The sequence below is a fragment of the Ipomoea nil genome, unplaced genomic scaffold, assembly GCF_001879475.1.
Source record: "Ipomoea nil cultivar Tokyo-kokei standard unplaced genomic scaffold, Asagao_1.1 scaffold2036, whole genome shotgun sequence".
NCBI classification, from domain to species: Eukaryota; Viridiplantae; Streptophyta; class Magnoliopsida; order Solanales; family Convolvulaceae; genus Ipomoea; species Ipomoea nil.
In genome coordinates this window covers 3045268-3103905 of record NW_017618464.1, presented here as the reverse complement: position 1 = coordinate 3103905, position 58638 = coordinate 3045268, and the positions used below count along the sequence as shown (strand labels likewise).

Genomic DNA, 58638 nt, shown 5'->3' with positions numbered 1-58638 from the left:
TGGGTAGCATTGTCATTGTCTTCATCTTCGGTACATGTCCTTTTTATTTTATTTTATTTTATTTTTTTATTGGTAGTGTGTCATGTGCAATTGGGTTACTGGTGGTAGCATAGATGGATTCATCATGCAATGAGATTATGGTGTATGAAGCGTTAGATTTGCATTGTTGTGTATATGATGAGATTTTAGTTGTACTATTAATTCTTTTTCTTACAAGCACCTATTGATATTTGGTAGTGGTAGTTTTTTTCCCTACATGTTTCATGCGTTGTGAGATGTGTGTTGTAGGTTATCATGTGAAAGTATTGAACAAAATATTAATATTTATTATATTTGTATAAAATACTTGGTAAATAAATATATATAACATATTTTGTATTATAACTTTAATATTTAATTACAAGATAATGTAAAAAGAAGACAATGGACAATGTTTTGAATATAATAAATTAATAAATTTGAAGGTAATGAATCTTTGAATTGTAAAAAATAAAGATAATATAACTAATAATGAAAATATATCTCTTTTAATTTTTTTATAATGAATAATTTTTTAAAATAAAGGCATTATAGACATCTAATTCTAAATTAATTAAATGCATATGTATTATTTTTTTTTGGAGCTACTAATTTATTTAATTTAATAAGAGTAATAAAGTGGTGCACATACTTTTCATCAACAATAATGAAATCATTGGTTTTTTTTTTTTTTTCTAAATTTACATTCGTTGTTGAGATAAATTGTTTTGAGAGTTTGTCAATGACAATTGTTACAATTCCTGTCAATGAGGAAGATAATAAATAATTCAAAATATATAGTTAAAATAGATATTGTTATAAATTTTTTTTTTGGTAGGGATATATATTGTTATAATGATATAGTAAAAATTAACTTACAAATTTCTTTGAAAATTTTCTTGCATTTATAAAATTTTGATGTGTAAACTTGTTCAATTGGAGCTAGCGGAATGTCAAGATTGTCAATTCTTTGGAAAATTGTCCTACTGTTTTAGAGTCCATGTGTAATTGTATTTATGATCAACAACTTTGTAGTTAGGTCGCGCAGGTCAGACAATGATGTAAGAACAATTTTGTAAAGTAATGTACAATTGTACCATTATAAAAATACATACAAAAAATATTGATACCATAACGACCTAAATCATACCAATAATGCAAAAGTATAATTGAAATATTAAGTTTTGTTCTAATCTAAATAATCAAAAGAAGATTAATTAAACGAAAAAAAAAAAAAACTTAACCTATTTTTTTTTTAAAATGCATAAAAATCAAATGATTTTTAAAATTCTTGATTTATAATCTTTGATGTTTAACTTTGAATGTTATGTATTTAGTCGGACTAATTATTTTGACCAAAGTTTATGTTAAATTTTATATTAGAGTTAATTCCAGCAATGGTCCTCTGACTATATTGATTTTCCAAAATTAGTCCTCGACTTTTAATTTGGACACTTTACGTCCCTTGACTTTCAATTTCTTTCCAATGGAGGTCTTTTCGTCAGATTATGATAAATTGGACATTAAATGAAAGGGTAAATTTGTCATTTCATCTGCCTAATGTATAATTCTTCGTATTTCTCCCTTGTATACTCGACTTCGGACATCAGATTCACTTTATTGCTTAATCCTTAAATCCACTCGAAGAACAAAATTTCATTAGGGATTAAGCAATTAAGTACTGAATCTGATGGCCGAAGTCGCGTATACAAGGAAGAAATACGAAGAATTATAATTAGGCAAATGAAATGACTACTTTACCCTTTCTTTTAAAGTCCACTTTACCGCAATCTGACGAAAGGACCTCAATTGGAAAGAAATTGAAAGTCAAGGGACGTAACGTGTCCAAATTAAAAATCGGGGACTAATTTTGGAAAATCAATATAGTGGGAGGACCATTGCTGGAATTAACTCTTTTATATTATATATATTTTTAATGCATTTTAACATATTTGGGTTTAACAATTATGCAAACTCTAATTGGGATGAGATTCGAACCTAAGACCTTCCTTATAGAAATTAATGAGTAAGTTAAAAATAATAAATAGTTAACGGAATATTTCGTTACTAAAGTTTATACTAATGGAGTTTAGGTTATTTAAGGGAATAAAATAATATAATAGAGGGTAAATAAGGAAAATCATTTAAATATATTAAAATCAAAATAATATGACCCATTCATTTTAAGAAACAATACTACCGACATTTTTTTCGTTCTAGTTAAGGGCCTAATTACATTATTGGCTCTTATTAGAATTGTAGATAGTAGATAACAAAAAAGATAATATTTAACAGAAAAGTTAACAAATAATCATATTCATTAAGGATAAATTAGGAAATCATAAGGAAAAATTAAAATCTGATCAATCTGAACCATTCATTTGATTAAAAAATTTAACCGTCATTTTTTCTACCCATTATAAGCCCAACTCTCTTGGGTTTTTACTTTTTATTAGTATAGTAGATAATGATTATATCTTAAAATTCTACTCCATCAATAACGCTTGGCAATTATGGACACGAAAATAACGGGTTAGTGTTTAGTTTTAACGTGTCCCGGTTCGTTAACGGGTTGACCCGTTAAGGACCCGTTATGTTTCGTGTCTTAACGGGTCAACCCGTTAAACCTATTAAGAACCCGTTTAACCCGTTAATATTATCGTGTTAACCCGTTAACACGAACCTGTTTACCAAACTTGTTTATAACGCGCTAAGAACCATTGTCATGAATGAGATTACAAAAGATATTATGAATATTGGAACGGTTATGATGTATCACTTTGTTAGTATACTGTTATAGTCTTTAGCATATTGTTAGAGTCCTTAGCGTAGACTTTTCTGTTCCACCTATTGTGGTGCTGAACCTTATTATATAAGCTTGTGTAATCTTCTCCAGTGAATATAGTTCTTCAAAAATATTATTTCATCATTTGGTATCGGCCTAACTTCGGTCCCATGGCCAATCAGAATGATGCTACCCTACCAGCCGGCGCAACTACCTCCCCGGTCGATTCTTCCGATCGATCAACTCAAGTTGTCGCACTTGCTGATCGCCGGACGTCCACTATGTTGCAGCAAGCACATCACTATGTGTCTATTAAGCTGACGGCCACGAACTATCTGTTCTGGAGAGCGCAACTAGTCCCTTTTTTGAGAGGCCAGAACTTGTATGGCTTTGTGGATGGCACAAATGCCTGTCCACCAGAGTTTCTTGCCTCCTCGACGTCCACAGCATCTCCGACTGTCAATCCACTTCACGCCGACTGGGTGCAACAAGATCAGTCGATCTTGAGTATGTTGATTTCGTCACTTGCCGAGGAGGTCCTTTACCTTGCAATCAGACAAACCACCTCTAGAGGAGTATGGGTCGCGACAGAAACTGCCCTGGGGCTACCTCTCGTTCCCGCACATTGAGTCTGTTGACGCAGCTACAGGGCCTTCACCAAGGCGACTCGTCGACATCCGAGTATCTAGGACGGGCGCAAATCCTCGTCGAGCAACTTGCACAAGCTGGGCATCCGATCGGCTTAGATGAACAAAATCTCCATGTTTTCCGGGGTTGCGGCCGGAATTCCGGTCGTTAGTGGCGTCGCTAACTACCAAGAGCCAACCGCGTACGATTCCAGAAGTTGCGGACCTCCTAAACACTCACCACTACCTCTTCCCGGAAGACGCCGTACCAGCTGCTCTCCCTCCGCCGACAGTCATGGTTGCCCAGCAAGTTTCATCGCATCCCAGAAACAGTCACGACGGCGGTCGTGGTTGTGGCCGGAACCATAGGGGTCAGCGGGGGAGAGGTCAACGCGGTCGAGGAGGCATCCGATGTCAAATATGCGACATTCCAGGCCATACGGCTCTGAGTGTGCTACCGAAGGTTTGAAGACTTCGGTGGCCAGCGCCTTCCTCCCGCACACTCTGGTGTCCATGCCGCATCCCAACCCTAAGTGCATGTCGCGTATCAACAGCAACAACACGATCTCACCACCGCTCCTTTTTCGAATATATGGCTGCCCGACACAGGGGCCAATGCCCATGCGACTCCAAATGTTGACGGCTTGGCAGGCGTGGAGTCATATATAGGAGGTGACACACTTCAAGTAGGGGATGGCTCAGGTTTGGATATACAAAACACAGGTTCTGTTTCTTTAAATTCACAGTCTCGGTTTTTGTTTCTAAAGCACGTATTACATGTTCCAAAACTACGTGCATCTCTTTTATCTGTCCAAAAGTTTACACGAGATAATGGCGTGTACTTTGAGTTTCACCCCGATTATTTTCTTGTGAAGGACCGTACCACCCAGCAAACTCTGCTTAGGGGTCCTAGCACGAGTGGGATGTACACATTGACTCTACCAAAACCAGTTGCCTACTTGTCAGCTAAAGCGTCTCCAAAAATATGGCCTGAACGCCTCGGTCACCCACATTCCCGTGTCTTACGACAGGTTTTGTCTACCTGTCCAGTTGAAGGATCGTTTAATTTTTAAAATAATTTATGTACAGCGTGTCAGATGGGCAAGTATGCGCGCTTCCCGTTGTCACGAATTGAAAAATCAAGTCATTTTGTTCTAGATTTAGTTTTTTCCGATATTTGGGGACCTGCTCCCGTACCATCAATTGATGGTCATAAATATTTTGTGCTGTTCGTCGATGACTTCTCTAGGTTTATGTGGATTTATCCTATGAAACTAAAATATGATATTTACCACATATTTAATAGGTTTCGTACATTAGTCGAGAAACAATTTTCCCGTCCTATAAAAACTATTCAATCAGATATGGGGGGTGAGTATCTTAAGTTAAGCTCGGTTTTTTCCACCGCAGGAATACTACATAGAAAATCCTGTCCTCACACACACGAACAAAATGGTCGTGTGGAGCGCCGAAATCGGCATGTAGTCGAAACAGGTCTAGCTTTATTAGCCCATGGTCAAGTTCCCCAAAAATACTAGTACTATGCTTTTGAGTCGGCGGTTCACCTAATAAACCGTATGCCATCTCATGTTTCTAATAATACAAGCCCATATTATCAAGTTTATCGCCAACATCCTAACTATACAATGCTACGCGTGTTTGGGTGTGAATGCTTTCCCTATTTACGCCCTTACAACGCCCATAAGATGGACTATCGCTCCACAACATGTGTATTCCTTGGATACCCGGATTCTTTTTATGGCTACAGGTGTTTGGACAGGAATTTTGGCCGTGTCTACATTGCACGCCATGTTCGCTTCAACGAATCCGTGTCCCCGTTCTCAAAAGCAGTCGAAACACCAATCATTACACCGACAAGTGCACAACCATGAGCATGTGCCCAAATTCGGCAGCAACCGCCTCAAGCTCTTACCCAAGATTTGAGGCCGACTCCCAGTAGTCAACAACATGTCCCCATGTTGCCTACATCATCTTCCACAGCAGCTGCGGCATCATCCTCATACCAGCCGTCGACCTCTACCACCACTACAACTAGACGGCGGCGCCAACAGCCAACGGTTCGCACACATGTGATGCGCCTGCGCACAACTACTGACGCTCAACGACGGAGTCCAACAGCGTTAATTGCTTCAGTTGATGATGACGAGCCCACTTGCCATTCACAAGCAGTCAAAGAACCACATTGGTGTGAAGCCATGAATGTGGAGTTCAACGTGTTATTGTGCAATCAAACCTGGAACCTTGTCCCACCCCGTCCGGGAATGAACATAATAGGGTGTAAGTGGGTGTTCCGCATCAAAAGAAAGTCTGATGGCGCTATTGAACGTTATAAAGCCCGTTTGGTAGCCAAGGGGTTCAATCAGATTCCAGGTCAAGACTACGTTGAAACATACAGCCCGGTGGTCAAACCGACGACCATTCGGCTTCTGTTGTCTTATGCCGTTTCTAACAAGTGGGTGATGCGTCAACTAGACATACACAACGCTTTCTTGAATGGGCACGTCAGTGAAGAGATCTATATGCGGCAACCTCTGGGTTATGTTAACCCGAACTGTCCAAATCATGTATGTACCGGTCGTTGTACGGTCTCAAGCAGGCCTCACGGGCTTGGTTCACGAGACTCCATGAGTTCTTCGTCCAAATTGGGTTTTGTCCCTCCAAGACAGACGTATCTTTATTTATTTATGGCTCGGGAAATGTCTGTGCCTATTTACTTGTATTTGTAGACGATATCTTGCTCTTGGGCAATGACCCGGTCATGATTCAGGACATTCTTTCAAAGCTCGCTGCGGCATTCAAGATTCGTGATCTTGGAAAGCCGAGGTTTTTTTTGGGTATTGAAGCCGTTGAGGTGGCTGACTCTTTAGTACTGTCACAGAAGAGGTATATGACTGAACTTCTTCGAAAAGCAGGGATGGATTCATGCAAGCCGCTAGCTACACCCATTGCTGTGAACACTCAACTTGACTCGGGTGAATCAGACGCACTTGACGATCCAACACCATATAGTCAACTAGTTGGGTTGTTGATGTACCTATTAATCACACGACCGGACTTAGCTTTTGCCGTAAACAGACTGTGTCAATTCATGCACGCCCCGACACACGACCACTGGATGGCACTCAAACGAGTCCTGAGATACGTTAAAGGTACGTTAGATCTTGGGCTTCGCATTGCTCCCTCGACTACTCCGGTACTGCATGGCTTCTCTGACTCGGACTGGGCTGGTTGCACCATTGACAGACGGTCAACAGGTGGCTATGCGGTCTTTTTGGGTCCCAATTTGCTCTCCGGGTCTCCAGGAAATAACGCACAGTAGCGCGGTCCTCAACCGAGGCTGAGTATAAAGCTCTCGCCGACGTCGCCGCCGAGGTCACATGGGTCCAGTCTCTACTGCGTGAGCTCGGGTTACTCCCGTCAACTGTCACGGTGTTGTGGTGTGATAACCTGGGGGCCACCTACTTGTGTTCTAATATGGTGTTCCACGCCAGGACAAAGCATGTCGAATTGGACTATCATTTCGTACGAGACAAGGTTGCGACTGGAGCTCTCAAAGTTAACTTTGTCTCAACTCATGATCAACTAGCAAATGTGTTTACTAAACCGCTCTCCGCTACTCGTTTTAATGATCTTCGTTACAAGCTTGGCGTCGTTCCTTGCCCCCCGCTAGCTTGAGGGGGAGTATTGGAACAGTTATGATGTATCACTTTGTTAGTATACTGTTATAGTCTTTAGCATATTGTTAGAGTCCTTAGCGTAGACTTTTCTGTTCCACCTATTGTGGTGCTGAACCTTATTATATAAGCTTATGTAATCTTCTCCAGTGAATACAGTTCTTCAGAAATATTATTTCATCATTATGAACATGACTAATGATGAATTTACTACATTAGGCCAAGATCCTACACGGCTACTGATTGCTGTAATTTGGGGCAAACAAATAATACCCGGAGTATTCGGGTTGTCGAACCACAGAGAGGTGGTGTACTAATCACTAGCTACTAGTTCACTCATATGAAACTAGTCCGAACAAAACTTGAAGGTTGATTGATTGCATAAAATAACAAGCAGAATAAAATAAGTAGCAAGGTTTTGTAGACAATAGAGCAAAATAGGATTCTTGGGATCACAATGTTTAATCACCTAGTGCCAATTAACGTTTGTAATATTTGGTTTGGAATTAAGATTTGTATGGGAATGCAAAGTGGAATCGAATTACTCCCGTAATCTCTATTCCTAGTGAATTTCCACTCCCATGGCTTAAACACCCAATAATATCAAAGATCAGCATTCAATTATTCCTAATTACTACCATCTCCCGATGAGCAATAATCTAGAATAAACTTCCCCTAATAAGTTCCCCTTTCCCAAGGACCAACCATTAGGTGCAATCGTGTGTGCCCTAATTTATGCCCCAACTCCCATTGGTGACACAAACATGACTGTGAAGCTAGTAATTTAGGCCTTTAACTACCAACAACAACAGATTAAAACAAGATTGCAACACAAATCATAAAACCAAACATAAATATATTAAGAAATTAACGAACTAGGCACATAGGTTCATAAACAAATTCACCCAAAAATCCCTAAGGAATTTAGCCGAGCATGGCTAAATTATACATAGAAAATATAAATAAGGGATTACAAATCATCAGAAGAGTACAAGAATTAACCAAGCGATTCTCCCAAATCTCCCTGGCTTCCTCCTTGCTTCCAAAGACGACTTGAGCCTCTCGATTTCTCTCTTTCTTGTCTACAAAGAACTCTCAAAATCTCTCGGTATCTTCTTAGGGTTGAGGAAGGAGGGATTTTATAGTGGGTACAAAGTTGAGATGAAATAGGAATCTTGTACAAAATTGGACTCAAATTATAATTCCTATTTAAATAAAGAATTGCCGTCCTTCACATTAATTTGGAAATTAATGTAGCTTAGCAAATTTTGACTTTGGAAATAGTGCCTAATGATTAGGAAATCATTGCCTCATGATTTAATGCTTTTGTTATGTAATGTTGCCACCCCTTTTCTTTCGCAATAACAGCGCCATCCTTTGTTTTCAGCGTCTTCGCTCGACGCGTCGAGCTGAGTCTCGACGCGTCGAGACCAGCAGGTCCCGATCACCAAACTTTCTAGAAATTTTCGACGCGTCGAGCTTTTGGCTCGACGCGTCGAGTACTCTGGGTCCCGAACTTGTCCAAAATTGCTCAAAACTCATCCTTGAACTTCCCTTGCTCATATCTTTGACCTAGAATGGTTCAAAAACACTAACAAACACCGTAAAACATTCAAAACAAGTGTGAACCATAATTAAATGATAATAGCAAGGAAAATATGTATTAAATAGACAAAATTAAAGAACTTAATCACTGTGATGATTCAAAATAACTATAATAACAAGCAAATATGTGATAACATCAGCTACACCAATTATTCATGTTCAACAATTTGAAATTTGAATTTTTATTGTGTTTAATTTTATTCTAAAAACTTGTATGGACTCCTTTAATTATGATTTTTGGATGTTATTTTATCATTTTATGAATGTTATGAATTGAATGTTTTTTAGTTTGTTTGATGAATCGAACTGTAGGTTTTATTTCTTTTTTTATAGAACTTATAACGTTAAATTTTAGTTTTTTAAATATATTAATAGAAATAGCGGGTTTAAACGGGTTTCGTGTCGACACGACTTGAAACCTGTTAACAGAACATGTCTATCGTGTCAACCCGTTTAACCCGTCAATAAATTGTGTTCGTGTTCGTGTTAAAAATTTGAACCCGTTAACCATAACGTGTCGTGTCCGTGTTTAGCCTTATCGTGTTAATGTCGTTATCGTGTCGACCCGTTAACGGACCCGTATACACAAATTGTCAGGTCTACTTATTAGTAAGGAAATAATGGGTAATATAATGAATACATTTTATGATAACAATAAAAGAAAATTATAATAATCTTTCTCTAATATAATTGCAGTTAGCAAAATAAATTGGAGAGCCAAGCTACAAAATTAAGGTCTATATTCAATTATAAGTAATTTCTTGCTTGTTATTTTTACTTCTCATATTCGTCCTTAATCAAAACAGACAAGTATATATTTAGCAAGAGTTTTGCTGTAAGAGTAGCGTATAGATGAAGACTTATGGAGGGAATTTAGAAAAATTTTATAAAATGATCAATATATCTTTTAATAATTTAGAAATTCAAAATAACATGTTAATATTAACAAAATTTATAATTAATGGATTGAAACTGTCACTTTTAACATAATTAAAGGAGAAAAATTGTATAGAATAATAATTCATGGATTAAATCTACAATTTATGTATAATTAATGGACTAAAATTATCATTTTACCATTGACATTTTAAGTAGTCATTTTGACATATTAATTTGGATAGGTATACTTTTAATTTGGATTAGATCGAAGTGTATTCTAATTCTCATAATTGAGAGAAAAAAATAAATTTGATATCAATCATTATATCCTGAACCATCGTCCATATTGCCCAGTTGTTATATTATAGACCACGGTGCATAATCGATTATGCACCGCGGCCCATATACGGCGCCGTTTTAAAGAAACGGCCCGCCGTTAGAGTTAACGGAGTCCGTTTGTTTGGTGTATTAAACACCAACTGACACTACAGTATATCCAAACCGACACTGCAGTTATATCAAAATGATACTGTAGTTATACTGAAATGAAACTGCAGTGTATATAAATTGAAACTGAATAACATTTCACATATTTGAGTGTATATTGTACAAAGAAGCTGTAATTATATCAAAATGATCATGTAGTTGTGTTTTAATAAAACTATAGTGTATATAAAATAAAATTAAATAACATTTTCACATATTTGAGTCTATAAATATCGAATGAAACTATAGTTATATCAATATGAAACTGTAGTTGTGTTCAACTGAAACTGCAGTGTATACAAAATGACACTGAATAGCAGAGTTACTTTTTGCAAAAGGGTGCGAAACGACGGAAATAAACACTGTTAATTTTCATTTAAAAAAAAAAAGACGCGCGGTGCATAATCGATTATGCACCGCGGTGCATAATATAATTTGCCCATATTGCCTGATTAACCACTGACATAATTATTTTTAATATAGTGTATGTATGTTAATTTTCACTCTACTACAGTTCATTGTTATATATTACTTAAAAATAAACATTCCGCTACACACTAAATTCGTACCATACAAATTAGACAGAAAAATTAGACTTTATAAAGACTTTTAAATAGCTTTTGTGAGTTTTGTCTCACCTTTAATTTGTAAAGCATGTATGTGAGTCTGCACTAGTAGCCTAGAGAGGAGGCTCAAATATTATACATACTTTGAATTGTTTGTAAGAGTTTTATTACATGTACTTTTAAATCTTACTTTCTCAATTTTACTTCCTGATGTGATAAGTTTAATTTTTTTTTAATTTTTTTTTTTTAATTTTTTTACGTGGATCTCAATACAAAGTATCTACATCAAAATTTTATGTATGGAGTAAAAGTTGAGACTATAAAATAGGATACACATAGTATTTTCCTTGTATTATACCGTGACTAGAATTTTTGGGAATATAAATTCAGTGTATGAAGATCCAAGCAATCTATACTAACACCCCAAACCCACTGTCATGTAAACATAAAACATCCAACTACTCCGTATGTAACAAATTGAGTATACCCAAGGTTCTACTGTTGAACACAGGATTTAAGGTTGCTTTATTCCCAAAGTCAAGGATTGAATCCTTGATCTTTGGTTAAGGATGAATGAGTCCCTTTCACTCAACCACACTCTCCAAGTTCTTTTTTTTTTTTTTTTTTTTTTTTTTTTAAGCTTACTTTAATATGTTTTTATATATAGAAAGGATATATTCTTACATGTTTCTATTTGCAGTTTCAATGAAAAAAGTGAAGGCCCTCTTTCAACTTTTCGGGAAAGTAAAATTAATGGCACTTCTATATCCTTACATGTTTCTATTTGCAGTTTCAATGAAAGAAGTGATGGCCCTCTTTCAACTTTTCGGGAAAGTAAAATTAATGGCACTTCTATATCCTTACATGTTTCTATTTGCAGTTTCAATGAAAGAAGTGAAGGCCCTCTTTCAACTTTTTGGAAAAGTAAAATTAATGGCACTTCTATAAAAGATGATAGGAATAAAGGTTAAATAGAATATCGAACTACACACGAAAATATAATTAGGTCATTTAACTAAAAAAAATGCAATTGGGTCCCTAAAGAACACAAAATAATGCAATTGAATCCAAAGTGACATGTTTTACTTGTTAAATTGTTGACGTGGAGGTTATAATATAAAAAACTAGACGTGGCAATTCGTGTATACGAGTCCGTTAATGGGTCGACACGATAAGGTTAAACACGGACACGACACGTTATGGTTAACGGGTTCAAAATTTTAACACGAACACGAACACAATTTGTTAACGGGTTGACACGATAGACACGTTTTGTTTACAGGTTTCAAGTCGTGTCGACATGATATGACACGAAACCCGTTTAAACCCGCTATTTCTATTAATATATATTTAAAAAACTAAAATTTAAAGTTAAGTTCTATAAAAAAAAAAAAAAAAAACCTACTGTTCAATCCATCAAACAAACTAAAAAAATATTTAATCTATAACATTCATGATAAAATAACATTCAAAAATCATAATTAAAGGAGTCCATACTAGTTTTTAGAATCAAATTGAACACAATAAAAATTCAAATTTCAATTGTTGAATGGTGTAGGATCTTGGCCTAATGTAGTAAATTCATCCTTAGTCATGTTCATAATATCTTTTGTAATCTCATTCATGACAATGGTTCTTACCTAAATGATAATGGTTCTTAGCGGGTTATAAACAGATTTGGTAAACGCATTTGTGTTAACGGGTTAACACGATAATATTAACTGGTTAAACGGGTTCTTAATAGGTTTAACGGGTTGACCCGTTAAGGCACGAAACATAACGGGTCAACCTATTAACGACTCGGGACACGTTAAGGCTAAATACTAACCCGTTATTTTCGTGTCCGATTTCGTGTCGTGTTAACGGGTCGTGTCCATAATTGCCAGGTCTATTAAAAATAATAAATTTTTATTTTATTAAAAAATTTCAAAACAAAATTATTTTTTTAAAAAAAATTCGCCTCCAGGCTGCCGGAGACCCAGTCTTCGTCTCTGGCAGCCTGGAGACGAAGAGGGTCGGACCTCTTCGTCTTCGGCGTGGAGATGAAGAGGTCCTTCGTCTCCGGCGTGGAGACGAAGACGTCCCTTTGTCTCCATGCCAGAGACGAAGAGACTTCCCTTCGGCTCCATGCTGGAGACGAAGAAAGACGTCTTCGTCTCTGGCCTGGAGACGAAGAGGTCCTTTGACTCCAACCTCTTTGTCTCCGGCGTGGAGACGAAGACGTCCCTTCGTCTCCATGCCGGAGACGAAGAGATGTCTTCGTCTCTGGCCTGGAGATGAAGAGGTCCTTCAGTTTCATGCCAGAGACGAAGAGGTGCTGGAGACGAAGATACCCTCTTCGTCTCCGGCAGCCTGGAGGCGGAACCCTTTATTTTTTATATATAATAATTTTGTTATTTAAAATTATTTAATAAAATAAAAAGTTATTATTTTAATATTATAACCTCCACGTCAGCAATTTAACAAGTAAAATAGGTCATTTTAGATTCAATTGCATCATTTTGTGTTGTTCAAGGACCCAATTGCATGTTTTTTTTTTTTTTTTAGTTCAATGACCTAATTGCATTTTCGTGTGTAGTTAGATGATCTATTTGACCCTTATTCCAAAGATGATATGATCTCTACTGGCTTCTGGCTTCTGCTTCATCAGCAAAAGTAGAATATAGATTTTGGTTCCTGTGAGGTCAGGTCTTCCAGTGCGGCATACACCATTAGATATGCATAAATCCACCATACAGTGTTCGAAAATACACCAGAATGAAATGCCAAAAAATGCACCCCACCAAAAAAAAAAAAAAAAAAAATACACCACACATAATGGTGTATTTACGAACACTGTGTGGTGCATTTATGCATACCTAATGGTGTATGCCGCACTGACTGCATGTGAAGACCTGACCTCACAGGAGCCTGACTATATATATATATATATATATATATATATATATATATATATATATATATATATATATATATATATAATTATATATATATATATATATATATATATATATAGAATTATATTCAGGTGAAAACCCATCTTAAAATATAAACATGAGGATTAATTTGGTGCGTTGGATGATGCGATTGGATGGCTCTGATTTGGGCGGGCGGTTTTGGTTAATTTATTGAGTTTTTATGTTAAGAGGGGTACATTTGGTATTTTCTTAGTATGAGTCCTAGTCAGAGGTTGTATTCTTCTATTCTTTCGCTCAAACGCACGCGCACTTTCGTTGGACTCTTCTATTCTGTCGCTCTTCGCTGGGTTTGCTTCAGGTGTGTGTGTGACGAGATTAGCACACTCGCGTTGGCTTGCATCTGGTCTCAGGCGCACATTGGGTTGTTCGTTCCACGTTGCTATGGTTGTCGGTGGGTACCGCGGCAGGCTGAAGAGGGGGGGACCACCGGAGACAGGGGGAGGTTAGTTTCGTTTTTTTTTTTTCTTTGCTTTATGCTATCTTTTTCGCTCAATTTTTTGGGGCTTTTGTTGCTTGGTGGCCGGTAGGTCGGGGGGTGTGATCGGGGGTTGTCGGGGCTGCCGTTTTTTGGCCGAATTTTGTAGCTAGGGTTTTTTTTTTTTTGGTCGTTTGGGGTTGTGGCGGGTTGGGTTGGGGGTGCGGGCTCCCATGCACCGTCGGAAGGCACGTTGGCGGTGCACGACGGTGTTGTAGGGCAAGGATTAGGGGGTTTGGAGTGGGTTTTTTGTCTGTGTGGTCCGGGGGGGCTGCTTGTGGCAGTGGGGGGTTGGCGGTGGTGCTGGGTTCTGGTTCCGGTGTTCCGGTTGGGGGGGGAGGGGGGGGGGCTGGCTGGGTTCGTGGGGTTGGCGGGGGTGGGGTGGGGTGGGACTGGTTCCGGTTTTGTTTGTTTGTTTGTTTGTTTTTTTTTTTTTTTTTTTTTTTTTTTTCTTTTAAATTAGTATATGTATTTGTTCATGACATGCCGATTAGTATTGTTGTTTTTGTTGGCATTAGAAACAACTAGAATTGTTTTGGTTTGAATTGTCCAGTGAAATTATTTTGTTGGCTAATAATTACACTATCATGTGCTAGATGGGGCATGTTGCTTTGTGTTTTTTGTTTTTTTGTTTTTTTTTTTGTATGTAATAATAATAACAGCAATAATAATTGTAGTTTATTTCCAGGTTTCATTCATCTTAAATTGTGGTATGTTAGTGTTGTAAATGTGTATTTGAACTGTGCAGGGGTTGGCATAGTTGTGTGCGTTCTAGTGTTGGTTAGGTGTCTAGGTGGTTTTTTTTTTTTTTTACCTGTTTAGGTGTGCAGGGGTTGGCATAATTGTGTCTGGTTAGCTGTCTAGTGAATATTGCGAGTCTTCTTTTATGCAGGTAAGAAAGTTAAGGGGGTGCGGCCTGTTCTACGAGTGGGTGAGGGGGGTGCAAGCGATGATGACTTCGTTTCCCCACCTTTGGCTTTCTTGGCTAGGTTGGAGCAAGACCCGCTGTGGAATGCGCCTAAAGATTCTTCCGATGGTGGTGAGGGGCCTGTAGAAGAGGATGGTGAATTTCCGACTGTTAAGTTTCGGGGGCAGTCTGGTGTGCTTGTTGATGCGCTTCAGGATTTGTCTGCGCGACAGAAAGAGGATATTAGGGGGTTAGGGTTTGGCCATTTGTTGGATTTCAAGGTGTCCGAGTGTCCGCCTAGCCTTGTGCATTGGCTCCTATCTAACTTTGATGGGCAGTCAAGGACGTTTGATTTGGGTGGTGGCAGAGTCCTTCCTGTTTATGAGCACGACGTTGAATTGGTGTTGGGGTTTCCACGTGGCGAGTCCGAGATGGTGAAGCGTGAGAGGCAGCAGATTAGTAACCTGTTGAGACATTGGAGGGGGCTGTTTGGGAAGGTGCGGTATACGGTGTCGCTGTCCATGGTTACAGACAAGGTTATTGCAGAGGTTGATGGTGGTGACTGGTTTAAGAGGCACTTTTGTATGTTGGTGCTATCTGTTGGAAAAAATAGCTTAAAATGGCATGTTAAATGGCTATTTTGTGGTACAATTATCAGTGGGGTCCACTTCCGATTTGGGTCGGGTTAAAGTGGATTCGGATTCTTCGTAGTGAGACGAAGAGATCGATATATTGTACGCTCAAAACGGATAATGGGTGAATGAGATATTGATTCTCAAAGTAGACCCATTTGAGTTGGAAAATGAAGGGAAAAAGTGAGATTTTGTCCCACATTGCTTTGGAATGAAGATTCCCCCCCCCCCCCCCCCCCCCTATATACAAGAGCTCTTTTGAAGCTTGTAGAATTGTATAGCATAGAGGCTCTCTCGCGCGCGGGGGGGGGGGGGGGGGGGGGGGTGCAAATCAAATTCCAACTAGCAGAGATTGAAGAAGGTTTGACACATGCCCGAGCTCGTGTGCGTCGGCACCTGCGGGCACGAATGTCGTCCGGAAATTGGCTGGCCTTGCGGGCTAAGTTATGCCATACTCCGGAACAATTTTCCAACACAATGCCACTAGGTTGGCCGAAACTGGAGCAGTTTCGGCCAAACTGCCATCCAAGTTTCGGCCATGGGCCGAAACTGTGGTCTCGGCCAAAGGAGGCCGAGACGAGACAAGGCACCAAGGCCGAAACTTCCAGTTTCGGCCTTCACGAACCTGTACTGCTTTCTGTGACCGTTGGGTTCAATTCTTACTGTTACGGAATTAATTCTTGAATTAATTCCAATCTTTATTTTTGAATTGAAACCCATGGTAAATGTTGCTGTTACAAGGCGTAGTGGGGGGTGCCTTAAAGTGCCTCATTAAAAGCTATTGGCTCCTTCACCCCTATATAAGAGAGGTAGTGAGAAGCAGATTTCAAGAACACTACAGCACTATCACAATACACGAATCATTATTTTCCAGTCTCAAAATTCTGCTTCTACTCCCTTTCTTTGCCTACTGTGTTCATAGCTTGCCTTGCTCGCCGGATTCCTTGTTTGAGTGCTCAAACATTGAATCACATAGCAAGTTTTATCCTGGGAAGCCTAGGCCACAACGCTCCTAGCATCTTTGGGAGGTGGCAAATAAGGTTTTAAGGAAAGAGTGCTCACTCGACTCTTGCAAAAACCCAACACCAAACACTAGCCACTTTTCTTCATCTTTTCTTCCCTTCTTTCCAGAAAATAATAGTCAATTTTATTTGATTATTATTTGTTTTCCTACCAACGGTTCTTACACTATCTACGCTGGTTTGTTGTATGAGCAATGGCTATGCAAATCAAATGTATTTTGATTGCTTTGAGGATGTTTCTCGGATCCACGAGTTAAATTGGTGCAAGCTGGTGCTAGATTCTTTGGTGGAAACTCAGGATGCTTGGATTTCTGGTCGTCATAAATGCTTCGTGGGCCCGGCGGAGTTTGTTGCGGTATGATAGTATTTGTTATTTTGTGTCTTTTTACTGTTTCATTGTGGTATTCCCTTATTGTGTTGTGTTTTGTTTCAGCTCTTCTATGTGGACCGTGTGTTGGTGTTTGAGCGGTCTGTCCCCCGGGTTGTGCCGTCTTTGCGTGGGTGGACATCTGATTTGCTGTTTGCTAGGGAGTCTGCGGAGATGAGTGGTGGTGGTTTTGGTCGTGGGGAGATTGAGGCTACTGGGGTGGGCTTGAATGCTGAAGTGGATTTTCTTGATCATGGGCCTAAGGTAGAAGTGCACACCATTTTGTCTTGCTTGCACACCAAATTTTTTTATCTTCGTATTCGTGCTTTTATTGGTTTAGCACTGCATGATGTGTATGTAGGGTTGCATATGGTTTTGTAATCTTGTTTTTTTTTTTTTTTTTGGCGGTTGGGTATTTTGCGTGCGCACTATTGGACTTGTGTGTGGGTTGTGTATAGTGTTTGACTAGAGTGTGAATACTGTTTTCATGTTAATGAATGTGGTGTCTTTTTGTTTCGTTTGCCTAGACGTTTGAATGTGTGGTTGGTGAGGCTGTTGGTGGTTTTGCAAGTTCGGTTGATAGCTTGGTTCAGTTTTTCAAGATGGCACGTGGTAGCCGTGCGGATGGGGAGGTCTGTCGTCGCTTGTATGGTCCTATGCAGTGTCGGGTGCGAGAGTTGGAGGCTGCTTTCCGGCAAATTTCTGACGGGTTTGGCGTGGATGATATGCTGTCTTTTAGCCTTGGCCTAACTCAGGATTTTGCAGCGGCGGGTGCTGGGGGTCGAGCTGCTGATGTGCTAAACCGGCGTGACTCTGGTAATCTTATGGATTCGGTAAGCTTGGTGGTGATGTGTGCTGGGTTGGCGGCCGCGGCGAAGGAGGCTGGACTGACCTGGACTGTTAGGGGTGATGGTGGTGGGGGGGCAGGAGTGGGTGGTTGCCCTATGCCGCAGTCTCCAGAGACTACTACTGTAGATGAGGTTTGTTCTTTAACTTTTTTTTTTCCTGGCAGTGATTAATATTGGTTGTCGTTATTGTGTGCAAGTATGTATTTGCTCTCGTGCTTGGCAGTGTTCTAGTGATGAGGGCGGTGATAATGTTGATGGGGGTGGTGGTGATGCTGTCGGCTCAGATGTTCCGGAGTTTACTACACCGACTGAGGTTTGTCTTGTTTATATCTATGTAGAAATAGTGTTTCACATATTTAGAGGGTGTGCTAGCGGACTGCGATACATGTGCGTGCCTGTATTTGGTATTTCTGGTGTTCAATGTAGTGTGCTGGGTGCGTGCTCACAGTTTGCTAAGTGTTGTTTGGCCTATTTTTTTATTCTGCAGGAGCGTGGTGGGGCTGGTGGTTCCCGCGACCCTCTTTTGTCGGGGGGGGGGGGGGGGCTGGGTGTGCGGCCCCGATTAAAGCTGTTCGTCCGTCTAAGTACCGTGCGTCTGATATTCCTGTGGTTGGCACTCGCTTTCAGTATCAGCCTTTCGGTGTCAGTGAGTGTGTTACATTCAAAATAAAATGTTCATTTCGCCTTCAGTTCATTTTTTCCTACTAAATAAAATGTTTGCTTCATATGAGTAATTAAATACGGTTCATAATTGTAAACATAATAACATTCAAAAGTCTTTCAAACATTCGCTTATGCAAGTTTATCTGGACAGGTGCGGCTGTTGTGGCCCGGGAGGTCGCATATGTTGCATGTCCGTTCCTTTTTCTTTTGGTTCTTCGTTGTGGCTATTTCTTTGCTGTTTTTGAGTCTCTTTCCACTCCCTTTGTTTTTTGCAACCTGGGGGGGGGGGGTTATTTGTATGTCGCTTGGTCTGCTTGGTCCAACTAGTCTCTCAAACACGGATTCGGTGTGCGCTCCCTCTTGTGTTTGGTGTGCCTCCTTTTGTAGATCTTTTTTCAGTTGTTGCAATGTTGCCAACATTTGGTCCATCTTGTCAGGCCAACCATTCGCTAATCCCATGCAGTTGTAGAATTCATTCCATAGTTGATTTGCAACTTTTGTTGTTTCATTCGTCTTGGTAATATTTGTTTTTCTTGCCCATGGGACATGGTATAATGGGTGTGCACACGCGTTTCGTGTCCATCGTGGAACAATATACTTTTCTGGGATTAACTCATACCCGTTTTTCTTCATCACCAACATCACATGTCTGCATAGTATACCAACACGGTTGAACTTTTTGCACGCACACTCTATTTCCCTTGCTTGTGGAGTTTCAGTTACTTCATACATTTTTCCATTTGTGTCCTTAATTGTGTATTTCCATATATCCCCTATGTTGTGTTTGTCGATGATGTCACATGTGAAACTGGCTTCCCATACCTCTTCTTGGAATTCGTAGAATATGTTTATAGTGTACACTGTAGTAGCGTGCTTTTCAATACTCAAAGGGGTTTTGGTTTCAGGGTACGAACCTTCATTTTCTGCGATTAGTCTTGCCTGCTTGTGTATTTGTTCTCCGATGGCGCTGTTGTATTGTGCTATGAATTCTACTAGGCTGCAGTGGTGGTTTGTGAATTTACCGAAATAGCTGTTTTCTGATTCTGATCTTGATGTTGTCCGGAGTAGTCCCGCCATTAATATGTCATTGAAGTATGCTGGTATCCATGATGCACGCGCCTCGTAAAGCTGGGTAAACCACCTATGGTCTTTAAGGTTGTATTCTTGCATTATTGTTTCCCATTTTCTCTCGAATTCATCTGTGGTCAGTGTGTCATCCCATACGGTACTATTCAATGCCATTTTGAAGTCCGGGTTGTGCCACAAGGCAACCCCTACCTTTTCCCCACTTTTGTCATAATGTGCCACATACAGAATCTATGCCTTGTTGTTGGCATAGTTTGTGGTACAACTATCTTTAGTGCAGGGTCTTGGTCAGTTGTAGTACATCTTGGCGTGTATTCCATTCCAGTGTTGAACTTAGTTAGTAGCCACTCATATGACTCTACGTCTTCTTTCGCAATTAGGCCTGCCCCAAATGTTATGCATCTCTTGTGGTTATCCACGCCCGTGAAGGGGATGAAGACTAACTTGTACCTGCAGTGTAAGCATGGGTGGTGTTAGTGGTGTGATCGGCGTGTTAGTTATTTTCTGTCCCTACAGTATTCTGTGCGCACACCTGTATTTCTATGCGTGCACACACAGTAGCTATTGTATTCAATCTATACTGAAATTTACCTGTTTGTGCTGTATGTAGCGTCGAATGACATGACATCGCCTAAGCATGCATAATTCCTTCGGGATTGTGCGTCTGCCCAGAATAATCTGGTTAATTGAGCGTCTTCGTCTATGTCAAAATCGAAATAGAAGTCTGGGTTGTCCTCTTTTCTTTTGAACATGTCTTCTATCACCATTTGGGCGTCTGCCTCAGCTATATAGGCCAATAGGTCTCGCCTAAAATTGCAGAACTCAATGCATGTTGCTCCTATATCTGTAAAGCTTCCAACCATCTCTTTGAATAGTCTGAACGCTTTTGTAGGGCCTATGTTTGCCTTTGCACAGTGAGCCAAAAAGGTTTTGTGGCCGATGTCAAGTTGCCTATTTATCTTTAAAAAAGGTTTGCCTGCGTCTGAGCATAGACAGTGTGTATGTCGCAACTCGATTGCATGGACTTTGTATCCGGCTGTTTTACGCTTTGTCAGTACCATACGCGCCTTACATCCTGTCCTGTTGGACGTTCTCCTCTGTCCCTTTCTTCCTTTTGTGGTATTTTGGGGTTCTTTTGTTTCGGCTTTGTATCCCTCCCGTGAGCACAACAAGTATTTGATTGACACTTCCCCCTTCCGATTTCTACTCTTTGTGCCGTGCCTAACATCAAATCCTGCCTCTTTAGCGTAGTCCACGTAGAAATCAATCCCTGTGTCTACTGTATCGAATTGTTGTCCTTCATACGGTGTCTTCTCGTTTTGTGTGGTGGGTCTCCAATATTTTGCACCATCTTCGTGTATTCCCATGGCACATTCTGTTGCACTGTGTCCGCGTTGGCCGTCACCTGTTAAACACAACAAATATACACATTAGATATAGCGGGGGGTTTGATTTATTGCGGGTGGGGTGAATATGTGCACGGTAGAATCCAGCGGTGTGCGTGGGGTGTGCGAACTGCTATTGGGTGGTTTATGTGTGGTGCTTGCGGGAACATTGTTGTGTGTGCGACACCAGAAACGTAGGCGTCCACTTTCGTTAATCTCCTGTGGGGCTGTTACTATGCTATTACCGTTGTTTTCGTATGGATTGTCCAGTAGATTACACCCTAATTCGCACAGTTATTGTTTCTTTATCGTGAATTTACATATCGATATACCTGGTATTGATGGTGGGGTATAATCCATGCTCGGCTCTCAGAATTCTTGGGTGGTGGTTGTCGGTGGTTGCCATTGAATACCGGCGTGGCTGTGCTTCCTTGTCGCGGTGGTGGGCTGCCGATTTGGTGGTGGGTGCCGTGTCAGTTAGAGTAGAATCCTAGTGGAATTACTACACTATAATTTAAGCGTGGCATTATATTCATGTTTGTTCTCTGATTAGGATTCAATGCATTCTCGTTTTTGCCCTTTTGTTATCAGTTTAGTATTAGTATTAATGTTTTCTTATTTAAATCTAATCCACTAATCTAATCTAATCTAATGGCTCTTATTTGTCCTTAGGTTTGTATTTTAAGGGGATTTGCATGTGAATGCAACCCTATATATATATATATATATATATATATATATATATATATATATATATATATATATATATATATATATATATATATATATTCAAAATTATTCTCAAGACTTAGTGCTATTCATAGAAGAATTTTATCAAAAGTACCAAACAATTAAATGTTAAGTATATAATTCTATTCATTTTCCTGCTCATTTTCTGGAAAATGAACCAAACACACAAAGACAGTTTTCCGTTGCGCAGCCAAATACAAGAAAGAAAAATATTTTCTGAAAAATGACTTATTTCCCAGAAAACATTTTTCAAAAGTCATTTTTCGAGTTTTCAAACGGACCCTTAGTGCAGAGAAAAGAGGATAAAGGGAAAAAAAAATATTATTATGACAAATATTTTTTAAAAAGAAAAAAGTCACCTATACATGCCATTGCGGCAAGTACGTCCAAAAAATCACACTCTCCATCGCTCAATTTTTTTCATGTTATAAATCTTATCTCCTTTAATTTTTTACAAATTTGGTCATTTGATTGTTTTTTTTTCTTTGAAAGCTACTGACTCTATTACATTGTAGTATCTGTTCAAACATACTTTCTCAACCTATTGAAGCACAAAGAGTCAACAACGCCTCCACTGAGACTCGATCTCATGACTTCCCATATGGAAGAAGTCACTACATGCCATCTGAGCACAAGGTGCTTGGCTGGTCATTTGATTGTTAAATGAATTGAAAATTCAATTTTCAACTAACTTATGATGTCAAGCCTTGTTTGTGTATTTGATTTTCTACCAAAAGTACAACTTTCACGTACGAGTGGTTACACTTTATTTTTAAATTTACACTTCACAATTTTTCTTATGATGTCAAGCTTTGTTTGTGTATATGTTTGTTCTTTGTGTTCTTCCTTTACACTTTATTTTTAATTTTACACTTCACAATTTTTATTTTTTTTTTTGCCTTTATTTTTGCATTAGTCTTTAACTGGAACTAAGAATTTGTTAATAGAATAAGTGACATTAAATATTTTTCTTTGGTGCTTTTTATGTTGTTCATTAATACTTTCTTACCAAGTTTACTCTCAATATTTTTTCCTTTTACCAATTACACTCCTACTATGTAAAATACAAACGCATGCATACATATGTGTATATGTAATTTCAATAAATATATTTTAATTTAATAATAATTTTTAATTAATGAATAATGTGTATCTATTTTAATATGATTTTCTTATTTGAATTTAACTTCTATTTGTTTTAACTTTTTTTTTTTTACAAAATTCAAAATTCACTTTTATTTATTTATTTATTTTTGTTGTAAAGGAGTTATGTTTTTCATGTGTATCTTATTTTTGTTGTAAATGTGTTATGTTTTTCATGTGTTTCTTATTTGATGTGGAATATATGCATCTGTGGCTTATTGTCAATAAAGTATTTCTGTCAATTCTGTGTCATTTATTGTACTATTGATGTTAATATCTAATTATCAAGAAGAACTAAACGCATTTGCTAAAAGCTAAATCTAATCTTTTTGAAACATAATACTTACTAATTCAATGCATCTTTTATTTAAAATTTATTCTAGATAACAATATTCTTATCATCAAAAGTTAAAATTTTATCTTCTAATATTTGTAAGATTTATGTGTTTCTTTATTTATTATTTTATTTCGATCATTTTATTTTACTAATTTTTTCTTCTTCATTGGACATTATTTAACCACAACAACTAGCACTGCTGGAAATTATGAATTTTCGACCACCTGAAAGTGATCTTAAATAAATTCGAAAGCAAAAAGTGGTCAGAAATAGCAACAAAGGTTTTTCCGGATACCAAAAGTGATCGGAACAAGGCTTTCGACTTGATTTAAGATCATTTTCAGGTGGTCGGAAATTTCAAAATTTCCAGTACTGTAGTTCCTCATATATGTATATAGAAGTTGGTTCCTCCCAAATGCTCTATCGGGTCGGGGTGTGGGGGGCCCTTAGGATTATGGTTCAGCCTGGAAGAATGTATATAGGAGTTGGTGTGTGTATATATATATATATATATATATATATATATATATATATATATATATATATATATATATATATATATATATATATATATATATATATATATATAGGGTTGAGTTCAAATGAGGACAACAATATATAGAGGACTGTGAGGACAAATAATGGGCACACAACAAATTACTATCAGGCACACAGTTTAATACATAATGGCACACAAGAATACATGTAAATATCAGGTTTCGAACCCAGGCTCTATTAATTAACAAATGTATGCACGCGACATACAAACTGTGGCACACGACTACATTCGACCATGCACACGACATACATGCTAATGGCACACACTACAATTGTCCTCACAGTCCTCTATAATATACTTGTCCTCATTTGAACGCAAGTCTATATATATATATATATATATATATATATATATATATATATATATATAATAACTCAAGTTTCTCTTGAATTAGACCTCTGCTCTAAAATGTGTTTCTTTTTCTTTTTCTTTTTTTAAATACAACCTAAAACTTTTTTTTTTAATTATAAAAATAGTTCCAAAACATTTTCTAAATTTTTGATATAAAAAGATATTCAAAACGTAAAAACACCCCTCATTAAAAGCTTTTATAATTCCATGCAATCCCTATATATAGGGACGGCCAATGTGGGAGGATTTTTCTTACTGAATTCATTCTTGGTACGCCAAATCCCTTTGCTCAATGCCAACCACTCAATCCCATACCTAAAGAGCTAAACAGATTCTTCATAGGCTAAAAAGTTACAGATAATGCCAACCACTCAATCCCATACCTAAAGAGCTAAACAGATTCTTCATAGGCTAAAAAGTTACAGATAGTATGAATTGTATGTATATCTCTTGAATCCAATTACAAAGGATGAAGTCCTATATATACAAATTTTAAGATAAAGAAAAGGAAAGAAAATCAAAGACAATTAATGAGAATAATAATTTACAAAGCTAAATATATGCTAAATATATACGTTATAATATATACGTTAACACCCCCTTCAAACTTAAGGTGGGATAGTAGAAGTCAACTTGAGTTTGCGCAGTAAGAACTGAAAATATCCAGGGAGATGAGCTTTATTAAAAATATCTGCTGATTGATCTTCGGAAGAAACATGAGTAAGTTGTACAGTGCCATGTTTAATATGTTGATGAATAAGATGACAATCCGTCTCGATGTGTTTGGTCCGTTCATGAAACACATCATTATGGGCAATTTAGATTGCACTTTGATTATCACAATGATGAACAATAGGCGATGATTGTTTAATACCCATATCTTCAAGTAGCCATCTAAGCCAAATCAATTTAGAAGTAGCATCAGCAAGTGCCCGATATTCAGATTCAGTGCTAGACCGAGAAGTGACTGTTTGCTTTTTACTTCGCCATGAAAGAAGTGAGTCGTCCAAGAAGAAACAGTAACCAGTCGTTGAACGGCGATCAGTAGGGTCTCCAACCCAATCAACATCAAAGTAGGCGGACAAGGTTAATGAGGAGTGTGCAGAGAAATGAAGACCATGCACAAGAGTACCTTTAACATATCGTAAGATATGGAGCACAACAGTAAAGTGAATTGTACGAGGAGCTGCCATAAATTGACTTACTACGTGAACAGCATAGGAAATATCCGGCGAGTTACTGTAAGATAAACAAGGCTACCAACCAGTTGCCTGTATAGTGTGGGATCAGCAGCATATTTAGCTTGAGATAAATAGTAGCCATTAGAAGTGTTGACTCAGATAACGTTGGACATCGGAAATAGCCCTGGAATCATCATCTGTAATAATCATATCATCTACATAGAGTAACAAGAAAACATATAGCACCTTTGTTAGTTTGGCGAACAAACAAAGCAGAATCATGAGGACTAGAAGTGAAACCAAATCGTGCAATCGTGGAGCTGAATTTTGCAAACCATGCATAAGGCGCTTGTTTAAGTCCATATAGCGCACGCCGAAGTAGACAAACTTGTTGAGAGTTATGAGAGTATCCAGGTGGGGGATGCATATAAACTTCTTCATCAAGATCGCCATTGAGAAAAGCGTTCTTAACATCCATCTGGAGAAGAGGCCAACGTTTAGTTGCAACAATAGCCAAAAGACTCCGAATAGAGGTCAAACGAGCAACCAGAGCAAATGTTTCCTCATAATCAATGCCATACTCTTGAGTATAGCCTTTAGCGACCAACCAGGCTTTATAACGTTCAACAGAACCGTTTGAGCGAGTTTTGATCTTGTAGATCCATTTACATCCAATAGGAGTTTTACCTGAAGGGAGCTCTACGAGGTCCCAAGTATGAGTTTTCTACAAGGCTTGAAGTTCTTCTAACATTGCTTGCTGCCAAAGAGGGTTAGTACTAGCCTCTCGATAAGAACTAGGTTCTTGTAAAGAGAGAATAGTAGAAAAACAATGATAATCTTTAAGATGTAAAGGAACTTCTCTTACTCGAGTTGAGCGGCGAAGACGAGGAACAAGATCATCAGAAGAATCCAAATCCATAGATATAGGAGCATATGGAAAGTTAGAAGGAGCCTCAATAGGGGAGTCTGTAGGGAGACACTCAACTCTAGGTGCATGAACAGAGGAGTTTGTAGAAACTAACTCGGTTGTAGGCAAATGTGTAGATAAAGTGGCAGAATCTGGAAATAAGTCTTTGGAAGAATTTGTAAAGAGGGGTTGGGAAGTAGACAAAGAATCGTGAAATTTGGACAAAGTAGAGAACATTGTGTGTTCTCAAAAAGTAACATGACGAGAAATACGTAGCCGACCTGAAATAGGATCCCAACAACGATAGCATTTGTGCTCTATCCCATTCCGAAGGAAACAACAAAGACAAGTATTAGATTCAAGTTTGGTATGCTCATGAGGAGGAAGAAGAACAAAGCAAGCACAACCAAAAGGTCTAAAAGTATAATAATCTGGGGTCTTACTGTATAATTTTTCAAAAGGAGACAAGTTCTTTAAAACAGGAGTAGGAAGACGATTAATGGTATAAACTGATGTGAGAGCTGCTTCACCCCAAAAAAATTTTGGACAAGATGCGGAATAGAGTTGAGCCCGAATAGAATCTAAAACATGTCGATGTTCGCGCGCGGCTTGACCATTTTGTTGAGAGGTATGAGGACAAGATCGTTGGACAAGGGTTCCTTGTATTTTCAGAAATTGGAGAAGGATGGAATCTCGATACTCCATTGCATTATCCGTACGGAGAATTTTGATAGGAAAAGAAAATTGTGTTTTAATCATAGTTGCAAAATCAATATAAATCTTAGGCAATTATGACCTATGATTTAAAAAATCTATCCATGTAAATCTTGAATAATCATCAATAAATAAAACAAAATATTTGTATCCATTCACAGTAGGAGCCGGGGCTGGACCCAAATATCATAATGCACTAAACCAAATGGAGTGTCACAAATAGAGATATTATTTTGAAAAGATAAAGCAGGTTGTTTAGCTAACTGGCAATGCAAACAATCAAAGGTTTCAACTTTGGAGAGTCCTAATGGCCCATTAGAAACTAAAGTTCGAAGTTTAGTAAGAGAAGCATGACCAGGACGGAGGTGCCATTAATAAATGGAAGGAAATGTGGTAGAAGCAGAAATCTGCCTGGAAAGATGGAGTTTGAGGGATGTGAGCTCAAATAATCTGCTCATCTTGCGACCTGTCCCAAGAATCTGGCCCGTCTGAGGATCCTGCACCTAACAACCATGAGAAGAAAACAAAACAGTGAGACCAAGATCACACAATTGACCAACAGAGACCAAGTTCATGGTCAAACTAGGAACTAAGAAGGTGTCAGGAAGATGAATATTAGGTGTAGCAATATTTCTAGTATGGGTAATGGCCATACTACTACCATTCGCAGTTTGAATTGACTGGAGAGAACTAGTAGAAGTAATGTTAGATAACAAAGATAAATTGGGAGTCATATGATTACAGTAAGCGGAGTCAAGAAGCCAAGATTCACATGGAGTGGTAGAGAAAGCAGCGGAGGTGGAAGAACTAGGGGACATCACCTGTTTGAGAAGTGCCTCTAGATCACTAATAGTAATGGGGGAGGAAGAGTGAGCAGTTGCTGCTGCAACAGAGGTGGAACCTGGTTTGGAGAATGACAGAGTTTTGTTTGAATTCCCTTTTGGTCGCAGAGGGCGAGTTGGACAATTTTCTAGGATATGGCCACGTCCATGACAATACCTGCACTCAACAGTAGGACAAGAAGAGAAAATATGTCCTGTAGAGCGACAATTCTTACAAAATCGAGAGTTAGGTATGGAGTGTGATGGAGTAATAGCAAGAGCAACATCGATCGAAGAAGGTTTAATTAAACCCAAGCGAGTCTCCTCAAAAAGGAGTTCTTTAATTGCACCATCCAAAGTCGGTAATGGATGACGGTGTAAGAGAGCGGCACGAACAGATTCATATTCAGGACGAAGAGTCATAAGAACTTGAATCAAATGAAGATGATCATCACTTATTGTATCTTGGGCCAACTGATCCCATATAGGCTGAATGGTTGCAAGAAAATTATTAACAGATTGCCCAGAATCTTGTTTAAGATTGTTGAGAGTGGTGAGCAATTGATAATAGTGTGCAAGCCCTGTTGTTTTGTATTGATTAGACAAAAAATCCCATATTTGTTTTGCCGTATCAAATTTTGCAATTTGTATATGGATGGATGGAATAGAGGTATTAGTTGGTAATGATTTGATGATTTTTACTATCTCATCTTGAAGTTGAGGGGGGTTGTTAACGTATATATTCTAACGTATATATTTAGCATAACTTTTCCAAGCAAACTTTAAACCGGAGAGAGATGACAAAAAAAAAAAAAAACAAAAACAAAAAAAACAAAAACAAAAAAAACCAACTTTTCCCAGCAAACAATAAACCGGAGAGGAAAAAAATAATAAACCAGAAAAGCAAATTATTATAACAAGTTGACAAATGAGGACAAACTCTGTAGTCGTTGTCCTCTCTTGGTCTCTCCTTGGCGTCACTCTTCTGGAACACGAACGGAACTCCGCTGGCTGGACTCTACAGATCGGAAGGAGAATCACGGCACAACGGATAAGATAATTTCCGGTGAAGGCAGGATGTGAACACTGGACACTGGACTCTGCAGATCGGACGGAGAGTCATGGAGAAAGAGATGATTTCTGGTTGCGGCTTCGAAGACAGGGAGCTCCGGCAGTGTCAAGAACCGGAGCAAAAAAAAAAAATATTAAGGCTATGATACCATGTTACAGATACTATGAATTGTATGTATATCTTTTGAATTCAATTACAAAGGATGAAGTCCTATATATACAAATTGTAAGATAAAGAAAAGGAAAATAATAATAAACCAAAAATACAAAGCTAAATATATACATTAACAAAAACATATAAAAAATTAACTCTTTAGTCTCTATTTCAAAATGATATTAATTGTCTCAAAAGAATGACTAAAAAGGTAGAATATATATATATATATATATATATATATATATATATATATATATATATATATATATATATATATATATATATATATAACCCTTGTGATCTTAAAGGTTGAAGGCACTACAATGTGCTTTGGAAGAAGGGACAATGTGTATTTGAACTCTGGAAAGGCAAAAATGTGCATGATAAGGTTTAAAGGTTGAAGGCACAACAATGTGCACTGTAAGGCACAACAATGTGCTCTAAAAGAAGAGACAATGTGCACTACTAGAACTCTGGAAAGGCAAAAATGTGCATGGTAAGGTAGAAAATATGAAATAATTATTAAAACGACTAAGTTTAATACATGATCTTCAACACAAATTATAAACGATCGCAATATTCAACTAAAATTAGTAATTAGTGATTCATTTAAGATTAAATGCTGTTTAAAATTATATATATATATATATATATATATATATATATATATATATATATATATATATATATATATATATATATATATATATATATATATATATATATATATATATATATATATATATATATATATATATACACACACACACACACATATATAGGCTCCGGATCCCATGAGGTCACTTAGATGGATGAGATCAAGAGATCTCATCTCATCCATTAAATCATTAGATGGGTGAGATTGAATGAGATTTGATATGCATTTAAGGTAGTAGTCAATGCATAAGGGTGAATAAGTAATTGTAATATAGGAGCTATTTATGGTTACAAATAAATTGGAATATATACCATGTAAAGGATCAACTGATTATGTGATTAGATTATATATTAACGGTAATAAATATTTTTGATATTGTGGTAAGACCTGTACTAAAGCTTTCGCAAATAAGAAACCAAGGGTAGCGGTCGTTTCTCAAGGCCACAGAGATGGCGAATATGGGAAGAGGTATGTGCAACCGTACTAGTCCTGCTCTTACGATGTTCTTATGTCTGTGCATTTGTAGGACATGGTGTGTGCATTTTGTAGGCGTGTGTTTACTGAGTGCATGTGGATGATGCTTAGTTTAAAAATCATTGCGTTTAGTATGTACCGACCTGGTCGGAAAATGTTGAATAGGCAACGAGTCATTGTGTATTGATAAGAAATGTGAAAAGGCATTTGACATTGGGAAAAAATAGAGTGGTGGTGGTTTGTAGTAGTATGTGCATGTTAATTTTATGTTTGTGCAACAGAACTGCACTGAAATATGATGGAAAAACTTATTGAAAGTAGCTAATTACGTCACTGGTTCGGGACCATTGCTAAGGCCAAATACGTTGCATTTTAAAAATGGAGGGTGTGCGGAACGAGGAATTTGGTTTTTTTTTATAGCGCCACTCCGAATAATTGTTCTTGACATTTATATAGTATGACGAAGATGTTAAATTTTGAATATACAATAAAGTCCGACTTTTTAAACACAGAGTTTATGAGATCTGCATGTGTTTGCTGGTGCGTGCGAGGGAATGCTAAAGTTGGTGCAAAAGTGCGAGATAAACGTGAGAGAACATATATAATTACAATGCACGCACATAGTTGAATGCACGCGTGTAATTTGCTTTATTTAGCTTGTGCATGAACAATAAAATGTACCATCACCTTAAACAATGGAATATCTTAAAAAATTGAAACTGAAAAGTTTATTGCAACCTTACCAAAAATCCAAACCCGTGGTAAAACATCCAAGATTAACACGCATTAAAATCTAAAATGTAAGCAGAAGTTGTAAGCAGGGTGGAAACCCAACTTGCACACCACCAACAGGTGGCTGAACTTGAACAGGGGTGGAAACCACGACAGGGTGAACTTGTGGACCTACTTGCACAGTACGCAAACCAGCACCAAGAGGGGAACCCAAGACCTCAGAAACGTTCTCTACAAGGAAAACAACGAAACGAAAAGGAAACTCAAAAGGCATAAAAAATAAAATATGAATCAAACTCAGCAGCAAAGCGTCAGGGACTGCCTGAATTAATGCATACACACACACCATAAAATTGATATGCACACAGCTAAAAACGATAACAACAGGAAACCAAAAAAAAACAATATAGTTCAAAAACGTTAACAATAGGACAAAAAAAATGCCATAACAACACAAAATAGTTAACAAGCAAAACCAGCCGTAACGATAAACATAATTAGGATTGGCAAAGAATGTAAACTGCAAGGCATCGAACACGCCGATAACCTTTACCGCACACACCCCCGGTCACTAAAAACGTATACACAAAAAAAAAAAAAAAGACATTCGCACATACCATAACAACGAAATGCACACCAAAACAACAGGTGACCATAACAACGAAATGCACAACATTAAAAAATGTGACATGAAAATCGAAAGAGTGACACGTTATAAAATAACAACACCAACATTTAATACTCCATATCATGTTACAATTAAAATTTAAAAAAAAAAAAAAAAAAAAACATATGCACAGATCAAAAAAAACGAAATGCACACAGTTAAAAAAAAAAAAAAAAAAAAAAAAAAAAAAAAAAAAAAAAAAAACATACGCACATGCCGTATCAACGAAAAGCACACCATACATATATATATATATATATATATATATATATATATATATATATATATATATATATATATATATATATATATATATATATATATATATATATATATATATATAAAATAACAACACACCAACACTTAATACTCCATATCATGTTACAATTAAAATAATAAAAAAAAACAATATGCACAGACCAAATAAACGAAATGCACACAGTAAACAAGGTGAAGGGCAACTAGAACCTGAACCATATCAAAATAGCATTACGTAAAAAAAAATAATTAAGCAAGCTATAAAATATTCATACCACAACGCAAACTTGTTTTCTTTAATTTCTAAATCTGAGAAAAGATGTTGTCTAACTACAAATCCACCCAAATTGACAAACCAATCAGGATAAAAACTTAAAAAATAAATGGTCAGCTTGTACAACGAATATACAAATCACGCAACCTAAACAACACCCCCATCAAATAACAAAAATTTCTATCAAAAAAATAAACAACACACGTTTCAGAAAACGCCCACAGAGTTACCATGCAAGATAATGCATCAAAAAAGACAAACCATTCCCACATAGACAAGTAATATTTTTGCCCAAATAAGATCGATTAGAAACCCACTCTTAATGTTCCCCACTTCCATTGTAGTGTTCAAGTACAGACCATAACAACTAACTATAATCTTAACCTAATATAACAAATAACACAAATACAGAGTATTTTATAAACTAATCTTATAAGACAATAGTTCAAAGTAACAACATAGAAAACACAAGGGTTGATTCTTTCAGCTGAAATGTGTTGGACCACATTTCATAGCTTTTCAAAACTCGTGTTCATTCTATCAGTAATTGATATTGAGCAAATTATTAACAGATAATTACTACTTAATTTCCAGCTACAGGGATCAAGAATCAGAGCAAGCCGGAGGAGAACTAATGTGGAAATGATTTGTGATGTCACAGTTGCACCCAAAAACGAGTACAAGAAAAAACTGATTTTTAGCCTTCATCTCCCCACAGATGACAGAACCACACATTCCCTCACAACCTAAACTCAGATGGCTCTTTTTTCCCCTAAACACAGGCTACACAGTCATAAGTGGATAATTATGAGTCTTTCCATCCTTCACAGAAACATGTCCTATGTTCATACAAATCCATAACAATAACCTAAAATTGCAATTTGCAAATCAGCATATCAAAGTCAAAGATAGCCAAAAGCAATGTTAAGCTCCAATTTATCATACAAACACTAAATTCAGACATCAAGCAATAACTTTGCAGAAGTATACGAAATATAACAGCATACCCTCGAGCTAAATCAATCAATTGTCCATATCATACACAAACCTTTAAAAAAATTCCAAGTTCAGCGTCTGCTTTACATTATACACTGATTTAAATAAGCTCAATCCAATTAGAGCATACAGAAACAAGAAATAGGCATAACACAGATTTCAGTTCTAAACTTAAGAAATCGCGTACAGAAAAAAAAAACACGCAGACAGTGGAATGGGAATCGACGGCAAAGATATACTACAAATCATAACATCCGATTACGACCATAATTAACACTGCACAAGCCCATAAAATCTGCTAATAAATTAATACAACCTAATAAAGACACGCTAAAAAGACATCAAAGCCCCTACACACACACAAGACCAACCACACGTGCTCTTAATGAAGCATCCATCTCATCCGTCCAACAACCCAAATAGTCGTACAAGATCAAGCCTCACCACCTTACCTGCCACAGGTAACCTCACCAGATCCAAAATCTACATATATATATATATATATATATATATATATATATATATATATATATATATATATATATATATATATATATATATATATATATATAACACCTACGAACTTAAAGGTTGAAGGCACAACAATGTGCACTGTAAGACACAACAATATACTCTGGATGAAGGGACAATGTGCACTGGACGATCTGAAAGAAAAAAAAAATTAACTAACTTACATAAAATTATAATAATGTCACCGCGTTTTATTTTGTTTTTTTTTTTAATTACTTCATTCTAGATGTTGATCTGATCTGATTCAATAGATAAGATTACATCCTATTTTTCACCTAAAGCTTCTTTTCACTTTCCTCTGTCTATCTATCTCTCTCTCTATATATATATATACCCCCTATCGTCCTTAAGAAGCGGGCATGAAGGTAGTGTGAGAGCATTAATAATGGGATGTTTTGTTTTCAAGGCAAAACGACAAGTGTATGAAGATGAAGGCAATCTAGCAGCACAAACCCACTGTAATTCCCCTATTTTATTGTCTGTCACTTTAGTTTAATATGTTTCGATCTATATATGTATAGAAAGGATAAATTATATTCTTACATGCATTTTAATATTTACAGTTACAGTGAATGAAGTGAAGGCCCTCTTTGAACTTTTCAGGAAACTAAGCAGTTGTATAATAGATGATGGCTTCATCAGCAAAGTAGACTTCCCTTTTATTTTTATAAAATATTTTGGTTGATCTTCCACTTATCATATTTTAAAATGAGTTTTATTCTTCTTCTTTATTTTTGGGTTCAGGAAGAATTCCAGATTGGACTGTTCAGAAACAGCAGAAAACAGTCTTTCTTTACAGATAGGGTAACATGCATACACCATATATTATCTTTTAATTATTTCCATTAGCTTTTTTCCAGTCTCTGATCTGATAGATGTTTTGAGGATTTTGGATCAGATGTTCAAGCTGTTCGACTCCAAGAACAATGGACTTATAGAATTCGGGGAGTTTGTTCGAGCATTAAGCGTTTTCCATCCTGATGCTTCCCCGGAAGAGAAAACTGATTGTAACAACACTACACATACATACATTCACTTCAATTCCTAGCAATATATATATATGCTAACTTAACCATTTACTTTCTCATCTGATGTTGCAGTTTTGTTTAAGCTATACGACGTATGTCATGCTGGCTTCATTGAACACGGAGGGGTAAACTCGTTCGATCTCAACCATTCATCATACCCTTTACTCATGCTGATCGAAAATCTTAAAATCTTTAATCTTTAGTCAGGTCAAGGAAATGGTTATGGCACTCCTGAATGAGTCAGAATTGACACTTCCTGATGATATTATTGAAGCTATTATTAACAAGGTACCAAACCTCTTTATTAATTACACTGCATACATATATATATGCAGCTTTAATTAAAGCTCTGATCTAATTTACAGACTTTTAAGGAAGCAGACTGTAATGGAGATGGGAAGATAGATGCAGAAGAGTGGAAGGATTTTGTATCCACAAATCCATCTTTGTTGAAGAACATGACAATCCCATATTTGAAGTAATTAAATTCATTTCTCTTCTTCATTCTTAGCTTCCAAATTTATGCTATATACTATTATTCTACAATCTACAGGGATATCACAGCTGCATTTCCCAGCTTTGTGATGAAACCAGATATGGACACAGATGAGATAAACATTGCTGTCTGAGAAACCAACCGAGACAAGACAGACAACCCGTCTTCTGATTTATGAAACTGAAACATGTATTTTTTTTTTTTATTATTATCATAGAGACTAAACAATTGAGAAGTTCAAAAAAAAAAGGGTACTGGTTCTACATGATTTGAGTAAGTAAAAAATTCAAAATTGTAGAATTTAACCATCTATGAAGTGGTGTGAGCTATCATATCCTGCAAGTTCATGGGGTAGCACATATTAGTATGCAAGCTAGACCAGACATTATCAGCGATGATGGCGTTAACTGCATCTGTGGGGTGAAACTGATCCCACCATATGTGATCAGAGGCATTGCTGCAAGCCATTTCAGGAGACATACAAAACAGCCACCCTCTAAACTTCCCTACACCACAGCAGGCTTCTTCTGTAACATTGAAGCCTAATCAAAACACGAAAAAACGAAGAAACATAGGAATTGAATTAGCTAAAAACGCCACTGATCCCATCCTCAACTTGTTAAGAATTTCAGCTTCTATTCTCACCATATCGGCGACGGTGCTTTATAATGTCCATCGAGGCTTCAAATGCATCGCAGAAGATGATTCTTGCATCAGCGAGCTCCAGGTTGAGTTCTTCAGTCTTTTTTCTCATCTCAAAGTTGAATTCAAGAATCATATCGTTTATCATTTCGACGCACTTCCCATTTGTGTTGTCGTACAGCCACAGGTAATAAGGAGCACAACCCATAGGCGCCAATCCCATTACAACCACTCTCCTCACATTAGCATTATACAGGTTCTGCTCATATGTAAAATATAAGTAGCCAAAACAATAAATTAATCAAAAATAATACCAAAAAACTAGCTAGAAATTACCTTAATCTCCTGCTTCATAGACTCTGCTAAGAACTGGTTGAAAGTCCAAGGAAGGTAAAGGGACTGAACATCAGACATGTTGAGTAGATAGTAATGTATGTAGTCATTGCTTCCAATAGAAATGTAGAATAGAGATGTTGATATGAGATGGGATGCCGCTTTCTCACCCATGCTTAGCATCATCTGCTGAAACGTGTCGCTCACCTGCTGAATCTGCTGTGCGAGCGAGATATGCTGACCCTGCACAATTTACCACCCAAATTCTGTAATTAAAAGATAAACAAACAAGCAAGCAATCGGATTTTTATGTCATTTGAAAATGGATCTTTTTCAAGAAATTGAAATTTACCAATTCAGAGCCACTGGAGAAAATGATTCCTGATCCTGCAGAGGCATAATTCACTCCTTGAATCATATCCTCAACAGAACTGGTTTGCCCAAGGTAACTCGGAACAAATGGCAACCCTAGACGCAATGCTGAATCAAAAAAATTAAATTCAAATATGCATCCAAGAACCAATCTTCACGTCTTAAAGTTAAACCTAAACCCCCCCCCCCCAAAATTTAAAACTTCCAAGAAATCAGAATCCAACTAGAGGATTATATCAAGAAAATCGTAGTATAAAATTACCGAGATAGTCCACAGGGATTCTTCCATTGCAGAAACGGCCAGTGGGCTGGTGAGTATCAAAGTCTCGTCCATAAGGAAGACGATCGGCCCGAGCAAACGTGCTGAGGACATTGTTAGTCCCACAATCAACAGACGAGTCTCCGATGACGAACAACGCCGGAACTAGAGAAGAGTTAGGGGGCGGGGAGAAAGAAGCAGAAGGAGAAGGTGAAGGTGAAGGAGAAGGAGAAGTTGAAGAAGAAGGAGAAGGAGAAGTTGAAGGAGAAGGAGCTGGAGCATAACTGTTCCCAACGGAGATATGAATCGGGGGGTAGGATTCCTTGTGGCCGGCGATGAGATTCCGATGGTATTCAAAAGCTGATGATGTTGCGCTCCCGTGGAGAGAGAAAAGAATCAAGAAAGTTTTTAGCACTGCAGAGAAGGCCATAGCCGAGACTCTGAAGCTCTCAAGTCCCGGTGGTGCAACTCAAATGAAATATACAGAATTGGAGGGAAATAATGGAACTACTTAACTAACTCTTCAAGGGAGAATGAAATTCCAACAATATCCCTCTCCCAACTTCCACTCCTACCTTCTTCAAGTAAAATAAGGGCTAGGGACAGAGGCAATGCGGGGATAATGTCCAAAGTGGACAGATCGTTTATGCAAAACAGTATTTGGTGTTGTCTGTTGAGTTATTGAGTCACCGTGATTCATATCCTACCAAATGCTCTGTCCTGTCGGGGTGTGGGCGGTCCTTGGGAGAGGAGAAGAAGGGTTAGGGGCTTCCCAAATTGGTGGAAGTGTAGAGATGGATCTCTTGTACGCCTAGCCAACAATAGAGACAGACTGACTGGAGACTACTTGAGTGATTCATAATTTATCTCCTCATTACTGAGGGAGGGGGGGACTGCTTGAGTGATTCACGATTTATTTCTTCCAATGACTCTTGGACATGAATTTTGGAGACTTAAAATTAATCTAGCATAAATTCAATTCGAAAGCCTAATGAATCAAAAAAAAAAAAAAATAAGGGTTAGGGAAAGACCTTTGGGTATGGTATGCAATATTAGGTGGATAAAAAATTTATAATATTGATTCCCAAAAAAAAAAAGAAAAATTATAATATTGAAGGAAATTTTTAACGGTCAGTCATATCATATACAATTATATTGAGTATAAACCACATAGGTGCCTTTACTTTTTTTTTTTGAAAATACATAGGTGCCTTTACAATTATACAAAAGTTTATAAATAGAAAAGACAAATTATCACTAATCAATATGCAAATGCTATAATTTTAACATATCCAAGTGCAAGTGCATCAATGGACAGAGGTTTTAACTTTTAACTATACATGTATGTTTTGGAATTCAAACGCAGATCAGGCCTCCACCATTGGTGAATCCCATGAGCTTCTATGAAGTCCTGTGGAGGAATTAAATTAACTATTAACACTGCTGATGGAATGAGGTGCAATGGCTCACTGTATTCCCCCTTTCCCATCACATTCATAACCAGACCGCCGAGAGAATGCTGGGTTGCTATTCTCTCGATTGCGCCTACTCCAAACTCCTCCATCCTTTCTCTATGTTCGAAATAGCCAATGTACTCCGAGCAGATGTGATCGCCTGGGTTCACGTAAAGATATGGAACCCATTTAGACAATGCAGCAAAAGAATCTCCAGATTGGTTGTTCTTTTGGTTGTTGTTGTTGTTGTTGTTGTTACCCTTCTTCAAGGTTGCAGCAAATGCAAGCCCAGCTGTGATAACACTCGTTGCAGCTCGGATCCCGTGTTTCACCTTTTTATCTGTGATGCTCTCGATTGGGGCTGAAAAGAAAGGCTGGTTAAACAGGAAGGCATCAAGAAACACACCGGTTTTTGCTAAATGTTTTCCAGCAAGCATTGCCATGGCAGACCCTAGGGAATGACCGGTTAGCCAGATATTCGAACTGCCAAATGTGGAAACCGTGTTTTGCGCAGCCTGAATGGCTGTCTCGAAGCGAGATGAGAGGTGAAGGTCATTTCTGATAATGCTGATATCCAGCTCGAGGTCCTGCGAAAAGGCATCTCCTTTTGTTAATGTCCCCCGGAAAGCGATGACATACCTAGGCCTAGGGTGTTTATTGGTTACGTTGTCTCTATTGCCCTCGAGCGGTGTTAATTCATAAACAACACCGAAGATGGAAGAATCAACAGCATCAACAAGCTCACGATATATATTGAAATGGAAAGATTTCCACCAAGGAGGAGCCAGAGCTCCATCCCCCTCCCGCTTTTCCTGCCTATCTCGTTCTAGAATGTAGACACCTTGGACTAAACAGGCAGCCACAGACCTCCTATGTTCCACATTGTTCCTACATAAGATAGTAGAAACAACCAATTAGGTGTACCAGTCTTGGATCAATCTTTAACTATAAAGGAGAGCAACTCATGGAATAATTAAAGATCAAGCACATCAATCTCATAGAATTCTATTAACAAATGGTTTCCTATGTTCCAGACCAGATTTTAGCCAGCAAGACTGCATTGTATAAAGTATAAACTCCCTAGAAACCACATTAGTCAATCCATCCCATCTAAGGAAACTGTTAGGATTAAGCGCTTACCACACACCAAAAGCTATAGCTCACAACGAAGGCGCAACAATTCCCCCTTCCAGCACCTGCCAGATACGCCGAAAGCTATAGCTTACAGCGAAGGCGCAACAATTCCCCCTCCCTCCCAACACCTGCCCAGTTATGTCAAAAGCTATAGTTCACAGCTAAGGCACATCTTTATTTCCTTATATACCGCCACCACATTTCCCAGAGGCAGGATGCTGGACTTGGCCCTTCACCGGTCTCCGCCCAACAATCCCCCTAGCCACCAATTGCTGGACTTAGACCTTTTACCGGCCTCCACCCAACATAAACGATTCATTTCAAGCCTAGTGTAGAAATTTATGAATTCTCTCTATTAGGCATATATGCAAGTTAGTAATTGCAGTATTTCTCAGTATTCCCTACTTAGACTCGAATAATTTCCATCAACACATAGCAAATTGTAAATTGAAGAACAGCAGATCAGAGCACGAAGTTACCAGTCAACAGTGGTTAGATGCAAGGGCCCTGAAATGTCAAATACTTCCCTCTCTGATGCCATTATAGAATTCTTCCTTCCTGATCCAGAAAAATAAATAGGAAGCTTTATCAACATGAACTAATAATTCCAATTGCCGATATTACATCACAATATATAAGAACTGAAGTTTTAAATAATTTTTATTTGATTGTTTAGCAATGATACGGTACTCTATTAGCTCGTATAGAATCCAAATCTGGATTACCAAAAGAAATTAATTAAAGGTTGATAGTAAGCTTTTCTTTTCTGGGATCAAAATTTAATGAAAGAAACCTAAAAAGAATTTTGGGAAACATTATATTGTAAGGTGATCATTTGCTATAGGATCCAACCTTTTTCTCATGAATCTGATATATAAATGCGAAGGAAAGAAAACGACTGTGAACATGCGATTATGCGAAGTAAAATATAGAGAAAATGTACCTTAAGAAGATGAGATCACGAAGCTTGCAAATGGTTTTGGTTTCAGCGGAATTGATATGTTCAGACAGCTCTCGTTCCCTCCTTTATATAGGGCGGGTGTCCAAGAGGGAGCTGTCGTGACTATTTTGACTTGTTTAATTGTTTAGTTTTTTAACAGAAATTAAGGGGAAATGGTTATAAGGACTCTCAAGGGCCAATTATATCATGCGCCACGGTGCATCATCAATCATGCACCGCGCGTCTTTTTTTCTTTTTAAATGAAAATAAATCGTGTTTGTTTTTCGTCATTTCACACCCTTTTGCAAAAAGTAACCCTGTTCTTCAGTGTCATTTTGTACACACTACAGTTTTAGTTCAACACAACTACAGTTTCATTTCGATATAACTAAAGTTTCATTCGATATTTATAGACTCAAATATGTGAAAATGTTATTTAATTTTATTTTATATACACTATAGTTTCATTAAAACACAACTACATGATCATTTTGATATAATTACAGCTTCATTGTACAATATACACTCAAATATGTGAAATGTTATTCAGTTTCATTTTATATACACTGCAGTTTCATTTCACTATAACTACAGTATCATTTTGATATAACTGCAGTGTCGGTTTTGATATACTGTAGTGTCAGTTGGTGTTTAATACACCAAACAAGCGGACTCCGTTAACTATAACGGCGGACCGTTTCTTTACTTAAAGAAACGGCGTTATTTTTTACCGTGGTGCACATGCACCGCAGTCTATGATATAACGACTCACTCTCAAGTTCTACTCCCAAATCTTATTCTTATTCTTAAATTTTTAATGTAGACATTTTGTTTGAGATCTATATGATGAAAATGAGTTAATTCCAGCAATGGTCCCTCGAGTATGATGATTTTCTAGATTTGGCCATAGACTTTTAATTTGGACAATTTAACCACCCGTCTATTAATTTTTTTCCAATTGAGGTCCTTCCGTTAATTGTTGGTTAAGTCAGCATCAATTTCAGGGACAATTTGAAAGTATATATAGTAAAACTCAAATTAAAGATCCCGATTATAATGATTCTCGTTCTTTTTTCTTTTTTTTTTTTTTTACTACAAAGAAGTCAAAGACGTGCATTAGACTTTGTTCAACGGGTAAAATACTAGGTATGAATTGTTTTTGTCATCTAAAAAAAAAATCCCCACCAAAAAAAAGTAAAAAAAAAACAATTATAATATTTTTATTGTTGGACTTTCTATAATATGATCACTTTCCAACTTATTTAGAGCACTTACTACAAAAGAGGTTGTAAACACAAAAAGTAAACTTTGTATATATTCACAAAATCTGTGTACAGCGTGTGTATAATTCAATGTGCAGGTACAAAATCTCTGTGTATTCCTCTGATTCTTCACTGACATGTTCTACTGAAGTGTCTCCGGGATTCAAGTAGCGTAGCCTTTGGGATTCAAATAGCGCATGTCTCCGGGATTCAAATGGCGTAGCTTCCGGGATTCAATTGACGTGATCTTCAACAGCAAATGTCAAGCTTCAAAACAATCAACTCTGCAAAGCATCAAAGTACCTGCAATGGCTTCAAGTTGCCTTCAAAAGACTTCAATATCTTCAAGGTACCTGCAATGGCTTCAAGTTTCCTTCAAAAGACTTCAATATCCTCAAGGTACCTGCAAAGGCTTCAAGTTGCCTTCAAAAGACTTCAATATCTTCAAGGTACCTGCAATGGTTTCAAGTTGCCTTCAAAAGACTTCAATATCTTCAAGGTACCTGCAAAGGCTTCAAGTTGCCTTCAAAAGATTTCAATATCTTCAAGGTACCTGCAAAGGCTTCAAGTTTCCTTCAAAAGACTTCAATATCTTCAAGGTACCTGCAAAGGCTTCAAGTTGCCTTCAAAAGACTTCAATATCTTCAAGGTACCTACAAAGGCTTCAAGTTGCCTTCAAAAGACTTCAAGTTGCCTTCAAAAGACTTCAATATCTTCAAGGTACCTACAAAGGCTTCAAGTTGCCTTCAGAAGACTTCAATATCTTCAAGGTACCTGCAAAATGCCTTCAAGTCTTCAAATGCTCTCAACTCCTCAAGTCTTCAATTGTTTTCAGTGTATTCAAGGTGTGATTTAAAGAATGAAATTGAGGCTCTATTTAGAGTGAAGTTTGTAACTAAAATCCCTCAACAAACTCCACTATTATTTATTAAATTAAATTAATTAATTATCTACTAAAATGAACCTTGCCAAAATCAAGTCTAGGTTCATTATTCTATCATCTAATTCTAATTCTTATTCAAATTAAATTATAATTATCTAATTCAAATATAATAAAATCATATTATATTTAAATTATAATTATAATTATAATTCAATTATGAAATGGGCTTTGACCAATTAATTAATTAATTCAATAGCCCAAATCAAATTTACTTGGATTAATTAAATTAATTTAATTATCATAGCCCAATTAATTAAATTGAACTAATAATCAACCTCAAAATTGGGCTCAATAATGATTTAATTGGCCCACTTGTTGGCTTCAAATTCTCTGTGTCTACAAATTGCCCCCTCGAGACTTTCTTGGACATACCACTTGAGAGCATACACTGCTTGAAAGTATGTAGTGTATGGAAGTCTCGAAACTATAAGGTCATTTCAACGCGTGCCAAGGAGCCTTGTGGGATATGAGGCAGTTTCGACTCGTGCCGGGGAGCCTTGAAGTAATATGAGGCAGTTTCGACTCGTGTCGGGGAGTCGTGAAGGAATATGAGGCAGTTTTAACTCGTGCCGTGGAGTATTGAATATGATGCATTTTCAAATAACATTGAGGAAGCTTGAAGAATATTTCTCCCATCACATATTGTGGTATAATGTGTAGAGGCACATTCTTCTCTAGCATATGGGTTGATTTGAGGAATTTGCATCTTCATTCCTTGGTTAGTTGGAGTAATATGAAACCACTTCGGCACGTAATCCGTCAATGTGACTGAAACTCGTGTTTTCATATGGTGGCCGCAAGTCCTCCCATCAATAGAGCCCTTTAACATTCTCTTCTTGACCCACCTTTTCATAACTTGCTTAGATGGTCGTGTCGCATCATCAACGTTTTGTTTAGCATGCTTAATACCATGCCGAGTATCATACTCAGGTTTGGTATCATAAGACTTGATGTTAAGAGGGAATAGACACTTGTGTCGTTTTCTATTTCCATTCACATTGTTCCTCTCAATGAGTAGCGAAGTAAATTTACCGCATGAGATGGAAACTTGATTAGCGCTTGCTGTGCCATCTGCAAGTTCAATTCTCCCATCTCGAGCTAACTCCATTACTTTATCCTTAAAGACAAAGCAATTTTCAATTGGATGTCCGACAAGTCTGTGATACTTGCAATAACTCGGATCATCCACCATTGATGCCTCGTGTGGTCGCCTCATTTCTGGTAAATCAACGAGATTGTGTTTTAATAGCTCATCAAACATATGTGGAACATCAGAATCCAAGAATGGATACCTCTTGTTTGGTCTTTCCCTGAAAGAAAGCCTTCTACTACCCAGTAATGATCTAGAAGCATCCTTAGACTCACTAGTAGCTTCAGTGAATATCCTAGCTGGTTGAATATTCACATGCATAGCATCCATGCTTTCATATTTCTTAAAGGCCTTGCCGCTATTTTCAACGTCATCATGACTCTTGCCCCCATTGAAGAAGCTTTGAATGTGTATGTTTTGTCCATCATTAGCTGTTATGCTTAACTCCATATCGTGGGCGCGACTAGATAATTCCTCAAAAGTCTTAGGCTTGAGCTCTTGGAGGATGTAGGAGAGCTCGAAGTGCATGCCTTGGATGCACATTTCAATCGCGGAGCTCTGTGATATCTTTTCCTTGCAATTCAAGCATAACTCCCTCCATCTTTCAATGTAAGCGGTCGAGCTTTCACTATTCCTTTGGCGAGTGGTGGTGAGTTCTAAGAAGCTGATAGTTCTTCTTGTGCTGTAGAAGCGGGTAAAGTACTCACGCTCCATGTCATGCCAGCTATCAATGCAGCTAGGCTCCAAGTCAGTGTATCAATTGAAGGCAGTACCCTTCAAAGAGCGGACAAACTGCTTGACAAGAAAATCTCCATACGTCCCAGCGTCGTTACATGTTTCCACGAAGTGGGCGATGTGTTGTCTTGGATTGCCTTTCCCATCGAATTGTTGAAATGTTGGAGGTTGATGCCAATAGGCATCTTCAAATCCTCTATCCTTTGGGTGTAAGGCTTGATGTAAGTGTATGAAGGTTGTCCCCCCTCAAGCTTTTCTTTGATAGCTCCCATGATGAACTCGTTAAGTCGATCTACCGGTATCATGCCCCCGTGACTGGAATGCTCATGTCCGAACTTGGTATGTGCGAAGTTAATTCCTCGTGCACTGTAGTTCGCCCAATGCAAGTTGGTGAGTGCGAGACATTTTCTCCTTGAACCTCAAGTTGTTTCCCAGGAGCCCAGCTAGTTTCGCCATTCCTTGTGCTCTCGACCTTTTCAGTTAAGTCGTTGATTCTCTTTTCTTGGTTTTGAAGGAGGGTGGTGATCCCTTCAAGCACCTTAGTGATGCTTGCAAGCTGGTCCTCTATAGTTGTCGCGCTTGTTGTCATAGTCGGCATGCTTGTATAAATGCGTGACCATTCTGGCGCGACCTTCCACATGTTGGACGACGGCGATATCGGTGGCGAGCCTCCGGTGTTAGCATTTCCTTTTGGGGATGTTGGACTCCTACTATCATCAGCTCCTTCCAAAGATGTTGGATTCCCGCTATCGGCTGCTTCTTTCGAAGATGTTAGACTCTCGCTACCAGCTGCTCCTTTTGGGGTAGCCGACTTCTCGCTATTAGCAGCTCCTTCTGAGGTAGATGACTTCTTGCTATTCGTCGCTTCTTTCGGAGATGTCGGCATCCCGCTGCTAGCTGCTCCTTTCGAAGAAGTCGACCTCCCGCTATCGGTTGCTCCTTTCGAAGATGGTGGACCTGCAACATAGATAGACTTCCTCGGGACGGTGGGGGCCGTTTCGAGTCTTTGAATCATGCGTCGAACAATTGACTCAAGCTCTGGCAGTCGCATTCCTAAGCTCCTTGCACGGCTCCTGGTTAATGGTGCTTCGCTCTCTAGGCTAGCTTCAGAACCAGCTGTTGATGAAGACTTGGAACTAGCGGCTTGGGCATAAGACTTCTTAAACATCGAGTTTCTTGACGCCATTCTGATTGCTAGTAGAGTTGCTTGCTGATGTAGATCGATAGTGAAGAGATGAGAGGCAGAGTTGTCCCATTGGGCGTGCCAAAATCTGTAAACACAAAAAGTAAAATTTGTATATATTCACAAAATCTGTGTACAACGTGTGTATAATTCAATGTGCAGGTACAAAATCTCTGTGTAGTCCTCTGATTCTTCACTGATGTGTTCTACTGAAGTGTCTCCAGGATTCAAGTAGCGTAGCCTCTGGGATTCAAATGGCGCGTGCCTCCAGGATTCAAATGGCGTAGCTTCCGGGATTCAATTGACGTGATCTTCAACAATAAATGTCAAGCTTCGAAACAATCAACTCTGCAAAGCATCAAAGTACCTGCAATGGCTTCAAGTTGCCTTCAAAAGACTTCAATATCTTCAAGGTACCTGCAATGGCTTCAAGTTACCTTCAAAAGACTTCAATATCATCAAGGTACCTGCAAAGGCTTCAAGTTGCCTTCAAAAGACTTCCAATATCTTTAAGGTACCTGCAAAATGCCTTCAAGTCTTCAAGCGTTCTTTAATGCCTTCAAAGCCTTCAAGTCTTCAAATGCTCTCAACTCCTCAAGTCTTCAATTGTTTTCAATGTATTCAAGGTGTGATTTAAAGAATGAAATTGAGGCTCTATTTATAGTGAAGTTTGTAACTAAAATCCATCAACAAACTCCACTATTATTTATTAAATTAAATTAATTAATTATCTACTAAAATGAACCTTGCCAAAATCAAGTCTAGGTTCATTATTCTATCATCTAATTCAAATTCAAATTAAATTATAATTATCTAATTCAAATATAATAAAATCATATTATATTTAAATTATAATTATAATTATAATTCAATTATGAAATGGGCTTGGACCAATTAATTAATTAATTCAATAGCCCAAATCAAATTTACTTGGACTAATTAAATTAATTTAATTATCATAGCCCAATTAATTAAATTGGACTAATAATCAACCCCGAAATTGGACTCAATAATGATTTAATTGGCCCACTTGTTGGCTTCAAATTTTCTATGTCTACAGAGGTGCCTACAATAATTCAGCGAGGGGATTAGTCACTATGTCCGGCGGTGGTAACCCTGGGTATACAAAAAAAAAAAAGAGTACTTACTACAATCTACTCACTTGGAATTAGGTCCAATTGAAAACCTTTTGTAATTACAATTGTACATTTGGGAATATTGAATTTTATATTTGGAAATACTTGACAATGCATTTGGAGAAGAGTTTCCAAATGCATAATCATATATTACTAAATGCATCATCGTAATTACATAAATGTCACCACATTTTATCATTGATTCAGTCATTGATCATCTTAAATGATCAAAAAATATTTGTTCACGATTCTCACAAAAAGAGTAATTCTCATGTGAACGAGACCCTACTTACCTGACTATACTTACGTCCGATCCTAACTACTAATGTTATCTTTTGTTTCTCACTCTATTTTATATATATATATATATATATATATATATATATATATATATATATATATATATCACCACTACCATCACAATTTCTATCAATCATTTTTACAACCTGTTGACACTGAAAATAGGGATGACAATTCTACCCGTACCCAATGGATTTCCCGCATTCCCGCCCCTACGAGTTTTAAAATACCCGCACAATTTGGGTGATGGGTGCGGATATGGGGGAAATTTTGTATACCCGCGTGAGTATGGGGGCGGGGGCGGGTGAGAGGAGGTATCCCCGCTCTGCACCCGCACCCGCACCCGCACTTATATTTATTGTTGTTAGTATTCATTTGTTATATAAGTTTAGAGTTAATACTTAAAATTGTCCTCGACTATAGTGTTTTTTCTCAATGTCGTCCTAAACGACTTTAGTGACCTAATGTAGTCCCAGACTTTTGTGTTTCGCTCAATTTAGTCCTCCTTTTGTTATTCCGTCAAATTGGTGTTAAATAAATGAACAATTCAATAATATCAATATTGACCTCTCTTTACTTTCAGCCTACGAAGTGAGAAATCTCTCTTTCTTACACGAATTACACCCAGAGTTACTCTCAGACCTACGAATCAAATTTTATATTCGCAGCTTTAGAAGTGATTCTGGGAGTAATTCGTAAAAAAAGAGGAATTTCGCACTTCACATGTCTATGAATAAAGAGATGTCAATATTAAAATTACTGAATTGTCTATTTATTTAACAACAAATAGACGGAATAACAAATGGGGGACTAAATTGAGCAAAAACACAAAAGTCTGGAACGAAATTGAGTAAAAACACAAAACTCTGGGACTACATTAAGTCACCAAAGTCGTTTAGGACAAAATTGAGAAAAAACATTATAGTCGAAGACGATTTTGGGTATTAACTCTATAAGTTTATGTATATTTTATAATTAAAAATGCATAATGAATTAAACTTCCTAGTTTTTTGTTTATGAAATTTGAATAGGAACAACACAAATAACATAATGAATAAACACTTAATACAATTTATACTACCAACACAATTTTAGTTCCAATTAAGGACTAACTTCATTAGCTCTTATTAAATTTTAGAGTTATGTTCAAACATATAAAAAAAAATTCATGTGATAATTAGAATTGTAGTATAAAATTTTTATTAGATTTAAGTGTAATATTAATAATTAGAGTTGCGGGTTGGGTATTACCCGTACCAGCAAAATTTCCGCGGGGTGGGTATTGGGTAGGAATTTCATTACCCGCACGGGTGCGGGTGCAGGTACGGGGAATGGGTTGGGAATGAGGGTGCGGGGGCGGGGACGAGAGATATATCCCCGCACCCACCCCGTCACGTTGTCATTCCTAACTGAAAATTTGAGTAATTTATTGACACTGAAAATTTGATAAAGGATTGTTTTTTTTATTATTATTAAATGTGAATATATTTTAGATAATATTGATATTATCTAATTTGTTTAATTAGATAATATTAAACGAGTTCAAACCTATCAAAACATAACTGTGCACACAAAATTCTATACCCGTGCACACAAATAAATATAATAGTGCACACAACGTACCTCCGGAATCCGAAGACACCCAAATAAACAAACAAAAATTCACATATGCAACAACCAATATACAAAAATTCGCATAAACAAATGCAATTGGGCAATATTCTAGGAAATTCAAAGTGGGCTCTGTCGAAGCAAAATTATCAATAATCTCAAGCCGTTCATTGACAAAGTCCACACATACGAGATATAAATGATTGCTTTGCAGAATTTGGAAAACACAATTGTGGAATAGTTAAAGAGACATAATAAAAAAAATCCCAAAAGTATCAACGGAACGAGTATCAAACAGTAGAGGCACACGGCATCTATGCAAGATGCAAACAACCGTAAACTGAAGTGCACAAAACCGTAAACCGAAGTGCACAAAACCGTAAACCGAAGTGCACACAGGAAATAATACTTCCATACCCGGTATGAGCAAGTGGGATAAAGGAAAGTGAAGAGAAATAAGAACTAGATTGGCATGCCCCCATTCCTTATGAGGGGTGAGACGAAATCAGCCACCAAAGCTTCAAAAAATCAAGCCAACCTCTAGGGATGTGAATCTGAGGCCAACATAACATCCGCAATGTATAAAACACAAAATTTGCTAAACCAAATGCAATTGGGCATTTCACTATGAAATTCAAAGAAATTACCTATGGTTCAGCACAATGCACAAAACCCAGACGAACCAAAAATCCCCAAAAGCAAAAAACCCTACCTTCTTTAAAAAAAAAAAAAAAAAAAAAAAAAAAAAAAAAAAAAAAAACGGAATAACAACACGAGAAAAAAAAAAAATACAAGAACGGCGAAGAACGGAAAAACCTACCCCTAACAACCCGAGAGCCCCACACACCTAGACCAATGACTCAGCAAACAGGGTCAAATATCGCGATGTGTACAAAAAATCTGTCCACATTGAGCATAATCCCCACACTACCGCCGCCAAAATTCGAACATTATAACATTTTGTCTCTTCTCTCAAATACTGCCTAGTGAACCATTGAGTTAAGATTATGTGGGCATCTTCACTTAATTATCTACATTACAACTAGCGTTGCCCAATACTATTTTTATTTACTCTTTGAATATCGATTTTATGCAAGTGAGAACAAATTGAATTTAAGTGATTTCATATTCTACAAATTTAAGTGAGTTCAAAAATGTTTTATACTTTTTTTTTCCAATGAAATGAAAAACTTAAAAATAATTTTAAAAAATTAGAGATGAAAATAAAAATTATTTTATGTTACTAAAATAGAATCTCTAATTTTGTACACTACTTCTGAAAATTTATTTTTAAGACGTACCCAAAACAAGATCAAATTGATCACCATTTAATATCCAATATTAATTAAAAAAAAATTCTGATTGCAAGATTTGAATTGGACCAAAATCACAATTAACATGTTTAATTTTTGTCAACACCCTTCAGTAACACAAGATCTTCTTGTGCGGCCTGCTACTACATAGGATCGAAGTTGATCTGATGGCGCAATTAGGAATTAGAGGAGCAAAAGTAGTTGAACTTCAGTGGAGGAGTCGAATAATTTGTAGATAGAATAGTGGCAGCCACCATTGCATTTGCTTCCTCCGTGTAGTGCACTCCGTCCCAGTTTATATACTTCGACCCATCCTCGCAAACGCTATACCCGCTTTGTCCACACGATATGTTGGCATTGTATGGTGCACCACCACCTCCGCAACATGCCATTAATGGATTCTCAAAACCTATATATTCATTTTAACCAAAACATAAAATTAAAATCGATATACAATATTATAAAGTTTACTTAAATTGTCCCATGGTAAACTTGACATGGGGTGTAAATATTATTACTTTAGAGAAAAGTTTACTTAAATGTTATTACTTTAGAGAAAAGTGCGATTTTAGCCTTTCAATTATTACCGTTTAGTCATTTTAATCACTGATTATCGTGGGTGAGCAAATATTAATTTCAATTATTCCCAATCATCATAATTTTTTTGGCTGATGATAGAAACACGCAAGCACTATACGAAAGTTTGCACTAGAGATAAATCTCACTCATGTGTAATAGCCTGCAAACCACATAAGAGAATTAAACTAACCCGCACTAAGAAGATCTTGTGTAACGGACTCGACCGAAATGGTCAATCAATCATTATAATTTTGGCCCTACTATGAAGGTTTGAAGAATTAAACTTTGTTAGAGTTGAGAAAGCATGCCCATCATCATGATTTTAAGAAACTACATATTGTTTAGCTTTCACATGCTTTCTCAACTTTACCAGAGCTCTTTAAAGTCGAAAACGACTAAACTCTAACCATTGACGACGGATCAACTTTTAATTTTCGTCCCCTTATTTTTATGATGCATTGGCACGAGATAAGATAAATATAAATCGAATAACTTATAATAGTGCACAGAGAATTATTACCGTAGAGAGCAAAGTTGGAGATGATGTTGTACTTAATGGTGTAGATATCCACATACACAATGGTAGCATCCTTCATTCCCCGTCTTAATTCTTCACAAAGATCACTGAGTTGAACATTGAATTCTTGTGCAGCTTCATTAAGAGACTTGAGACAACCAATCTCCTCCAAATCAGTACTAGGATCCCCCACTTTTGTTGTCGCAAGACTCCGAGGTAAACAACCCACTGGCCCAGTGTTGTGAACCCAAAATTTCCTCCCACCAACTTTGTATATCGCCTATATAATAATAATAATAATAATAATAATAATAATAATAATAATAATAATAATAATAATAATAATAATAATAATAATAATAATAATAATAATAATAATAATAATAACAACAATAATAACAATAATAACAATAATAATAATAATAACAATAATAAGAATAATAACAATAATAAGAATAATAACAATAATAACAATAATAATAATAATAATAATAATAATAATAATAATAATTTGATCACATTGCATATATTATTATTGGAAAATAAATAAGAAAGAAGAAGAAAGAATTGAGCATACCCTAACAGCATCTTTGATTTCAAAAATGAAAGAAGGAATTTTTTCAATTACTTGAGCTTTAGAGAGGTTGGAGAAGGCATCCGAAATATCATTCTGTCCTATATCTATCATGTATAGTGCATTCTCAAAATCCTCTTCTCCTAGCATGCCTTTCATCCCTGTTTTATTGAATTTTAGTGATAACCAAATCAATTCGAGACCTTTTATAAAAAAAATATTGTACATATGCCACTAGATTATAATGTTTTTATTTTGTTAAAGAAATACCTTTTGAGTGAAATTCAAGAGAACGGTTGCGAAAACGACTGAATTGAAGGAGTTGAGTGCTCAAACTGAAAAGAACTAATTTAGGCAGTGTCTGTGAGCCACTTACTGCAAAATTAACTCCATTTTTGAAGGGTGGTGTCAGAGATTCTAAATATGAAGACAAGTAGTCCATCTTCACGTTTTCACCTGTGAATATGCATAAGTCTACACCGTTATATCTAATACGAGTAAATTTTAATTGTTTTTATTAATTAAACAATTATAAAACATTAAAACCAATCCAACATCATAGATCTCAGTGACATACTGACATTTCCTCGTTTTTTGTTTCTTTTTCGTACATACTTTTTTTTTTTTTTTGCTTAATTATAAATAAACTGCAGGGGTAAGAATTCATGGGGATACGTAAACCCATGTGAAAATAAATCAGGAAATATTTGTTTATCAAAATAAATTATATAATTTTTCTTTTCAAAAGAATTATATTACAGTAGTTTAGTTTATGGTAGGATCATGTAAGAGAAAATTTTATTTTTCGGTTATATTTGATTATTGATTATTAAAATTTTTCTAATTAGAGGTATAATTATGTAATTTGAATCACATTTAATTTTGTCATCCAATTTTTTCTTGCAAACTATTATTTGAAGTGTTCTTTTTGGAGGAGCACCTCTAAAATGAGCACTACATTTGCTTTTTTTGGAAGGATTGAAAGAGCACTTTCAATAATAGTTGGCCGAAAAATTAGACAATCGAATCAAATATGATACAAATTATATAGTCATGCACTTAATTAGAAAATTTTAATAGTCAAGATCAAAATATGATTCAGGTATAATGAGATGACCAAAAATGAAATTTATTGTAACAATAAATTTAAAGAAGTTGAGATGGCAAAATAAGTGAAGATGTTGGTTACATACACAGGAAATCGATAATCAAACGTCCGTCGCAAAGTCGGTCGAAAGGTCGGTGGAAGAATGTACGACCGTAGGGGTAATTGAAAATGTAGCCGTGCGCGGCGGGAAAGCCGCCGGTGTCAGAGTTGGAGTCGCCAAAGTTGAAGATAACTGGGTTTCTTGTGCATTTCGCGGCGGCTAAAGGCGGAGAACAGAGGACGAAAATTGCAGAGCAAGTGATGAAGACGACAAACATGGCAGCTTTTTGTTTGGTCTCCATGTCTCTCTCTATCAACGTGATGGAGATGAGTGCAGTTTTTATAAGTGTAGTGTGAGTATTGGATCTGCATATAGTCAACTTCATAAATCATTAATTTTATAATGGATAGTTGCTTATTTATTTATTTATTTATTTTATCAAGGGGAGGGGTGAGATCCAAAGGTTCAAGACAGGAGGAGCTAAAATGGTACAAAAAATTCAGGGAACAGTGGATTGCCGCAATACCAAATTCTACTATGCTGTCACTTTAGTAAATAGGAGGAAAAGGAAAATTGGAGCTCTCATCAACAATGAAGGGGGGTCATTACATCTAACAAGCGGGAGATAAAGCTACCTTTGATATGACTCCTCTCAATTCTCAAAGCAGGACCGGACCGAATGGTTCATTGTTGTGAAGAATAAAGTTAAATGTGTAGTATGTTTACATTTAAAAAGTTAGATTTGTGGAGAATAAAATCAAATGTGGAGTAGGTTTGCATTAAATGTTTGCAACAAGAATTGTAAATCTTTAGGCACACAAATCTATGATAATATTCACTTGGATTTGTTATAAATAGGGATTCATTGTAAGATATCATCCCATTAGATAGCAAGGCTTAACATAACAAAGTATTTTAAGGTAGCCATCAATGGTCTTTCCACACCCTGATAGAGTCACCATTACCCACTCTCCATCTATATCAGTTCCTTATCACACCTTGAGTCTCCATTATGTTGTGCCACACCAATGATACTTTATTAACCTTGATCCCCAAAGTGGAAATTCTGAAGAAAGTATCTCAATTCCGTCCTCTTAGTTTATGTAATGTGAATTATAAAATTATTACTAAGGTGATGTCAAACAGATCAAAAACCATTATGCCAAGCCTGGTAGGACCGGCTTTTCCAGAGTAGCTTCGTTCCGGGAAGGCAAATATGGATAACATCATCTTATACTAGAAGGTGCTTAACTTCATGAGGAATTACAAAGGAAGGAAAGGCTATATGTTAGTGAAAATTGACTTGGAGAGAGCTTATGATCGGCTTTCTTGGGACTTAGCTTCATCCAAGATACGCTTAAGGAAGCTCGTTTAAGCAATATTTAATTTGGATTCGAAATATCATGGCTTGTGTGACAACTGCTCGACTGTCTATTCTGTGGGATGGGGATCGTTCAAAATACTTCAAGTCCAGTCAAGGTGTTTGCCAAGGTGATCCTATATCTCTGATCCCTTTCTATTGAGAGATTGTGTCATATGGTTAACAATGCCATTCGAGAGGGAACCTCGAAAGGGATACAAGTGTCAGGAGAGGAATGAATGCTTGGGTGAGGAATTACTGGACATTGAACCAGTTTCTCCCAAAACTAAAAAACTAGATATTAGTACTTACCAAAAAAAGTTGTAGATTAGAGTAGTTGTTAAAAAAGATTTGGCAAATAATTAAACTAAAAAATATAATATGTAAATTTCATTATTTTAGAATATTTTTCATTCAAACAATATATAACAATATTTGTTTATCTACTATTCATATTTGCCAAATGAATACACAACTATTTGTTGAATCAACAAAAAAAAAAAAAAAAAAAAAAAATGATTGAAAAATATATTTTCAAGAATGAAACAAATAAAAATACAATTCACTTGATTTCAAATATTTTAAAAAAAAATTAGTATAATAGTTGTTAGAAAAATTCAGAATTTTTTTGTGATTTATCCGCTTAAACAAGGCATTGATACTGTAGTTCACAAGGAAAGACTAGCTAGATATCATATATTAGTTAATTGGGTGTTTCTCTTTACTCTTTTCTTCATCATCTCAACCCATCTTGCAAAGAGATTTGAGACCTCAAATTTTCCAGATAACTTCATCCTATGAGACAAGTCCTCTAATATATCAGGGTTTCCAGTTCTGCTGAAATCAGCAGCAAATTTATTGTAGTCAAGTTGAGGAGCTCTCATTCCTTTCTCTATCATTTCCTCCAAGTATTTACAAGCCTCAACTGATCTCCCCTGCCGTATAAGCCCTCCAATGAAAACAGTATAAGAATTCTCGTCGGGACAGCATCCTTTGGAGTTCATCTCCTCCCAAACTGCACACCCGAGGTCATAATTCCTTGTCGTGAAGAAAGATTTCATCATCATATTATATGTGTGAATAGTTGGTTGAACCCCATTTTGGATCATCTTCTTGTATATTCTCACTGCATCATCAGGCATTCGTCGGTTACTCATCAATTTGATCAAGGCATTGTATAATTGTGCATCGGCTGGACACCCTTTCTCCCGCATCTCCTTCAGCAACGCATAGGCTCGGTCCATCTTCTTTATATTGCCAAACCCTGTTATCAAACAGGTATAAACTGCAACATCAGGCTCACATCCAGTACCGAGCATTTCCTCAAAGTACTCAATAGCTTCATCCATCTTCCTTTGTTTGCACAAGTATCGGATCAAAATTGTATGGCTTCTTGCATTAGGAGATGGACCCTTTGCTTTCATCACCTCAAACAGTTTGATTGCATCGGAGCTTTTATGACACCTTAATAACCCTTCTAGCATTATATTATGCGCAACAAGATCAGGCTTAAAACCTTTGTCAATCATCTCATTCCACAGCTTCCCAGCCTCCATCAACTTCTTCACCTTACACCAACCATTGATCAAAACAGTATAAGTCTGCAAATTTGGTGTAAACCTATGCTCCAATTTCTCAAACAAAACCTGTGCTTCTTTTCCAAGCTTTGCCCTTCCCAATGCATCAAGCAAACAATTGATAGTCTCAACTCCATATTCAAACTTGTACTTTTTCATCAGTTCAAAAATGCCAACAGCTTTCTTCCTCTCTTTGGCAGCAGCAAACGCCTTCATTGCAATTACAAACGTCTCTGTCGTAAGTAATCCCTTCTCACCCATTTCTTCAAGAACTGACACCATAGTCTCAAACTGCCTAGTCTTACCAAGTATTGCCATCATTGCATTATAAGTTTTTGAATCATGAACATATCCTGGCCTCTGCGCAGCCCAACAAAAGAATCTAAACGCAGGCTTTCTAGCATGCTTGAATCTCTCCAATACATCAATCACCAAATCATGGGTCAAATTAATCCCGCATTCATCCAGAATGGCCTCCATATTTCTGTCCAGCGAGAACAACTCGTCAATCACTTTACACACCCTATCCACCTCCCTTGGATCCGCTTTCGATTCAATGCATCCACTCTCACACTCACTTTCACCTTCGTCATGATTCTCTGACTCAGATCCAGAATCTACACCACTACAGAATTCTCTGTACTTCAAGTCCAGAAATTTTCTTTTTGAATAAAAATCGGTGTAATTATACAACTTTGAGGTATTTTCACTTACAAATGGAACTTCGTAACGATTATAATGGAGACAACTATGATTACCGGAATGAATCAGACAAGTAAGAATCCGCACTTGTTGTCCGTCATTCCTTCGCCCTCCTATACATGCAGCTTGTGTATCTGGTTCAACAGATTTGCCGGAGAAAACGCGTAGAAGTTTATCATTGCTGTCAGTCCGCGAAATAGAGAGCTGTAAAGCTCTAAGCTTTAGTGGCCTTTGAAGCTTTCTTAGATAGAGAGCCATTTAGACTACATTAAATCCGGAGATAAAACGTAGTAAAGCTTTAAGCTGTATCACTTTCTTATAGAGGGGTTCCAATTGGCAGTCCAAGAGCACATCCAGAAATTTTTCTGAGTGGGGGCAAAGTTCAAATGAATTCAAAAATGTCAATAACAAAATATCAAACACTGATAATATGGTTCAAATTGAACCAAAAACTATTATATATATATATATATATATATATAGGGAAGGGATCAGGTGCGGGTGGGGCTTCCCGTGCGGTTGTGCGGGTGAACGCACGTTAAGCATTAATCTGACGCACTTAAAGTACAAAACACACGCACATTAAGCACACAAACAGAACACCTTAAGAACACAACCCCACGCACGTTAAGGACAAACCCCACGCGGCCACGCACGTTAAGGACAAGCCTCACGCACCTTAAGCATAGAATTCAGGCACTTTTAAGTTTCAACAACCACTCACATTAAGCACAAAACTTACGCACCTTAAGCACAAAACTCAGGCACATTAAGCACAAAACTCATGCACCTTAAAGTTTCAACAACTCACATTAAGTACACACTCACGCACCTTAAGTACAAAACTCACGCACACTAAGCACAAAACTCAGTACACACTCACGCACATTAAGCACAAACCTCACGCACCTTAAGCACAAGACTCACGCACCTTAAGTACAAAACTCACGCACATTAATTACCCGCGTACGGGGGACACTTACGTGGAAGTTAATTCAATATATATATATATATATATATATATATATATATATATATATATATATATATATATATATATATCATAAACTAATCAAACTCACAGTTATATAGCATACTGGAAGCAGTGGATTAATATACATTATGACATTTATAACTTGCAGTGGACTATGCTACTACACGTCTACACAAAACATGTATATAGATTAATACATAATAGCATACAGACATACAGTGCTGGAAGCAGAGCAGTGGAATAGTGGAATCATTGATAAAAATTGGGGAATATACAGGCAATATACAGAGAATACGAAAATACATTTAAAAAAAAAAAAAAAAAAGGTTGAAGGTTGAAGATTTAGGGAATTAGGGATTTATCAAATATCATTTATGGAATTAGGGCTAACTAATTAAGAGAAAAAGGTTGAAGATTGGTTCGAACCATAGCATTTGCAAGTTATTGCCGACTTGCCGGAGTGCCGGACGAATGGTGAACTGACGACGGTGGTCGGTGGAGCAATGGGCTGCGATGAAGAGAGAAGATGGAGTTGCTGGCTGGGGCGTGGCTACGTGGGCAGTGGGCTGTAGAATCGACGAAGACCAAACCCCATGCTAGATCCGTCAAATTAGTTGTTTTCCGAAATAAGGTCACTTTAAAAATATACCGTAGGAAGCATTGTTAGTATGAATAAGAATGCAGAATGCCTTGAGCAAGTTTTTAACTAAGCTACTTGGACTACTGTGTTAAAACAGCAATAAACCATCCACATCTAACAATTATGTACATCTTTTATACAATCATGTACATCTATTTTATACAATTATGTACATCCAAAACAGGAAATTTATATGTATTATGTTAAGAGTTGATGTTTATTATGTTAAAAGTTTATGTATATTATGTATTATGTTAGATTATATGTATTATCTTTTAAAAAATATGTGTATTTTGTTATAGAATTATGTACATTTATGTATACAATTATGTGTATTTTAGTATAAAATTATGTACATTTTTTAACGTGCGATTTTTTTTTAAAGAAAATTAACCGTCAACACAGGGTAACGAAATTTCAAAAAAAAAAATATCTGAAACGACGTCATTTTGCATCAGGGCGCACAATGCAACGCAATGCGCGCCCTGGTGCAGGATATAAATTGCTGTGGGAGCAACCTCTCGAAGTGAGGGGCTCCTTGTGCGCAGTGAGTAAATGTCTAGCCTCTGTGGTTTATGTTCAATTGAATTATCATTTACATCCGTCCAGATGCTCTGTCGGGCTGGGGTGTGGAGTGCTCTTGGGGTTGGGGTTCAACCTTTTGGAAAGAATGAAAGAGAAGCTGCCGTAACTATTTATGACTTGTTTAGTT

The 58638-nt window shown here is 37.2% G+C and overlaps 6 protein-coding genes across 6 annotated transcripts; 1 reads left to right on the top strand and 5 right to left on the bottom strand.

Moving 5' to 3' along the window:
• Positions 1–18681: 18681 nt before the first annotated feature.
• On the bottom strand, positions 18682–19794 carry LOC109147804 (protein FAR1-RELATED SEQUENCE 5-like). The gene has a single exon (XM_019295460.1). The coding sequence runs from the start codon at positions 19792–19794 to the stop codon at positions 18682–18684; it is 1113 nt and encodes a 370-aa protein (XP_019151005.1).
• Positions 19795–22383: 2589 nt separating this feature from the next.
• LOC109147649 (GDSL esterase/lipase At4g10955-like) lies at positions 22384–40389 on the bottom strand. Its single transcript, XM_019295258.1, has 5 exons — positions 40266–40389; positions 39802–39880; positions 37938–39076; positions 35435–35437; positions 22384–22417 (listed from the first exon to the last, which is right to left on the bottom strand). Exons 2-3 carry the CDS (start codon positions 39861–39863, stop codon positions 38065–38067), a joined length of 1074 nt encoding a protein of 357 aa, XP_019150803.1. The 5' UTR covers positions 39864–39880; positions 40266–40389; the 3' UTR covers positions 22384–22417; positions 35435–35437; positions 37938–38064.
• Positions 33972–35352, top strand: LOC109147650 (calcineurin B-like protein 1). The gene is made up of 8 exons (XM_019295259.1): positions 33972–34062; positions 34168–34250; positions 34349–34408; positions 34503–34611; positions 34705–34757; positions 34840–34920; positions 34998–35110; positions 35186–35352. Exons 1-8 carry the CDS (start codon positions 33990–33992, stop codon positions 35259–35261), a joined length of 648 nt encoding a protein of 215 aa, XP_019150804.1. The 5' UTR covers positions 33972–33989; the 3' UTR covers positions 35262–35352.
• Positions 35373–37517, bottom strand: LOC109147648 (GDSL esterase/lipase At5g08460). The gene is made up of 5 exons (XM_019295257.1): positions 36738–37517; positions 36456–36583; positions 36107–36346; positions 35774–36029; positions 35373–35670 (listed from the first exon to the last, which is right to left on the bottom strand). The coding sequence occupies exons 1-5, from the start codon at positions 37162–37164 to the stop codon at positions 35438–35440; spliced, it is 1284 nt and encodes a 427-aa protein (XP_019150802.1). The 5' UTR covers positions 37165–37517; the 3' UTR covers positions 35373–35437.
• A 9504-nt stretch (positions 40390–49893) lies between the features above and the next one.
• Positions 49894–52984, bottom strand: LOC109148232 (GDSL esterase/lipase LIP-4-like). Its single transcript, XM_019296105.1, has 5 exons — positions 52699–52984; positions 51776–51961; positions 51509–51666; positions 50935–51211; positions 49894–50244 (listed from the first exon to the last, which is right to left on the bottom strand). The coding sequence occupies exons 1-5, from the start codon at positions 52952–52954 to the stop codon at positions 50012–50014; spliced, it is 1110 nt and encodes a 369-aa protein (XP_019151650.1). The 5' UTR covers positions 52955–52984; the 3' UTR covers positions 49894–50011.
• Positions 52985–54579: 1595 nt separating this feature from the next.
• Positions 54580–57893, bottom strand: LOC109148231 (pentatricopeptide repeat-containing protein At3g62470, mitochondrial-like). Its single transcript, XM_019296104.1, has 2 exons — positions 57713–57893; positions 54580–56657 (listed from the first exon to the last, which is right to left on the bottom strand). The coding sequence occupies exon 2, from the start codon at positions 56548–56550 to the stop codon at positions 54706–54708; it is 1845 nt and encodes a 614-aa protein (XP_019151649.1). The 5' UTR covers positions 56551–56657; positions 57713–57893; the 3' UTR covers positions 54580–54705.
• Positions 57894–58638: the final 745 nt, after the last annotated feature.

Bases quoted from the DNA above. Each gene is read 5' to 3' on its own strand.
- LOC109147804 (XM_019295460.1), bottom strand. From the start codon at position 19,794: ATGGCATTGAATAGTACCGTATGGGATGACACACTGACCACAGATGAA.
- LOC109148231 (XM_019296104.1), bottom strand. From the start codon at position 56,550: ATGGCTCTCTATCTAAGAAAGCTTCAAAGGCCACTAAAGCTTAGAGCT.
- LOC109147649 (XM_019295258.1), bottom strand. From the start codon at position 39,863: ATGGCATCAGAGAGGGAAGTATTTGACATTTCAGGGCCCTTGCATCTA. The intron at 39,077-39,801 runs GTAACTTCGTGC...TATCTTATGTAG, and splicing joins CATCTAACCACTGTTGACTG to GAACAATGTGGAACATAGGA.
- LOC109147650 (XM_019295259.1), top strand. From the start codon at position 33,990: ATGGGATGTTTTGTTTTCAAGGCAAAACGACAAGTGTATGAAGATGAA. The intron at 34,758-34,839 runs GTAAACTCGTTC...ATCTTTAGTCAG, and splicing joins GCTTCATTGAACACGGAGGG to GTCAAGGAAATGGTTATGGC. The intron at 35,111-35,185 runs GTAATTAAATTC...TACAATCTACAG, and splicing joins ATGACAATCCCATATTTGAA to GGATATCACAGCTGCATTTC.
- LOC109147648 (XM_019295257.1), bottom strand. From the start codon at position 37,164: ATGGCCTTCTCTGCAGTGCTAAAAACTTTCTTGATTCTTTTCTCTCTC. The intron at 36,584-36,737 runs GTAATTTTATAC...TTTTTGATTCAG, and splicing joins AATCCCTGTGGACTATCTCG to CATTGCGTCTAGGGTTGCCA. The intron at 36,347-36,455 runs GTAAATTTCAAT...TAAATTGTGCAG, and splicing joins TCTCCAGTGGCTCTGAATTG to GGTCAGCATATCTCGCTCGC.
- LOC109148232 (XM_019296105.1), bottom strand. From the start codon at position 52,954: ATGGAGACCAAACAAAAAGCTGCCATGTTTGTCGTCTTCATCACTTGC. The intron at 51,667-51,775 runs GTATTTCTTTAA...TCAATAAAACAG, and splicing joins TCTTGAATTTCACTCAAAAG to GGATGAAAGGCATGCTAGGA. The intron at 50,245-50,934 runs GTAATAATTCTC...ATGAATATATAG, and splicing joins CTCCAACTTTGCTCTCTACG to GTTTTGAGAATCCATTAATG.